This window comes from Bidens hawaiensis, unplaced genomic scaffold (genome assembly GCF_021521415.1).
Source record: "Bidens hawaiensis isolate Kalapana, Puna unplaced genomic scaffold, B.hawaiensis_p1.1 tig00013876_1, whole genome shotgun sequence".
NCBI lineage: Eukaryota > Viridiplantae > Streptophyta > Magnoliopsida > Asterales > Asteraceae > Bidens > Bidens hawaiensis.
In genome coordinates, this window is record NW_027492189.1 from 305,113 (window position 1) to 377,201 (window position 72,089).

General features: G+C 38.2%; 2 protein-coding genes across 2 annotated transcripts; both read left to right on the forward strand.

Annotated features, from left to right (window-relative positions):
• Window positions 1–28,621: 28,621 nt before the first annotated feature.
• LOC143545284 (DEAD-box ATP-dependent RNA helicase 6-like) lies at window positions 28,622–33,603 on the forward strand. Its single transcript, XM_077037202.1, has 10 exons — window positions 28,622–29,118; window positions 29,823–29,883; window positions 29,971–30,205; window positions 30,287–30,525; window positions 30,618–30,869; window positions 31,096–31,276; window positions 31,365–31,453; window positions 31,531–31,604; window positions 31,701–31,821; window positions 33,172–33,603. Exons 1-9 carry the CDS (start codon window positions 28,790–28,792, stop codon window positions 31,777–31,779), a joined length of 1,539 nt encoding a protein of 512 aa, XP_076893317.1. The 5' UTR covers window positions 28,622–28,789; the 3' UTR covers window positions 31,780–31,821; window positions 33,172–33,603.
• Window positions 33,604–36,829: 3,226 nt separating this feature from the next.
• On the forward strand, window positions 36,830–40,711 carry LOC143545285 (transcription factor MYB17-like). Its single transcript, XM_077037203.1, has 3 exons — window positions 36,830–37,004; window positions 39,415–39,544; window positions 40,118–40,711. Exons 1-3 carry the CDS (start codon window positions 36,872–36,874, stop codon window positions 40,620–40,622), a joined length of 768 nt encoding a protein of 255 aa, XP_076893318.1. The 5' UTR covers window positions 36,830–36,871; the 3' UTR covers window positions 40,623–40,711.
• Window positions 40,712–72,089: the final 31,378 nt, after the last annotated feature.

Genomic DNA, 72,089 nt, shown 5'->3' on the forward strand with positions numbered 1-72,089 from the left:
GTGAACGTGTGTTAATGTGTTCGTCGTGCACACTTGTTAATAATGTTATACTGAGAGGTAGAGTTTCATTAAGACTATGGATGCACAATGAATTTGTCATCCAAAAGGGAGAAAATACGTGTGTGTCCTCGGGCGAAATGCGTTTCATCACATTTATGTGTTCACGATATTTTGTGGTTAACTTATGTTAATGAGGTAATATTATGAGTATCTTAGAAAATAACTCTAGTAAAAAATGCTTAAAATTTCATGTATAACAAGCGTCGCTCAACTTGTTAAAAATTCTAGATTCTCATTATAATTTTTTCCTTGGAAGTTAAGTTTGTGTTGTTATGATTCTAAAGTGCAATTCTTAATAGGCAATTTTGATAATTTTATATGGTGGTGCCTAATAATACGCTGTTAAATATGAAAAATCCATGATCAAAAGTTGTTTTATACAATTGTCACGGTCCTAACTACTATAAGTTTGTGAAGTAAATGTGAAATGATATACTTCTATAAAAGTGCAATAATAACACGACTATGTTCAAAAAGATGAATTATGGTGAATAACATAATGGAAACATGTTTCAAAAAGATGAATTATGCATAGTTTAGGTGGTGGTGGTTAATAAAGTTTGAAGCGATTCTTGGAAGAATAGTTTATAGATATTCATCGATGCAAACGAAATGTAAATAAATAAATCGAAAAGAAAAAATGGATATGATTATCTAATCTCATCTTGTTTGCATTCATCAACCTGCTTATTAGCTTTATGTTCTTCTTCTTCTTCTTCATGTTTATCAACTTGCATATGATTAGCTTCATTTCCCTCACCCGTGTATTCATATGATGGGACCAAAATGTAATTAAACGAATTTATATCCACGTATGAATATTCGTTGCTCTCCCATTTCTTCCCATAACTGTTTTTAATTCGACAATAATATCATTTGCCATTTGGTTTTAGCCAACAACCGGTGTTAATAATTAGCACGGCGTGTTTTTCTTTGTTAGCTGCTGATTTGTGTTTCCTTTTCCCTCATGTTTCGAGCTTTCCTTTGCATGTGATCTTGGGAGGTGCAATATTGGGAGGAGGATGATACGGGTCCGATGTTTCCTCTTTGTCACACACATACTTGAAATCTTTAAACAAATCTAGATACAAGGCTCCTAAAATAGGGAACTTTTTTCCATGAGGCCCAAAGTTGTCCACTATTTGCTTAGTCATTTCAGCCTTTACGTCAAAGTGTTGCAAGTCATCAATATAATATTTTTCACGTTTCTTAATCGAATAATATCCCTCATCTCATTCCCTCTTGGCCCGGGTGAATAGGTACGCTTCAATTCTTTAAAATCCTACATTCCTACAGAAATATTGTATATTATAAGGGCTATGATAGTCCGCATCGACCAATGGTTGAGGTGACAAGATATACGGACCGTCGTATTTAGTCATAGTCATAACCATGCCAACCATATCAGCAAGTACAACCGCTAAGCAACACCCTTGGCTCTTTTGGTTAGACACTTCGGATTGCTCATCATGAATAAAATATCCTTCCATATATATATAAAGTATCCTACAATCAAACTATTAAAAAATAATTAATATATCATTTACACACACATGTGGGTAGAAAGCAAAGCTCGAGAATAGAATAAATAACAACAGGTTGGTTGGTTATGGTTGGTCTTGATGTAACACCCCGACCGGAGGCGGATTATACATCGGGGCGCCACATATTGCTTCATTACTCGCGACACTATTGGTGTCAATATTTATTAATACACATTTTATCGCGCACGCGCAGCGGGGAAAATAAAGAACATAAATCAACATAAATCAATATATTTATAAATCATAATATTCAAATAACATAAACTTGTCTTGTTACATTTTAAATCTAGGTCCAAAACAAAAGTAAACATCCTATGTGTCCCCAAGCTTCAAAGCAGCTACTGCAAACCTGAACATGTGTTAAAATAAACGTCAAACACTTGCGTGTTGGTGAGAAATCAAGTTTAATAGATATTCATAGTTAATCATAGATAATCATAGATAACAACAGTAAATCTGCGCGCAACATATGTTAATCTGGTATCTAACAAGGGTGAAATCAGATTGTGACCAAGCCTTAGATTCATAGCTCATAGTTCAATCCGTACTCCCAATTGAGCACAAAAACAAGAAAACTGTGCAAGTGTAAACAAAAGAGAAAACATAAACGATAGGTTCTCCCGTGTCTACCAATGGATCCATGAGAACTTCGGAATAGGCCGAACAAAGCGGTTAATGATACACACATACAAATAACAGCCAAGTAAATATCCATAACACATGGGATACTGCGCGACTAAAACTTCATAAACAGTTTGAGACTCAGTTTTGTACGAACACATGAACATCCCAAAACATTAAAACAAAAAGGGATTAGATACGAGATTACTCACTTGATAAAGATGCGATGTAAGATAATGCAAGAACCAACTCTTAAACAAGCAAAGTTAACCTATAATTAAAGATTATGTTTCAACGATCGGTTTTAGGTCTAGGTAATAAGTTAGCATAATTAATAAGTAAATTATTATATATAATATATTACCGGAAAAGCAGGAAGAACAAGGAGGAAGACGGAGGCAAGAGAGGAGGCGGCAGGAGGACAACGGCAGAGAGCAAGAGGGAGGAAGAGATAATAAGTGTAGTGTGTGAAGTGTTAAGAAAATAGTATTATATTTATAGGCAAACCCTAGGGGACATAAACCCTAGAAAAGATCTCCAAAAGTAAAAGAAAAGATAACAGCAAAAAGATTCCAAAAGCAAGATCTCAAAAGATAACAAAAGATATCAAAAGCAAAAAGTAAAAGATTTCAAAAGATATGGCAGCAGGAAAAGAGGAAAAGCAAAAGGGAAAGCTGTCAGGGAACAGTAAAAAAAAGGCATGGGCAGGGACAGAAAAAGGTACAGGTCAAGCATGGCAAAAGCAGATCCTCAAAAGATAATGTCAGTTACTTTATCTACCAACCAATGGGGTTGGTACGCATGCAGCGCCGAAAGCAACTATTCAGACATAAAGCAAAGCAGGTCAACAGCTCAAAAGATAAGACAACACAAAAGCAAACGGCTAGATTTAAACAAGGGTTCAGCGCGAGAAGGCTGTGTGCGCGAGCGCGAAGGCTGGCACAACAATCCTTAGCGCGCTGCGGGAAGAATCACAAATCCTTAGCGCACTGCGAGAACATAAATTCCTAGCGCGCCGCGGGAACTACAAATTCTCAGCGTGCTGCGTGAAGAACTAGAATTCTTAGCGCATCGCGGGAAGAACATACATTCTTAGCGCGCTGCGAGAAGAGTTCTCTTCACGCATTGCAGGAACAAGATGTCTTCACGCAGGCTTCCTTAGCGCGAGGAGCTGCAGACATCCTTAGGCGAGAAGAACCAAAGGACAAGCAAAGAAGAGGGTTCAAGGCTTAAGGGTTAAGCAGGAGGGCGGGATGGCGACAAGACAAAGAGGCGGGACGACAAGAAAGGAAGGCGGGACGGCGGAAAGAAAGGGGAAGAGAAAGAGGCGGGAATGAACAAATAAAAATAAATATATTTAATTTACTCAGTTAAATTTACAAAGATTAATAATAAACTTTAAATCATAAAAAAGAAACGGATCAGAGAAACGGGTACCTGGGTCGGGTCGGATTCGGGCAGTTGTCACAGTCTCCCCTACTTTAAGAAATTTCGTCCCGAAATTTAACTCGTAGTAGGTGGCGCAGAGAAAAGGTACGGGTACTTGATCTTCATCTGATCTTCCCTTTCCCAAGTGAACTCGGCTCCGCGCTTGGACTGCCAACGAACTTTAACAATAGGGATGCGACTGCGCTTGGTTTTCTTCACCTCGCGATCCATAATCTCCACGGGCTTCTCAACAAAATGCATAGATTCATCAACTTGAACTTCATCAAGAGGAATGTGAAGGTTCTCGTCAGCTAAACACTTCTTGAGATTGGATACATGGAAAGTTGGATGCACATTACTGAGCGCGAGCGGCAGGTCAAGTTTGTAGGCAACTTTTCCTATACGCGCGAGAATCTTGAATGGTCCAACATAACGAGGCGCAAGTTTACCTTTCTTCCCAAAGCGGACAACACCCTTCCAGGGCGACACTTTGAGGAGAACAAGATCACCAACTAGAAATTCGAGAGGCTTTCGCCTGCGATCAGCATAACTCTTCTGCCGGCTTCTGGCAGTCAGCAGACGATCACGGATCTTGGCGATTTTATCGGTTGTCTCTTGAACTAGTTCGGGTCCTGTGATTTGAACTTCACCCACTTCGTTCCAACAAATCGGTGAACGGCACTTTCGACCGTAAAGTGCTTCAAATGGGGCCATACCAATGCTAGAATGATAGCTGTTATTATAAGAAAACTCGATCAAAGGTAGGTGTGAATCCCAATTACCTCCAAAATCAAGAACACAAGATCGAAGCATATCTTCAAGGGTTTGAATGGTTCGCTCAGACTGACCGTCAGTCTGAGGATGATATGCCGTACTCATGTCCAAGCGAGTTCCTAGCGCAGATTGGAGAGATTTCCAAAAGCGAGATATAAAACGGCCATCGCGATCGGATATGATGCTCAAAGGAGTACCATGGCGGCAGACAATTTCCTTGACGTAAAGCTGCGCGAGATGCTCAACATGGTAGGTTTCACGAATGGGCAGAAAATGAGCAGACTTGGTCAAACGATCCACTATTACCCAAATGCTATCATGTTTGCTTGCTGTCAAAGGTAACTTGGTAATAAAGTCCATTGCTATACCTTCCCACTTCCACGTAGGAATTTCTGGTTGTTCGAGCAAACCAGATGGGCGTTGGTGTTCAGCTTTAACTTTAGAACAAGTCAGGCACCTAGCTACGAACACAGCAATATCCTTTTTCATGCCAGGCCACCAATAAATAATGCGCAAATCCTTGTACATCTTATCAGCGCCAGGATGAATAGAATATCGAGATTTGTGCGCTTCACAAAGGATATCAGCGCGAAGATTCTCATCACAAGGGATCCAGATGCGATTGAGATAGCAGAGAATTCCACTCAGATTAGGGACAAAATGCGCTTCCGCGCCACACGCTAACTCGGCGCGAAGGTTGCCATTGCTGATGGATGCGCGCTGCGAGTCGCGAATGCGCGATTCAAGATCGTTTAGGATCGGCGCGAAATGAAGCTGGGTGCGCGGCAAGATACAGTTAAGCTGGCTGGGTTTACGGCTGAGCGCATCAGCTACCACATTAGCTTTACCAGGATGATACCGGATCTCACAATCGTAATCGCTGATGAGTTCGTTCCATCGGCGTTGTCTCATGTTAAGTTCCTTTTGATCAAAGATATGCTGAAGGCTTTTATGGTCAGTGTAGAGGATACACTTAGTACCATAAAGGTAGTGTCTCCAGATCTTCAAGGCAAAAACAACTGCACCAAGTTCGAGATCGTGAGTTGTATAATTCTTCTCGTGAATCCTAAGTTGCCTTGATGCGTAAGCGATAACCTTGCCTCGTTGCATAAGAACACAACCGAGACCTTGGTTAGAGGCATCACAATACACAACAAAATCATCACTTCCCTCAGGTAACGCAAGAACAGGAGCTTCACACAACAAACGCTTGAGCGTTAGAAAGGCTTCTTCTTGCTTCGAGCCCCAAATATACGGCTTACCTTTGTGCGTTAGAGCTGTTAAAGGCAAAGCGATCTTTGAAAAGTTCGAAATAAAACGCCGGTAATAACCAGCTAAGCCCAAGAAGGAACGGATTTCGGTTGGAGTAGATGGCGTAATCCAGTTCTTGATTGCTTCAATTTTGGATGGGTCGACATGAATACCCATCTTGTTTACAACATGACCAAGAAACTGTACTTCATCCGACCAGAAATCACACTTGGAGAGTTTGGCAAAGAGTTGCTCGGCTCTAAGCTTTTGCAATACCAATCGGAGATGTTGCTCGTGCTCGGCCTTGGTCTTAGAATACACCAGAACATCATCGATAAATACAATCACGAATTTATCCAAGAAAGGCCTACACACCCGATTCATAAGATCCATGAAAACGGCGGGTGCGTTGGTTAAACCGAAGGACATGACCAAGAATTCAAAATGGCCATAACGAGTACGAAAAGCAGTCTTGGGAACATCTTCATCACGAACACGCAACTGGTGATAGCCAGAACGGAGATCGATCTTGGAGAAACAAGAGGCACCTTGGAGTTGATCAAAGAGATCGTCAATACGCGGTAAGGGATACCGGTTTTTAATGGTGAGTTTGTTCAACTCGCGGTAATCAATACACATGCGAAACGATCCATCTTTCTTTTTAACGAACAACACCGGAGCACCCCAGGGCGAAGAGCTAGGGCGGATGAATCCTTTAGCTGTCAACTCTTGAAGTTGGCTTGCCAATTCTTGCATTTCAGCGGGTGCAAGACGATAAGGAGATTTAGCTACGGGGGAAGCACCAGGGACAAGATCAATACGAAACTCGACTTCACGAGCGGGAGGGATACCAGGAAGATCATCAGGAAAAACTTCAGGGAAGTCACGCACAACAGGGATATCGCGAAGTTTCTTCTTTTCTCCATCAGGTTTAACCACATGGGCTAAAAATGCAACACATTTCTTCCGCATGAGTTTCCGGGCTTCAGCGCAAGACATAAGCTTAAGACCGCGGGAGGGTTTCTCGCCAAAGATATGAAGATCACCATCTTCACGAGGAATGCGAATCAACTTCTTAGCGCAAATAACTTCGGCGCGATTATGCGAGAGCCAATCCATACCAATGATAACATCAAAACTTCCAAGAGGCATAGGAATGAGGTCAATTAGAAAATCGTTTTCGTTAAGGTTCAGCGTGCAATCTTTAATCACAGCGTTTAATAAAATAGTTTCACCATTAGCCAATTCAACTGAAAAGTTTTCGCTTAAGCTATCGCGCGGTCGCGCAAGCTTCTGCTCAAAAGCGCGAGAGATAAAACTTCTATCGGCGCCAGTATCAAAAAGTACAGATGCATAGTGACCGTTAAGTAAAAATGTACCATTAACTACGTCATTATTTGCTTGCGCTTGGTGCGCTGTTATGTTAAAGGCTCGGCCTCGCGCCGCTTGGTTCGAAATTTGGTTCACCGGATTCGCTTGAGTAATCTGGACTTGTAGCCTCGGGCACGCGTTCCGGAAATGACTGGGATCACCGCAGTTAAAGCACGATCTGGGTCGTGGGTTTTGGTAAGTTGGCTGTGGGTTCTGCGGGTAGGCTGGTGGTGTTGGCGCAATCGGATTGGAGGGAGGGGTTCTACAGTACTCAACGGAGTGACCTACGCGGCCACATCGGTTACATTGTCGACACGGGACTTGAGGTGGGTGATGAAGTCTACAGGTTGGGCAAAAGGGTTGGTTTCCTGTGTAAGGCTTCTTAGTTGGCGGGGCAGTAAGTGCTGGATTGGTTAAGGCATAGTTGTGGACTACAGGAGGTGCTGGGTAGGTTGACAGTGGGTTAGGCGCGTAAACTGGAGGTTGGTAAATGGGTTGTTGGGTAATGGGCGGGTTGGTAAGCGCATAGGCTTGTCTGCGCCTACGTTTCTGGTTATGGTTTGAGGGTTCTGGTTTGGTTTCTGTTGGTTCAGGGACAGTCTTGGTGGGTTTGGTCTTCTCAGTTCCCCGCAGGAACAGGGTTCCTGCTCTGACATGGTTGTCGCTGAGCACAGCGGCCAACTCGATGGCGTCAGAGAGGGTTGCTGGGTTTCTGGCCCATACGGAGTCTTGAATTTCCATGGGGAGACCCCCAAGGAACTTCTCGATGGCTCGGCGGGTAGGGGTAACAAGGTGAGGGACCAGTAAGCTTAGCTCGTGGAAGCGCGTCGCGTACTCGCGCGCTTCGCCGCTGTACTGTTTCAAGTTCCAGAATTCTTCTTCCAGGCGCTTGACTTCGTTGGGAGGGCAGAATTCTCGCATTAGGAGATCCTTAAATTCTTCCCAAGGTACGCTAGAAGCAGCTTCTGCGCCACGCGCATGAGCTACTCCATTCCACCATGTAAGCGCCCTAGATTCCAGGACACTTGAGGCATAGAGGGTTCGTCTGTCTGAAGGGCATTGGGTATGGAGGAAAGTGTTTTCAATCTTCTCGAGCCACTGGAGCATCACGGTGGCTCCCTCGAGACCTGTGAACTTGGGTGGTTTACCCGCATGAAAGGATTTAATGTTGTAGCTGGAGGTATTAGCATTGTTTTGGTTTAAGGCTTGGGCTATTGCGGCGGCCATTTCCTGGGAACGTTGCTGTTTACGCCTGCGTGATGCTTCTCTCTGGCGATAGCGAGCTGATAGTGGAGGCATTCTATAAAAGTTTTAGTTTTAGTTAATAACTTGGTTTCAGCGCAAAGTATAACCTTATAAAACTTGTTTCGCGAAGTTACATGCTATCAAATGCTGAAGTAAAACATGAATTTAAATGCAAACTTAATACAGAACGAATTCGAATTGGGAATCGACAATTCATGTATCACCATGACTTTCCAAATTCTCAATTTAAAATATACGAGTAAATATGTATTGGAGATTGACGATTCATGTATCACCATGACTTTTCAATCTTCAATATAAAACATACAAGAAATAAGCATTGGAGATTGACAATTCATGTATCACCATGACTTTTCAATCTTCAATTTAAAAACATAAAGTAAATGGGAATTGAAAGTCAACTATTCATGTATCACCATGACTTTCCGGATTTTCAATTCCAACAAACGAATAAAAATCGAAAAATCGCGAAATAAAACATAAAACCATACGCTGCGTAAGCGCCAGCATGTTTAATAAATAACGAGTAAATAACAATAAGCGCGCGAACATGAGATTTCTCTCATGCGCGAGAGGGGACTCTTAGGTTTTCTAGGTCGTTACGTCTAACCACCTATCCTAAAGTCAACGAGCTCTGATACCAATCTGTAACACCCCGACCGGAGGCGGATTATACATCGGGGCGCCACATATTGCTTCATTACTCGCGACACTATTGGTGTCAATATTTATTAATACACATTTTATCGCGCACGCGCAGCGGGGAAAATAAAGAACATAAATCAACATAAATCAATATATTTATAAATCATAATATTCAAATAACATAAACTTGTCTTGTTACATTTTAAATCTAGGTCCAAAACAAAAGTAAACATCCTATGTGTCCCCAAGCTTCAAAGCAGCTACTGCAAACCTGAACATGTGTTAAAATAAACGTCAAACACTTGCGTGTTGGTGAGAAATCAAGTTTAATAGATATTCATAGTTAATCATAGATAATCATAGATAACAACAGTAAATCTGCGCGCAACATATGTTAATCTGGTATCTAACAAGGGTGAAATCAGATTGTGACCAAGCCTTAGATTCATAGCTCATAGTTCAATCCGTACTCCCAATTGAGCACAAAAACAAGAAAACTGTGCAAGTGTAAACAAAAGAGAAAACATAAACGATAGGTTCTCCCGTGTCTACCAATGGATCCATGAGAACTTCGGAATAGGCCGAACAAAGCGGTTAATGATACACACATACAAATAACAGCCAAGTAAATATCCATAACACATGGGATACTGCGCGACTAAAACTTCATAAACAGTTTGAGACTCAGTTTTGTACGAACACATGAACATCCCAAAACATTAAAACAAAAAGGGATTAGATACGAGATTACTCACTTGATAAAGATGCGATGTAAGATAATGCAAGAACCAACTCTTAAACAAGCAAAGTTAACCTATAATTAAAGATTATGTTTCAACGATCGGTTTTAGGTCTAGGTAATAAGTTAGCATAATTAATAAGTAAATTATTATATATAATATATTACCGGAAAAGCAGGAAGAACAAGGAGGAAGACGGAGGCAAGAGAGGAGGCGGCAGGAGGACAACGGCAGAGAGCAAGAGGGAGGAAGAGATAATAAGTGTAGTGTGTGAAGTGTTAAGAAAATAGTATTATATTTATAGGCAAACCCTAGGGGACATAAACCCTAGAAAAGATCTCCAAAAGTAAAAGAAAAGATAACAGCAAAAAGATTCCAAAAGCAAGATCTCAAAAGATAACAAAAGATATCAAAAGCAAAAAGTAAAAGATTTCAAAAGATATGGCAGCAGGAAAAGAGGAAAAGCAAAAGGGAAAGCTGTCAGGGAACAGTAAAAAAAAGGCATGGGCAGGGACAGAAAAAGGTACAGGTCAAGCATGGCAAAAGCAGATCCTCAAAAGATAATGTCAGTTACTTTATCTACCAACCAATGGGGTTGGTACGCATGCAGCGCCGAAAGCAACTATTCAGACATAAAGCAAAGCAGGTCAACAGCTCAAAAGATAAGACAACACAAAAGCAAACGGCTAGATTTAAACAAGGGTTCAGCGCGAGAAGGCTGTGTGCGCGAGCGCGAAGGCTGGCACAACAATCCTTAGCGCGCTGCGGGAAGAATCACAAATCCTTAGCGCACTGCGAGAACATAAATTCCTAGCGCGCCGCGGGAACTACAAATTCTCAGCGTGCTGCGTGAAGAACTAGAATTCTTAGCGCATCGCGGGAAGAACATACATTCTTAGCGCGCTGCGAGAAGAGTTCTCTTCACGCATTGCAGGAACAAGATGTCTTCACGCAGGCTTCCTTAGCGCGAGGAGCTGCAGACATCCTTAGGCGAGAAGAACCAAAGGACAAGCAAAGAAGAGGGTTCAAGGCTTAAGGGTTAAGCAGGAGGGCGGGATGGCGACAAGACAAAGAGGCGGGACGACAAGAAAGGAAGGCGGGACGGCGGAAAGAAAGGGGAAGAGAAAGAGGCGGGAATGAACAAATAAAAATAAATATATTTAATTTACTCAGTTAAATTTACAAAGATTAATAATAAACTTTAAATCATAAAAAAGAAACGGATCAGAGAAACGGGTACCTGGGTCGGGTCGGATTCGGGCAGTTGTCACACTTGATAAAATAAAATTTCTTTTATTAAATTAAAAAACAATATATGCTCGTATTTACACGTTTTTATGTCAAAACACCATCCATAAAAGAACAAACTTACATAATATGTGGGTTTTGACCTAAGAAGACACGTTAAGATGTTACAAGACAACAAGCTACACATTAGTAAACTTAGTTATAATTACTTTATAAACTAATTGTAACATGAAACTACCAAGTCTTTTAATTTCCTAACTAAAGCAATTAAACTAAGTCCTAACTAGAATATAAATAATACTAACCAACCAAGAAAAACAAACCACCCACCCCATTCCCATTCAAGCACGTTCACAAAAGAGCCACCACATTACCTTCACCCTCTTGAACAAATCTCTCACTTTTTCAACTCCAAGACTCACAAATCTCTTTCTCAACTTGTGATTCCGTTGAGGCGTGGTGTGACACGGCTCGAGCTTAATAAGTGAAGCTCGGGCGCAGTCTTGTTTATTAAACGAGTTTACTTTTAGGCCCGACTCGGGCTCGGACTCGATTAAGCTCGGCTCGATCGAGCTTTTAACAAGCCAATCTCGAGTAGTTCGAGAGCACTCGGCTAGTTTGCACCCCTATGTGTTACTAGTCATATTTTAATAGATACCTAGCATGCTGGTTACTGGTTTAATTTGATACTTAGTTACTCTTTAACTAATTATAAAGGCATCTAAAGCTCAAGAACACGATATACTAGTAACTTTCTTTAAAAAGTATCAAAAAAAACTATATATATACACTTACTTTTAAACTAAGTAAGTGCATCTAAAACTTACTTCTGAAAACTCAATAGCATGTCGTAATCGTTATTTCATTAGCGAGTGATGTTGAATAAGACGTCATTCCAGATTTGCTTCATAAATCCACTTAAACCTCATGCTTGTTGATGAAATAATTAGTCTGCAAAAATTAATAATAATTAGAGAGTAACTATCAAATCAAATCAGTAACCAACATGCTATGTATATATTAAAATATGACTAGTAGCATACGGGGTGCAAACAAGTCGAGTTGTTCGCGAGCTACTCGATATCTCGTTAAAAAGCTTGATTGAGCCGAGCCTAAAAATAAGCGCGTTTAATAACAAGCCCGAGCCCGGGCTTCTCGTGCTCGAGCCGGCTCGTGAGCCTAAACGAACATATGAAAAAATTAATAAAAATAACTAAATAATAAATATTATTTTATACATAAAGTTCTAACAAAAAAAATATATAAAAATAACTGTAACCATATAAAAATATCTGATAAATATAAACAAGCCGAACCCGAGCCGAGCTTAAGCTTTGAAAATTCAAGCACGAGTCGAGCTCGATCTTTGAATATAAAGCTTTAATCGAGCTATGCTCGAGCTCTGTGTAAGTTAAAGGAGCCGAGCAAGCTCGGAGTCGGCTCGTTTGCACCCCTACCACTAACATATGCGATTATTATTATTAACCTTATATATACTTAAACAGATCTAAAAAGACAAATAAACAAAACAAACTTACGCAGTTACATATAACCCGCCGGTTGGACAAGTTGACTGGAAGTTAGAACTCCGGCGAGTTGCTCATCGTGGTTTATTATTATTAACCTTATATATACTTAAACAGATCTAAGAAGACTAATAAACAAAACAAACTTACGCAGTTACATATAACCCGCCGGTTGCACAAGTTGACTGGAATTTAGAACTCCGGCGAGTTGCTCACCGTGGTTTATTATTATTAAACTTGTATATACTTAAACAGATCTAAGAAGACAAATAAACAAAACAAACTTACGCAGTTACATATAACCCGCCGGTTGGACAAGTTGACTGGAATTTAGAAATCCGGCGAGTTGCTAACCGTGGTTTATTATTGTTAACCTTATATATACTTAAACAGACCTAAGAAGACAAATAAACAAAACAAACTTACGCATATACATATAACCCGCCGGTTGGACAAGTTGACTGGAATTTAGAACTCCGGCGAGTTGCTCACCGTGGTTTGTTATTATTAACCTTATATATACTTAAACAGATCTAAGAAGACAAATAAACAAAACAAACTTACGCAGTTACATATAACCCGCCGGTTGCACAAGTTGACTGGAATTTAGAACTCCGGCGAGTTGCTCACCGTGGTTTATTACTATTAACCTTATATATACTTAAACAGGTCAAAGAAGACAAATAAACAAAACAAACTTACGCAGTTACATATAACCCACCGGTTGGACAAGTTGACTGAAATTTAGAACTCCGGCGAGTTGCTCACCGTGGTTTATTATTATTAACCTTATATATACTTAAACAGATCTAAGAAGACTAATAAACAAAACAAACTTACGCAGTTACATATAACCCGCATGTTGGACAAGTTGACTGGAATTTAGAACTCCGGCGAGTTGCTAACCGTGGTTTATTATTATTAACCTTATATATACTTAAACAGATCTAAGAAGACAAATTAACAAAACAAACTTACGCAGTTACATATAACCCGCCGGTTGCACAAGTTGACTGAAAATTTAGAACTCCGGCGAGATTCACACCGTGGTTTATTATTATTAACCTTATATATACTTAAACAGATCTAAGAAGACAAATAAACAAAACAAACTTACGCAGTTACATATAAACCGCCGGTTGCACAAGTTGACTGGAATTTAGAACTCCGGCGAGATTCTCACCGTGGTTTATTATTATTAACCTTATATATACTTAAACAGATCTAAGAAGACAAATAAACAAAACAAACTTACGCAGTTACATATAACCCGCCGGTTGGACAAGTTGACGGGAATTTAGAACTCCGGCGAGTTGCTCACCGTGGTTTATTATTATTAACCTTATATATACTTAAACAGATCTAAGAAGACAAATAAACAAAACAAACTTACACAGTTACATTTAACCCGCCGGTTGCACAAGTTGACTGGAATTTTGAACTCCGGCGAGTTGCTCACCGTGGTTTATTATTATTAACCTTATATATACTTAAATAGATTTAAGAAGACAAATAAACAAAACAAACTTACGCAGTTACATATAACCCGCCGGTTGGACAAGTTGACTGGAATTTAGAACTTCGGTGAGTTGCTCACCGTGGTTTATTATTATTAACCTTATATATACTCAAACAGGTCTAAGAAGACAAATAAACAAAACAAACTTACGCAATTACATATAACCCGCTGGTTGGACAAGTTGATTGGAATTTAGAACTCCGGCGAGTTGCTCACCGTGGTTTATTATTATTAACCTTATATATACTTAAACAGGTATAAGAAGACAAATAAACAAAACAAACTTACGCAGTTACATATAACCCGCCAGTTGGACAAGTTGACTGGAATTTAGAACTCCGGCGAGTTGCTCACCGTGGTTTATTATTAGGAAAATTGGTTTTAAATAATCCCAACTATGCCCTATTGGCAGATAACAGTCCCAACTTAACACTTGGCTGGTGGCGGTCCTAACTAAAGATGTATTTGTTTTTAACGATCCGTGACTAACGAAGCCTTAACTCCGTTAGTATGATACTGAGTTGACATGCCATGTTGTCAAAAACCTGATTACGTGGCAGCTTACATGGCATAGTATCTTCTCTCTTGTGTAATGTCCCAATAATGAAGGCCACCTAGAGCATATACCACAAAGACAAGCCAACCACAGTCAACAAACGCAATAACCGACAATCCGACCGGCGTTTCGGCATTCCGCCGCTAGAACTCTGCTGAACCCCCACACCAGTGCCACCCCGCCGCAACCAAGGATTCTGAATTGAAACCCAGCAACGACTAACCACGGGTCGGAAAACATAAAATATACCCGTGATTTAGGGTTTATAGCACAATGACGAACCATCAGATTGTTCCTCTTCCTTACCCGACCAGAATCCGTTGGCCCCTTACTATTTAACCCCATATCACCTTGTTTATTAACCGGGTTTTGTTTAACGGGTCAGGCATGCCAAATGGATTGTCGATATAGGTTGTTAATTCTTCATTTTAAGCTTTTAATTTGATTCCAATTAGGGTTTGAAGGTGGTGGTGGTTGTAGGTCAATGACGGTGGTGGTCGCAGGTTGCTGGTGGAAGGAAGATGTTGAGGGTTAGGGGAAGAAGAAGAAGAAGGAAGGAAGATGTAAGGGATGTGGATTGGGGGCCACTTCTATATTGCCACATTTTTTTGACAACATGCATGCCAACTCAGCATCATACTAACGGAGTCAAGGCTTCGTTAGTCGCGGACCATTAAAAACAAATACACGTTTAGTTAGGACCGCCAGCCAATTGTTAAGTTGGGACTATTATTTGCCAATAGGGCATAGTTAGGATTATTTAAAACCAATTTTCCTTATTATTATTAACCTTATATATACTTAAACAGATCTAAGAAGACAAATAAACAAAACAAACTTACGCAGTTACATATAACCCGCCGGTTGGACAATTTGACTGGAATTTAGAACTCCGGCGAGTTGCTAACCGTGGTTTATTATTATTAACCTTATATATACTTAAACAGATCTAAGAAGACAGATAAACAACACAAACTTACGCAGATACATATAAACCGCCGGTTGCACAAGTTGACTGGAAATTAGAACTCCGGCGAGTTGCTCACCGTGGTTTATTATTATTAACCTTATATATACTTAAACAGATCTAAGAAGACTAATAAACAAAACAAACTTACGTAGTTACATATAACCCGCCGGTTGGACAAGTTGACTGGAATTTAGAACTCCGGCGAGTTGCTCACCGTGGTTTATTATTATTAACCTTATATATACTTAAACAGATCTAAGAAGACTAATAAACAAAACAAACTTACGCAGTTACATATAACCCGCCGGTTGCACAAGTTGACTGGAATTTAGAACTCCGGCGAGTTGCTCACCGTGGTTTATTATTATTAAACTTGTATATACTTAAACAGATCTAAGAAGACAAATAAACAAAACAAACTTAAGCAGTTACATATAACCCGCCGGTTCGACAAGTTGACTGGAATTTAGAAATCTGGCGAGTTGCTAACCGTGGTTTATTATTATTAACCTTATATATACTTTAACAGACATAAGAAGACAAATAAACAAAACAAACTTACGCATATACATATAACCCGCCGGTTGGACAAGTTGACTGGAATTTAGAACTCCGGCGAGTTGCTCACCGTGGTTTGTTATTATTAACCTTATATATACTTAAACAGATCTAAGAAGACAAATAAACAAAACAAACTTACACAGTTACATATAACCCGCCGGTTGGACAAGTTGACTGGAATTTAGAACTCCGGCGAGTTGCTCACCGTGGTTTATTATTATTAACCTTATATATACTTAAACAGATCTAAGAAGACAAATAAACAAAACAAACTTACGCAGTTACATATAACCCGCCGGTTGTACAAGTTGACTAGAATTTAGAACTCCGGTGAGTTGCTCACCGTGGTTTATTATTATTAACCTTATATATACTTAAACAGATCTAAAAAGACAAATAAACAAAACAAACTTACGCGGTTACATATAACCCGCCGGTTGGACAAGTTGACGAATTTAGAACTCCGGCGAGTTGCTCACCGTGGTTTATTTTTATTAACCTTATATATACTTAAACAGATCTAAGAAGACAAATAAACAAAACAAACTTACGCAGTTACATATAACCCGCAGGTTGGACAAGTTGACTGGAATTTAGAACTCCGGCGAGTTGCTAACCGTGGTTTATTATTATTAACCTTATATATACTTTAACAGATCTAAGAAGACAAATTAACAAAACAAACTTACGCAGTTACATATAACCCGCCGGTTGCACAAGTTGACTGAAAATTTAGAACTCCGGCGAGATTCTCACCGTGGTTTATTATTATTAACCTTATATATACTTAAACAGATCTAAGAAGACAAATAAACAAAACAAACTTACACAGTTACATTTAACCCGCCGGTTGCACAAGTTGACTGGAATTTTGAACTCCGGCGAGTTGCTCACCGTGGTTTATTATTATTAACCTTATATATACTTAAATAGATTTAAGAAGACAAATAAACAAAACAAACTTACGCAGTTACATATAACCCGCCGGTTGGTCAAGTTGACTGAAATTTAGAACTTCGGCGAGTTGCTCACCGTGGTTTATTATTATTAACCTTATATATACTCAAACAGGTCTAAGAAGACAAATAAACAAAACAAACTTACGCAATTACATATAACCCGCCGGTTGGACAAGTTGATTGGAATTTAGAACTCCGGCGAGTTGCTCACCGTGGTTTATTATTATTAACCTTATATATACTTAAACAGGTATAAGAAGACAAATAAACAAAACAAACTTACGCAGTTACATATAACCCGCCGGTTGGACAAGTTGACTGGAATTTAGAACTCCGGCGAGTTGCTCACCGTGGTTTATTATTATTAACCTTATATATACTTAAACAGATCTAAGAAGACAAATAAACAAAACAAACTTACGCAGTTACATATAACCCGCCGGTTGGACAAGTTGACTAGAATTTAGAACTCCGGTGAGTTGCTCACCGTGGTTTATTATTATTAACCTTATATATACTTAAACAGATCTAAGAAGACAAATAAACAAAACAAACTTACGCAGTTACATATAACCCGCCGGTTGTACAAGTTGACTAGATTTTAGAACTCCGGCGAGTTGCTCACCGTGGTTTATTATTATTAACCTTATATATACTTAAACAGATCTAAGAAGACAAATAAACAAAACAAACTTAGGCACTTACATATAACCCGCCGGTTGGACAAGTTGACTGGAATTTAGAACTCCGGCGAGTTGCTCACCGTGGTTTATTATTATTAACCTTATATATACTTAAACAGATCTAAGAAGACAAATAAACAAAACAAACTTACGCGGTTACATATAACCCGCCGGTTGGACAAGTTGAGTGGTATTTAGAACTCCGGCGAGTTGCTCATCGTGGTATATTATTATTAACCTTATATATACTTAAACAGGTCTAAGAAGACAAATAAATAAAACAAACTTACGCAGTTACATATAACCCGCCGGTTGCACAAGTTGACTAGAATTTAGAACTCCGTCGAGTTGCTCACCGTGGTTTATTATTATTAACCTTATATATACTTAAACAGATCTAAGAAGACAAATAAACAAAACAAACTTACGCAGTTACATATAACCCGTCGGTTGGACAAGTTGACTGGAATTTAGAACTCCGGCGAGTTGCTCACCGTGGTTTATTATTATTAACCTTATATATACTTAAACAGATATAAGAAGACAAATAAACAAAACAAACTTACGTTGTTACATATAACCCGCCGGTTGCACAAGTTGACTGGAATTTAGAACTCCGTCGAGTTGCTCACCGTGGTTTATTATTATCAACCTTATATATACTTAAACAGATCTAAGAAGACAATTAAACAAAACTAACTTACGCAGTTACATATAACTCGCCGGTTGGACAAGTTGACTGGAATTTAGAACTTCGGCGAGTTGCTCACCGTGGTTTATGGTTTGTGAAGATGGAGAGCTATTAAGTTGAGAGAAAGGTAGTTGTAGTTGTGATTCATGTGTGGTCTCTATCAAATAAGAAAACTTCTGAGCATAAGTTATAAAAGGGGAAGGTACACCTAACACATTATTACATTTAAGTTTTTAGAGGGTGTTTGGCTGAGTTTATTTTTTTTTCTTTTTGTTTTTTTGAGGGGAAAATGTCCAAAATACCCCTCCAACACCCCCTTAGTTTGTTGTCAAATCAATTGTAACAAAATTTTAATAATATTTTATCATGATTTTAAGGGAATTGTCATTTAATAGTATCTGTGTTTCATAAACTAACGTAGAACTGAATAGTAGAGGTGGGCAAATAAATCGATTAACTGAATTGATTCCAAAATCGAACATAGACTAAACCGGTTTGAAACCTATTATGTAGAAACCGGTTTGGAATCGATTGAAGCCATCGGTTTGAACCGGTTTGTAATTTTCTCCATCAAAACCGGTTAACCGAACCAAAACCGGGGCAAAAACCGGTCAAAACCCGAACCAAAACCGATCTTAACATTATAAGAAACCGGTTTCAACCCGAACCGAAACCGGTCAGAAAATTGGTTTTGACTTTTGTTGACCGAACCAAACCTGTTTTAACCCAAATCGATTTTTAGTTTTAAACCGGTCTGTGCACCTCTATTGAATAGCTTAACATGAACTAATTGGGTTATGGTCAAATACAAACAGTGTAGCATTTAGAAACGTAAAATATAAATAAGGTTAATTTTGAAGATAAATAACAATCACAAAAATTTGGTAAAAACATAAAATACAATCTTTGTAATTTTGTATTTTTTTTATGAGCAACAAAGTCCAGACATTCGAGATTATCCTTGATTCTGACAAATAGATCATTTTTTCGCTTGAAGAACAAAATGTTATGACGCGGCCTATCTCGTAAGAAGAAACCGACAACATGGTAATCCCCATGCTCACCTGGAGCAAATTGCTCTAGATAAAACTCAAATCGACAATCTTTTATTTATAACTAAAGTCACGCGACAATCAAGTTTGGCCTTGGTTATTCAAAAATCATATTACTTTAAGAAGGTGACATTAATAAATGGAATGAATAACAAATTATAATGAAAAAAGTTCAGAAGTTCAAACCGTTGTAAAATAATAAATTGTAAAATAAATGTCATTGAAGTTTACACCTTATTTTGGTGTACGGGAGTACAGATAGCTGGTTCGATTACGCCTATTCCTAATCCTAATCCTAAATGGAATGTAACGACGTAGGAAGAGCTAGCAAAAAAAAAGAAGAATCAAAAATAAATTATTTTGTCCTTGTCATACATTTTTAATACAAAGTATTAATACATTGACAACTCATTATCTCTTGTTACAAGAAAAAGCTGTTTCAAATACGTACTACAGTAAAATCCTGTCAAAATTAAATTCAAACTTTGAGACCGTATAATTTATAACAAACTACTTTGGATTACTTGAGTTATTATTATTATTGTATAGTTATGAATATTTTCATTTTCATAGAAAAATTGGCTTTATAACGTAAACTCACCCATCTAACCTTACTTTCATTTGGCCACAATAAAACTTGAAATATCACTACTTGTGAGTGACACTATTTCAACACATTTATACTGTTAAGTTACATAACTCAAAAAATATATAAACTTGTGTCTCTCTTGATACCTAACTCCGTTGCTTCACATCTAATATTTTCAATAATATCCAAACATAAATTAGTTTATATAAATAATCATAACTTGTTATTTAAGACATTACCAATTTTAATTACAATACAATTAGAAAACATAATCAGATATAATCTACTTGTCGATATTGGTCCCTCAAGTGCATCAACTTGTAACTTGAAGTCCAAAATTTAAAGCACAAAATAGAGGGGAGCAACTTAGCCGTCATAACCATTAATCTAAACATAACCGACATAAGAAAACCGATTTCAACCGGTAACCGGGGTCTAATGAAATTTCGAAAACCGTCAAATGCGGATCTCGGGTTGGTTAAAGATAATTTCAAACCCGTCATAACCGAACCTGCCCATTTATTTAACCAACAATATGTTTGGATTAACTTCCATCAAAATATTGCCGGATTTCACCATTATGATGTCTCTGGTTCAATATTTGTTATCAACTTAACTTGAATTTCATTCTAAGATTATGTAATGTCATTTTTAATATTTGGTATTAACATAATGGATTATATATTTTGTTATATTATGTCGTGTAATTTATTATTATTTTTTGTAATATTTGTTAAGAAACTTTTAGGCTTGATTGCATTGTTTTGGTTACGGTTAACCGACCCATAACCAGCTCTATATAATATTCAAAACCGGTTAACCGAAACCGCCATAACAGATCTGTTATGATTATTCCTATCTATTAACCGATATATCAGTTGTTATGGTTATAGATTTGGTCCAAACCCGTCTCAAACCAACTATACTCACCCATAGCATAAAATAATAATCATGGATAAACAATCCCTCGCATGCTTTATACAATTTTGTTTTATCACTTTTACATGATTTGTACACTTTTTTCCAGCTAAGTTACATACCATCAGTGTCCATCACTATCAAATCGTATACTTCTTTTGACAGTAATACACTAATAGCTATATTATATTATTAAGCATAAGTGATGGACAAAATAGTCATTTCATAATTAAAGGCCAAGGACAAAAATGACAATTCATAACAAGAAAAGTAATTTGCCACTACCCTGTTTTATTCTTCAAGCATATTATACAAGTAATTTGCCCTATCAAGTTTTGGTACATGGAACTTGTTTCATGCTCAAACCGTAATATGGATGTATAATTTTCTACATCCAACTTAATGCTCCTGTAAAAGAAAAGTTCTTTCTTCTATCTATTTATTATTATTATTATTATTATTGTTATGTTCTTGTTGATTAGGGTTCTAAACAGTCGGTTTATAAACGACCCGAATGAGCTTGCTTGGTTTGTGAATGAGCAGATTATGAGCGACTTTTTCCAAGCTCTTTATAGCACACTTTTAGAATGATACAATAAGGAGAAACATTGTGTACCAAACTTACTACCAAGGATGTGAAAGTGACTGCCACAGCCCAAACTGAGGGTGAGAATTTAGAACTTGCAAGTCTGAGGTATATCTCTAGCGTTAAATCGGTAACTGCTATTAATAATTTATTCTTATATTTTAGTTATAAGAATATTGTTTTTTTATTGCGATTTGAAAAAATCGGTGGTTATTGATGATCAGGGCTAGCAACCTTTTCCCGACACCTTGGTAAGTTTCAAATAAGGTTGACGTGGCAGTTGGTAAGTTAGTTAAGATGAGTTTAAATATGGAATCATGGGTTTGTTAATCTTGAAATGGTGTTGGTGAAGTTTACTCAATACAAATCTCCCTGGAACCTTTGTGCTTTTTGTCTATAACTACATAAGTTTGTTTATAAACTTTTGTGCAAATTTCACTTCATGAATGTAAAAAGAACATCTATTATCCATTTTTAATGTATTTATCATTTTGCTATCTTCTTGATATGAGTAATGTTGTAATGTAGCTATATTTGAAGGAGTTAAGCAACATGTCGGGACTCATTTTTTTGTATATTGTAATTTGGTTTTCTAAGGTGAGAAGCAACTCATTTTGTTGTACAACTATTGAATTTTGACTTTTTTTTTTTGGGATATCACCCTTTGCTATCGTTTTTTAGTTGTTTTTGTATTTAGAATGTCCATTTATGATGCGTAAACGAGGATTCAAATCGTTAAAGAAGTTGGGAAAACTAAAATGAGTGTTAGGTAAATGTTTTTTTGTCAACCAATTGATTTTCTTGGATTATAATTTATAAGAATCATATAGTTAGGTTGAGTAGAATGCAATTTGATTTTGGTCATTTAAAAGGCTACCTGTTAGTTCTCAAAAGTAGAACCCATGACCTCAAATGGCCATGTAAAAATACCTATTGATGGAAATTGATGCTAAGAGGCTGAGATTTGAAAATAAAGTTGCATATGGTACTTTTGGTGATTTGGAAGTTTTTCTAACTCTTTAAAGTTTAAACTTATTCAGTGTGAATACTTACAAAATGGTGTTTAAGTTTACACTATTGTAACATGTATTTAAAATATTGTCATATGAAGGTGAAATCAATGCAGGTTCTGTTATTAAATTTGAAGTGTAAACAATTGTTATTGCAGTTTGCATTAGGTCAAAATTCAAAACTAATGCAATAGAGACCCAAACTTTGTATAAACCTTGGTTAAACAGTCAAAAGAGCAAAATAAGACGGAAGGGCAGAATGGTAATTACAGGAGGAAGACATAACTGGTAAGATGTTTTATACGGTGGACATAATCATACACTTTGGTCAAAATTACTATCATGGAAAAAATCAAAATACTAGATAGGTTGACTTTTTTTTTTGTCAAAGTTGATACTTTTTAGCTCAAGGTTTGACTAGCCTCGGAGACGTCTTTTGGTGTTTGACTGTACTAAAATTCAATTCTATTTGATGATCTACTCTGTAAATGTTTTGAAAGGTATTTAATTAATGTCAATATGTAAATGCATAAGATATATTAATTATGTGAAAAAAGTTATATTAAATATGTAAACTTAAGAATGTTTTAAAAGGTATTTTATGACTATACTGGGAGCGATCATCTTCGCTCAGCAATCAATTAAACCAAAAACCGAACTAAACATAAAATAAACTGAATTGAATTCTAATTCGGTTACTCGCTTTGTTTTGTAGTCATAACCAAATTCTTATTCAGTTATCCAAATGTCATTAGCAATAAAGGACATGAAAACAATAATGATCTGCAAATTGTTGTTCACTCGGCTTTAAGGCTGGTATATTATACAAGAATTTAATCTGGTACTTTTATTTGATGATTTGGCAGAAGAACTTCTTCCGCTTCATCTAGACAAGATTTACTTTCTTCTACAAGAATCGATCAACACAAATAATGGCATTTAGGACCACTTAGCTGATTGTAAAGCCTATAATGTGTATGACATGCATAATAACCTTTTTTCATTATTAAAACTTTTTTAAGTGTAACTGCTTTATTTGACGATATACATACTCTAATGACTCTTAAAGTTGTTGTTATGGTTATGTGAACTAAGCAAGTGGTACTTCTTTATGCAGGCTTAAAAACTTTATATTTTCCTTGTGAAAACTTTAACAAATTCCTAATGGCAGTTTGTTTCTAAACATGTTTAGCAGGTTAGAGACTACACGATCAATACAAGTATCAAACATGAAAATGACCGCGGTTAACACTTGCCTTTGGTGGTTTGAGCATGAAAGTTATACGTTTTATGTACCAAGAAGGAGAAATGATGTACTTTAGCCTCCTAATTTTAAATATTTTAAAGATGTATAAAATTGGATAACACGTACACTTTTTTGCTAAACATGTCTTATCGTGTCTAACAAGTGCCCAATTTACCCGCCCGACAATCCCATGAGTAAGATTTTGTACTTATCATTTTAGATCACCCTTTTTCATTTAAATGACAACTTTAATATAATACTAATATAGATCTTTGGAAATAATCGATTTAACAAGTCCATTAAAGTTGCGTTTTGGCGGCTTCAACATGATTGACCCTTTTTAGATAGTTTATTATGAATCGGTTAAAAATTGATTGTCAACCATTTCATTTCCCTTGTTGACCGACAACTTAACCATTTTTACAATTTGTTGACCGACAATTTTGTGTTTTTAATTTAAGCATTCTTTCATCCATTGATTAAAGTTCAACTCTAGTTACTCACCAATTAACACACAATCAATCGTTTATGTTGATTTAAAATCACAAAACTCATATACCCACTTTTATTCACAAGTATTTCACAAAAGACAATGAATCTAATAAATACGCACACGTCAATATTTTAGAAAGCACCCAGCAGAACATCTAACAAACCATATGCATATGCAGCAGTGCGAGCGCACACAATGTATCTAATAAATACGCATACATCAGTGTTTTAGGAAGTACCCTACACAACATCTAACAAACCATATGCATATGCGGCGGTGCGAGTTGCGTTCGCACTGATAACTCTTTACACACCACATCAAACACTACAAACCAATGCGAGGGTATAATTTGCGCAAACCCGCAACAACGCGCGGGCACTTCTGCTAGTATATACAAGGGTTCCACTTATTATTTGTTATTACCTTTTACACTTTCTTATCCAAAGTTATCCTCATGCCACAAGAATATTAAAGACAGTCAAACACACAACATATGTATCAACTTTTTAACCCTAGAAGCACATTTAAACCCTTAACCCAATTGAGCCATCTTATTTTTATTTTTGTATTTGATATTATATGACCTCTCCTTGTCATGTCACCAAACCAACAAAATTAATTTTCCATAAGTTTACTCTAAATATATATTTTTTTTTCTGTTCAATTTGATTGTATAACTATTTCAATAAAAAAACACTCTTATCTATATTAGCTATTATAAAAACCGATAAAATTCATGAACTAGTGGCATTGTGTTTGCACATTTAAAATGGAGGTAGTGAGTTAAAACCTTGCACGTACAACGTTAGGAAATTATAGTTGGAAAAATTGTTGTTAAACAAAGAATAAAACCTAGTACTAGATAAAAAAATTAAACATGTCGATTAATGAAAAGGACAATTACCTTTTAACCCTATTTTTTACTGCTTCCCTTTACCCATATTTTTCACGCACTCTCCAAGGAGTTATATCGGTTTTTCCTTTTCTTCTAAGGTTAGTCACCGTCGTCTTATGCCTTTAACTGTGTGTTTATGTTGATGTTTGATCATAGTTTGTTGGCGTTATTATTGTGTGCTACTTCGAATTTACATTTATACTCTCTTAGTATATGTTCTCATTACATTGTTATGATGAATAGCAACATGTACTTTTGATTAAATCATGGTAATATGGTGAAGACTGAAAAGTATGAAAAATTTCAAACATTGTATTCTTTGATACCGATTTGTTATTATAGCGTTTGCAACTTCAAATTACATATATGTTCTCTTAGTAGATGTTCTTATTTCTAAAAAAAATAATATTTTTTTGACATTCTTGGATATATGAATATATCAATGGGTTAATTTGTTTTGTGCTATATCCCGTCGGGTCAAATTCAAGACACACTTATATGGGTTTGGAGAATTTGAGCTAAATCGATTCTTTTGTTGATTTCTTGTTAGAGAAGTATGAGCATCTATACATGGTTTGAAATTGTCAAAGATTTTACATATAAATATAAATATAAACAAAAACGGGTGTTAAGAACTTGAAATGTGTTGGGTTTTGATGAATTTGTTTCCAAATTCGTCAATGGGTGAATAAAAGAGAAAAAAGATTTAAAGACAAACGTTAGTAATACATTAATGTTAAACAAGTTCTAATATATGTAATTAATTGGGTTAAATGTATAGTAATCTAATTCGATCAAATTGTTGTAAAATGGTGTTGTGTTTTAAAGACTTGCGTTTTGACATGTTTAGTGTTGACTTTGGGAGATCAACTACTTGGAGAAAAGACCTATGCAATCGCAAGTACTTTCGGCAATGGTGAGCGTTTTACACAACCCAAGCGTGGAATCGTATGTGTTTACTACGTGTGACTAATTTGAATTTTAGTGTTTTTTATATTGCTATGAATGTGTTCACCACTTCACCATGCGCACTTGTTGAGAATGTTATACCAAGGGGTAAATTATTGAGTTTTTTTTTTTAATCAAAATGGGTGGGGTGAAAAAATTATTTACTAAAATGTGATTTGAAAAGTATTTACCAAAATATACATTTTTCATTTATTCGTTTATTTAACTAATCTAATATAACTTTTTTCTTCTTTTTTATTTAATCAACCAATTATTATTATTTTCTTTATTCTCTTGGATCAACTCATTTTAGACCTTTTTTTCAACTTATTAGTTAAAACTCATTATAGATATCGTACGAAGAATTTTCACCTTTGTGTATAACTATTTCTTTTTTTTTCTTTATTATAATTGAAACACATATATATATAAAGTTTGAGTCTTAAAAGCCGAAAAATTATTATACACAACCCGTTCAATCCTATTTAGAAACTCCACAATCTTGTTAGAGATAATAAGATAAATCATTGTTGAGTCTCAATAGTAAAATTTGAGTTCAAGTGATATACCACATCATGATTATAAGGCCTCCAAAAACTTGTTGCTAGGATGTTGAAATTAATGTGATGGGATCATAAAAAAGGCATTTGGAAAGGGACTTCTCTTTGGCACCTAAACACAATTTTGGCATGTTTGATGCATGCTCCAATTGACCAGAAGTACTAAAAATCTATTAGGTAAACATTTTAACACAATAAATGTATTATTGTGTGTGCAAATGTCTTACTCTAGTGAAAGTCGTTAGAAGACATGAATCATGGTGGTTTGTAACAACATTAACAACATGCAAGATAGTTTCATGAGGTTTACATAGGGCCGAAACGATGATTTAACACACGTATTTAGGTTAAGTGTCGGTTCCCGAAAGGAGACATGAATCATGTCCTTACAAAAAGACAAGGGCGAAAAGTTGGGGTGAGCAATAACCGTGCGTCCGTGCCATAATAAAAATCTAAAAAACTAAACCATAGCTGAATAAAATTGATGGTTATGGTTAAGTGAATATGAATAACTGACCATTTGGTTATCATTATGGTTAATATGTCTCCATAACCGAAACCGAGCAAACCCTTATATGTTTATGTTTCCAAATTTTATACCTATATTCCCAGCTTCTACAATCGTATATAACATAACTTGGAACATCAAAAACTAAGCTTTTAACCAAATACATTCGGTTATAGCCATGCTTAACCAATCTTTCATAACCAAATCCCAATTTTGGTTATAGACTTAATAGTAAACCTTTATAACCGAATCAAACCGACTTTACACACCCATAACAAAAGTAACGACGTTCCTAACATGTCACAACACGATTTTAAACGTGTTTAAATTTTACTCGACATATTTGATACAAATAAACATACGCCTATGTATTTTGAATGGTCAACAAACAAAGAATTGCCTAGTTACTCCGTAGTCCGTACGGGGTGACCGTGACCCAATGGCAAAATTCCATTGTTAGATGGCCTAACCAACCGTACGGAGCCCTTAAGCACCTCCAAGTTAATAATGGTTTTGGGGAAAACCCACCGGCCCAGAGGCCCAGTAGTGGTAAAACCCAGACGCCCACTTGATCGAACTAGATATCACAAAGATCCAAGTCTTCTTTCATTAAATCACTCATGCACTCCCCCAAAGTGTTGTATGTAGGAATCAAACATAGGTCTCTAATGAAGAACCCATGTCTTGGAAAGGACAAGCGTGTTCAGATTATAGCGGATATCTTTGATACAAATAAATAGAGGTGCAAAACCATGTATTTATAGGAAACAGAAGCGGGTAGGAACCAGTTTCGAGAATGGCCAACAAAAATCAAAACCGAGTCGGGTAGGAACTGGTTCCATGTATTTGACTAGGTTTTGACCGAGTTTCTAGGTTTCGGGTAAGGTCGGACGGAAAATAGTTTCGACTTCTGAGTATAGTCGGGTATTTGACTGAGTTTTCCAGTTTTTCGGGTTTCGGGTAGGGTTGGGAAGGAACATGTTCCGGGTATAGTCGGGTATATGACCATGTTTTGACCGAGTTTTCGGGTAGGGTAGGGTCGGGTTTTGATCGGGTAAAGATGGAAACGGTTCCAACAAGTCTGGGTCGGAGTCGGGTTCGGGCACAAGTCAGGTCAGGAGAGAAAGTAAGAAACCCAATACCAGGTCGTACCCACGAGTCATGTACAAGTAAGAACCGATTTCGAATCAAACACATCCAGCCGGATCCGAAACCGGGTATTTTGTGCACCTATACAAATAAACATACGATTTGCGTTTTATCCATAAAAGTTAAAAAATAAAACAAACAAATAAAAAACCAGAAATGGATTCCAAATCGGAGCCCTAAATAGAAAGCCATTTTCATTTCCTGTTTGCTATCATTCTCTCGTGTGTTTTCATTTTTAGCTCAAATTGTTCTTCAGATTCAATCTCTAATCGCAAAACACATTGGCTTATATTTTTTTACGCCATCGATTTTGCTCTCTAATTGTTGTCGTCTGTATATATTTTTATAATTTATAATTAGGGTTTCAGATCGGTATCGGCGGTTAGTTAATTCATTAGCTTTTACTTACGCCACAGTTCAATATGAACAACAACAATAATAATAACAATCCTAATATTAATAATAATAATAATAATAATTACGCACGTGGAGGTGGTGGTGGTAGGTATCCACCGGGAATTGGCCGCGGCGGCGGCGGTGGTGGTGGTGGAGGTTATTATGGAAACGCTAACCCTAATTTTCAGCAGCAGAAGAGTTACCAGCAGCAGCAACAGTATCCGCAAAGGAATCCGGTGCAGTTTCAACAGCAGCAGCAGCAGCAGCAGTGGTTGAGGAGGAATGCGGTGGGGAATGAGTCGAGTGCGGTTGATGAAGTCGAGAAGACGGTGCAGTCGGAAGCGGCTGATGCTAGGTATGGTTGGTGGTTAATGTTGTGTTGGATGTTTATGTGTATGTTAGGGGTGTAAACGAGGCGAGCCTGAGCTCGACGGATTGACTCGTTTATTACTTTATTAGTTGTTTTATATGAGCTTAAATGACCTAAGCTCGGCTGGGCAGTGTGAAGCTAATACATACAATTAGTGGTTAACATTATGTTAGATGTTTATATGTATGTTTTGCTTATTCTTGATGCTGCAATGTGTGTTATTATGTTTGTTTTGTTTAGCCAAATGGTGATTGAATTGCATAAAACATCAAGGTTACTTATCCGGTTTTGTGTACTGAGGACTTTGATTGTTGAAACTCTTTATGTTAGATATATGGTGTTTTGGTGTTAGGTGGTACAGATATATGGAAGTCTTGTTTAATGGCGTTAATTTTGCTTTTTAAGGTAGTATATTTGTTATTGTTGTAATCATCTTGTTTGTTTATAATGGAGAATTTTGATGTATGGTTTAAACTTTTTTATGCTAGATATATGGTGCTACAAATATATGGAAGTCTTGTTTAATGGCTTTAATTTTGCTATTAAGGCGGTATATATGTTGTTGTTGTAGATGATTTGTGCATTATTTTGTATTCTTGTATATGGCGTGTGCAATGTTAAAAGTGTGTTTGTTGGCTATTGTTGACTAACGTGGAAGTCTAAATGTCCAAACTCCGGTCTCATTGCAGTTCTCAAGATTGGAAGGCACAGTTGAGGCTCCCACCGGCTGATACGCGATACAGGACAGAAGTATGTTTGTTTTTGTTATACACGTTCTAATTCTGTTGTGTCTGAGAATATAATTTAAAATTATTTATTAATTTTCCATTCTTTCAGGATGTGACAGCCACAAAAGGAAACGAGTTTGAAGACTACTTTCTCAAGCGTGAGTTACTTATGGGGATATACGAGAAGGGGTTTGAGAGGCCATCTCCAATTCAGGAGGAAAGCATCCCCATTGCTCTCACGGGAAGTGATATTCTTGCAAGAGCTAAAAATGGCACGGGGAAGACAGCTGCTTTCTGCATTCCCGCTTTAGAAAAAATCGATATAGACAAAAATGTCATTCAAGGTTTTAAGTTTTAACTATTCACCTATTCTATGGTTTTTGATATCTGATTTGTGAAAAGCTAAAACGTTATCCATTTTGCAGTTGTTATACTTGTTCCAACCCGAGAGTTGGCTCTTCAGACGTCACAAGTGTGCAAAGAACTTGGAAAACATCTAAGCATTCAAGTCATGGTAACCACTGGTGGGACGAGCTTGAAAGATGACATCATGCGATTATACCAACCAGTTCATTTACTTGTCGGTACTCCTGGAAGAATATTAGATCTTGCAAAAAAAGGAATCTGTGCATTGAAAGATTGTGCAATGCTTGTTATGGATGAGGTGCAACTTAATTATCTGTGTAATTATTTCTGTTAATAGTCTCATATCTTTTAATTTTGTATGTTAGTTATATCTTTCCTATATTTTTACAGGCTGATAAACTTTTGTCACCGGAGTTTCAGCCATCAGTAGAGCAACTGATTCATTTTATGCCTAGGAATCGTCAAATTTTAATGTTTTCCGCAACATTTCCTGTGACAGTCAAGGATTTCAAAGATAGATATCTTCAGAAGCCGTATGTAATTAACCTCATGGACGAACTTACACTTAAGGGAATAACACAGTTTTATGCTTTTGTTGAAGAACGACAGAAAGTTCACTGCCTCAACACTCTTTTCTCGAAGGTTTTAGCTTTTTTATAATCAGAATATTTAAACCTTCAAACATCTAGTTATTTGATTTTTAAAACTTTAATTAGCATAACCACATGTTAATGTTATAGGTGATTTTCTGATTCTGTTGATTATTCAATACAAAATAATCATTTTTAACACTCATATCCAAACACCTTTTTTGTAGATTCTCTTTTACTAATCAGAAGCTTAACATTTCTGTTTTCATTATTTACAGCTTCAAATCAACCAATCAATCATTTTCTGCAATTCTGTAAACCGGGTTGAACTATTGGCCAAGAAAATTACAGAGCTTGGTTACTCTTGTTTCTACATTCATGCTAAAATGCTTCAAGATCACCGTAACAGAGTTTTTCATGACTTTCGTAACGGTGCTTGCAGGAATCTTGTCTGCACAGGTACTGCTTGTTTTTTTTTGTATTGCGTTATAAATATTTTTTTTGAATTATTTTGTTAACTTAAATCTCTTGTCATATATTTTTTCAGATTTGTTCACTAGGGGTATTGATATTCAAGCAGTAAACGTTGTTATCAATTTTGACTTTCCGAAAAACTCTGAAACATATCTGCACAGGGTATGGTTGGAATTTTATTTCATAGTTTGGTTACCGTATTTAAATCTTAAGAAAATATTAAATGATTCCTAATGCAGGTTGGTCGATCAGGGAGGTTTGGACACCTTGGTTTAGCAGTGAATCTTATTACTTATGAAGATCGTTTTAATCTGTACGCATATTATTCCTTTATACTTGCAAGAGTTTATGATTTAAAATTTTAACTCACTTTTATTTAATTTACTTGCTTTTTATCTTCTTTCCTCAGGTATAGGATTGAACAAGAACTTGGAACCGAGATAAAGCAGATCCCTCCGTTTATTGATCAGGCTATATATTGTCGGTGATTGGACCGACTTAACTTAGAAGATGCTGCATGGTGATTGGTGGTGAGTTTTAACTTTTAACTGTTAAACTATAATTTTGCATTGAAATAAATTAATAGAAACATCGTTCCCATAAAAGGAACCCAAGGCCATATTCCAATTTGAGTTTTACTCACATCTCGAATAAATTCAAGTCACTTGCTACATGACAAAACATTGTTTAAATCATAGTTTTAGAAAGTGATTAATTTATAATATTTTTATAATGTGAAAACGTTTTTTGTGATTATTTTGAAGATGGTTAATTTTTTTTAACTTGAATGGTTCAAATGATGCATTCTTAGGCCAGGTTTTGCTCAATGTGGCACATTCTAGTAATGACACTTTTTAAAACATGATTTATTTTATTAGTATTATTTATAAATAGACATTTTTCTGTTCATTCTAGAATTCGATCACACAGAGTTTCTTGTTATAAATATTAGAAGGCTACAAGTGAAAAACTTTAATATTTGTACCGGGTCATATTCCCTATTAGTCAGTCAAAGTGCATGTGCTGAACCACATGGCAAACATTTAGTTGCAGAAGACAAAAATTTGCTCTTTCATGTTGCCTGTAAAACTTCCAACAATAAGTGTTAGGAAAATATGATTTTTATGGTGTACTATACATTCAATAGTAATGCTAGTCAATTCCCAATTTCCCATGTGATGGAGATGGGATCCTGACCATGTTAAAAACATCATAAATTCCAACTTTGAAAGTACCCTTACTGAACCGAAAAAATCGTCAAGGCCAACCCCTGGGTAAGGCGAGCCGCGTGATCGGCTGAGGCACGTAACCTTTTGGGGTCAATTTTTTTTAGATATATGTTACTTTTTTTATAAAATAGGTATGGATCTTAACCATTTCAAATATAATTTTTTTATCCATAATTTATTTAAGCTATTGGGCCTAAACTAAATTGAAACATTAAAAAATGTAACATTAATCGTCGTTTTAAAAAATTAGTTTATATATTTTGTTACTTGTTAGGGTCTCTATGGGCCTTTTTTATTTCGGCTTGGTCAAGGTATTTAAATGCTCGGAGACGGCCCTGAAAATTGTATACCGAATACCGTACCAATTTCATTGGTTTGGTACGATTGAAAATACCGAAATTGAAAGGTACCAATTCTAAAAACATGAAAAAACGAATACTGGTACTGGTTGTGTTAAGTTGGTACTGTTTCGGTATGGTATCGGTTATGGTAACAATATTCGGTAATTAATGCTCAATGTATATTTTAGTTATATATATATACGTACATGTTATAAAACCAAGTTATGGGGATAAAACTGAGATTATATTCATAAGTTGATTATAATAGGTTCATTGTTATTGACTAATCTTTTTTTTTTTCTATTTACAGGTGGCAGTGACGTGGATCGAGTATTGTTGAAGGCTATTGGAATAACATAATTATGTTGGGATGAGAATTGGTTTCTTAATTTAAGATGTTGGATTTTTTTCTGTTCTTAACCAAAGTCAACACTTAAAGTGATATGATGCTTTGTGTTTTGAGGTGTTTTTAGGTAAACCACTTCAAGACTAATGTTTCTTTCTTTGTTTTATGTTTGACAATGTCGTCGTGTCTCGTCTTTTTAGATCGTTTAACATGTGGTAACACCCATGTTAAGTTGCTTTTAAGTTTCCTTGATGCTTAAAGAACTGATTTTGGAGTTTGAATAACAGTTGCAGTTCCTTTTAAAATTTAATATAAACGTATGCCTGGTAAATTGTGTGCGGTAATGGGTCAGAGCTGGTTCGTTTAATAAGACATTTTGGTTTGGGTTAGAAATTAGTACGTATTCAGACCAAAGTGGGTGGTTTTATGTTAAAAAACCTCTGCCACCACGAGCATCATCTTCAATTCTTCACTGTAGTCGCCACTCACCACCACTGCAACCATCGATGTCGTCTGGTTGTTAGACAACACCATTGTTGTCCACAAATCATTGGCTCCACTACAGGCACTGACGCCAACACCACTCTCGTTGCCTTTACTACTACCAACTTTTTTATGACCTTCATTGCCGTTCTTCATCGTTAGCCGCCAGTGATACTTTTCAAGACATCCCATTTTGATCTGGACCCGATTTGAAATAAACGAGTTGTCTGATCTAACCGTCCATTTTGCAAGACTTGTTAAAATATTAATAATATAAGGTAGCGTATATTACATGTAGAAATACAATGGTAATCTTTTAGCAATTAACTATATTCTTATCTTTGATTTTCGATCTAGTGCTTCCTGATGGCCAAAAGACAACATAATCCTAAAACTACGTAACCAACTGCTTTTCACACCATATGAACAACATTCGTAACAAGGACGTCAGAGTGGGAGATGTCTTCGATGGCAAACGACGACGAGATCTAACATAGGGATTGAGTTGGGGTAACAAAAAACATACAAAAGAAAAAAATTAAAATTATACCTACTTGCAATGCATCCTCAAGACATGATAAGACGGAGACCTAATTGATGGAACGTATTCGTGTACTCACTCTTTAATATAAATTGAGAGTTCTCATGTAGTTAACACACGTCTTTTAAGTTTTAACCTTTAAGCGGTTGCTGTCATGTAATTGATCGAATCCTTTTAAAAGAGGCCTCATATTCAAATCTAGTTTCTACAAGCTACATTTTATCTAACTACATTTAACATGTTTTATTAAACATGGTACCAATAGGGTCTCAAACTAAAAGGAAACATATATTCCTTTTTTGGAATACCAAATAGTATATGAAGAAGACACGTTCTTTAGGTATTATTATTATTATTATTATTGTTATTATTATTATTAAAACGAAATAAATATGAAACATAAAGCTTGGTCTTACTTAACCGACCTAGTGAGTCAGAGAGATATTAGTTAATCAGACTTCTTTATACGTAGTATAGACTAATAAATTCACACAAACAGTAAAATGTGTTAATTGAATTGTGAGCGTATAAATGCAGGGGAAAGCCAGAAAAAATGAAACAAAGCAATAAATTTTACTTTTCCCTGTTTGTTCTTTATTTATAAAAATTTCTTTTTTTTATTATTATTTTTGTTTAATACAGAATGTACCAAAACTCCTCTCAACTCTATTATATGTTTTAAAACTGTCACAAATTTAAATATTTGATTGTGTTTTAGATTTATAAAATTACGACACTAGTAAAAGCTAGAAAAAAATTACATGATTAAGATAGGGTCTTTAAGCCACTCGGTCCAATTGACAAAACTTTTACTATCCGTATTCGCAATTCATGAAAAACGAATAAATAAGGATGAGTAAAAAATTAGATCGTTTCAACTAACTGCACTAGAAAAAACTTACGGGACCGACAAATAATTCACCACGCGGAAAGACTAATCGTGTGAACCAAATTTCTCTTCTTATTGGTGACTAATAATGCGTCAAACCAAACCATAATTCCCGAAAGATAAAAGCCGTCACTGAAAGCAGTTCAAGCCACTTGCAAATTTTGTATTTTAGTTTTGTTAAAAACTTTTGAGATGGATTTTTTTTAATGTTTAAAGTTTATATTTTTTTAAATTTACACATATGGGATAATGATAATTTATATATTCTAGAACAAGATCAAGTATAGTGTTATTAGTATAATGTAACCATGAAACCAAAATACAAGATTGAAGTAAACTTAATAATTTTCACAATTCAATTGATAAAACATTAAAAGTTTTTTTTTAAAGTTTAAAACCTATGCGAGTGAAAACCAAAACCCATTATTTCTTTCTTTCTAATTTGACAATATTAGACAGGACTCAGGAGGTCATGTCAGTGGTCAAACAATTATAAACAAGTGAAAGCTAAGTCAACTTAAAACTTTCTTTAAAGCATATAGTCTTTAATATATCTATATTATTACCTCTAGTTACACGTCTCGTCACAACTCACAACCATTTTTACGTGTAGTGAGAAAAAAGACATATACACAGACTATAGCTTAGGTAATTGAATAATAAGCAATAGTAAATAAGTGTTATATACTGATAAATCGAAATGATTGGTCATATATAAATTATGACAATAATTGGCTGTAATCTTGCATGTTATTTTGGGCTGGATTTGACCGTTGACCGATTAATTAGCTGACTAGCCTAAAATTAATCAGTGAAATAGAAAATAGCGATTAGTCAAGGATTAATCAGTGCCTAATCAGGATTTTTGCAACATTGGCTACACGTACTTATAGATATATATACAAGATATATGTCACTAGATAGTATTTACTATTTAGATTTTCTCTTATAAATGTATACATTATTACTATATAACAATTGAGGATTTTGTGCTGCTACTGTATAATAATTAAGGACTTTGTACTGCTAAGCTTTTATTGGATCACTTGGCGACACTATATTCGTCCACAACATTTTGCATATAGTTTTGTTTTTATTTTAGTTCTAATATCGTAACACACTTGACGAAACAGACATAATTCGTGTATACTCATCACATTTTGTTTTAATTCCGGTACCGTAACAAATGTAACCGAATACCAATTTTATTTTTTGCTTATTGTTTTTTTCGTTCCGGTACCGTAACAAATATGACAGAAACCGACCGAATTTGTGTAGACTCACCGTCTCAACGCCCGAGATCAACAACACTTAGATCTTATCAACGCCCGAGTTTTACCGACCGACATCACCCCATTAATCCACCTCAATTTTCATTTTTATCTTTCTATTTTGTTTTGTTTTTAGCTATGGTATCATAACGTACATAACCGAAACCGACCAAACTCACATAAACTTACCGCCTCAACCCCCGGTCTATCAAACTATCATCACCCGGGTTTTACCGACCTACCCAACACTAGTTAATATTACAAAAATAGTTCTCCACAAAATGCAAAATCTATCCATAGTTTGATAATAGATCAATCACTATATTTTGATGCAAGCTTGCAATAAATGCATGTATAGACTTCATCCAATCCAGCTTGCAATTCTCTCTCTCCCTTAATATTATTATTATTATTATTACTGCTCAAAGTTAACCTCCTCAAGCTTGCTCTTCTACTTCTAATTCATTCTTATACATTATAATGGTGAGAGCACCGTGTTGTGAGAAGACAGGGTTGAAACGAGGACCTTGGGATAAAAAAGAAGACGACATTTTGATCGAGTACATTAAGAAAAATGGGCATGGAAGCTGGAGATCTCTTCCGAAACACGCTGGTACGTGTTGGATCATCTTCCCGACTTCTTGGAGATTATACTGATTCAACAAAACAGTATTATCATAATATGTTAACTTTAGTTTACTGTGAAAAGCTAACTAAAGTTAACATATTTTAAGTTCAGGTTCATCAAGAATATTAAAAAACAAACAACGTTTTTAATATTCTTGATAAACCTGCAAGCTAGGGTTTTGTTGCAAAATACTCTATAAGAACAAAGGGTTAAAATGTTTTGAGTGACATTTTTAGGGCTTAATAATTTAATAAAGGTGAATTGTTTAAATATAAAATAATGATATTATAATGTTTAATACTTTAAATATTTTGATAATAGTTATATTTTAAATAAGTACAGTGGTTAGAAAATATGGGATTAAATAAAAATAAAAGTTTAGTAATGAACACAAGTGATAAGAGTAAAGTTAATTTTTTTTTCATAACTTTTGAAAAGCTAAATTTATTTTTAATGGAAAGAGGAGGTTACAAATAGAACAAGTGAAGTTCGAGCTTGATTTGATGCTATTAAGATATGTTTAAACTTGGTTCGACTGAATCAGTATAACTCAATCGACGAACACACAAGAAGAATATAGTGATAACTTTAAATACTGTCATAAAAAAATATAACTCAAAAATCTATATTATAATCTCTCCTTCATAGGAATAATTCTAACTTGGTAAACATATAATAGACTCACCTTGGTGAACAAACAAACTAATAGAACCCTAATTAGCCCTTATATTCATTAACACAAATAATAGATTACTTGGGTCCGGCCCTCCGGCCACAACTCAATGACTCGTAAGTGGGCCCGGCATCCAGAAATGGTGCATTCCTTTATTGGCGTCAAGAATTCCAAACGGCCGTGTACGTATACTGTAGGTTCCTCACACACACACATGCACACTATGTATATTAACTTTTTTTAAAGAGCATTTGAAAGTGGACGTAACATTAGAGAGAAAACAAGAGTACTTGAAGCAAGGATGGGTGTTTGATGTGATGACTAACGTGAGGGTAGAGTCACAGGGCGACATATTTAACCTTTAGCGTCTCAGTTTTGCTGACAATATTTTCCCAACGACATGTTGATATAGGTCGACTACGGTCGTCAACAAATTTCTTCTAGTGTTACGCGTGTTTGAAAAAATATGTATCGCGTGTTCTAAAAGAAATTCAATCTATGAATTATAAGTTTATAACAACAATTTAGATATTTTTTTTTTAATTATTTATGAAAAACAAGTATGACCAAAATCTTCACCACCTCCCAAAAAATCTATTCTTCTACTGTTTTTCCTAGTTTATATTGGTGAAGGTGTAGGCTATTCTTTTTCTTGCTTAGTACATTTAAAGTATATGTACAATGTGTACAGCCTTCTGCTTTTGAGTTATGACTATAGAAGCTATACGTCACCAATACATATGTCAATGTTCACTTGTACCCAACATGCTGTATTAAAATCATTTATATTTAATTATTATTAGCAGTGCAAACTAGCTTAGCTCAACTAGGCTCGATCTTGGGTCGTTTAACTACATAAAACTAGAGCTCGGATTGTTTCAAGCTCTATTTTCAAAGCTCGAGCTCGGTTCACAATGGCGAAGGATAGTTGGGGCTAGGGGTCGCCCCGGCCCCCTCCGTTTTTGATGTGCAAATTTACCCGTTTTTGCTCGACATTTTTTATACGTAGTGTAAATTTACTCGTTTTCAACAGAAAATTTGATCAAGGCCCCCTCCGTTTACTGATTTTATAATGTTTATTTTCGTCCGGCCCCCTCAACATTTTCGTCCAAGCTTCGCCAGTGTCGGTTCGTCAGTAGATTTTCAAGCTCGAGCTCGGCTCATTTACTATTTATCAATTATTTTTTATATAATTATAAATATTTTTATATACTTTTTTCTTTTATAATTTTATGTATAAAATAATACATATTAATTAAGTTTTTTTATATATTTTTTTTCATAAGATTATATATATTAATTAACAATTATTAAATATAAATTTTAAAAAATTATATGAATGGCAGGCCCTTTTAGGCTCGCGAGCAGGCTCGAGCTCGATAATTGAAGCTCGGGCTCGGACTCTTTTATTAAACAATCTTACTTTTAAACTCAAGCTCGGTCTAGGGCTCGATTAAGCTCAGCTCAGTCGAACTTTTTAACGAGCCGAACTCGAGTAGCTCGCGAACAGCTCGACAAATAATTAAAAACAAGCTTACATGTTGTTTTGAATATTATTTCATAAATGTAAATAAGCATTTTTTTCAACCTTAAAATATCTTTTGTAAAACTTAGCAATTTCTTAATAAGAATGTTGCATGTATATATAGTTTCATAACTTTTTTGTGTACTGAAAATCGAAATTTAGATAACCTATACATGTATTTATACCTTTGGTCATAGGTCTTCTTCGTTGCGGGAAGAGTTGTCGTCTACGATGGGCAAATTACCTCCGACCAGACATCAAACGCGGTCCCTTCACACCGAAAGAAGAACAACTCATTATGCAGTTACATGCCATTCTTGGCAACAGGTATCATCTCTTTGGTTTTCTTAGTTACTCACAATTAACAAGTTAAAGCGTGTTCGAGTCAAAATGATCATTTTTGTTCTAATCAGATTCTATACGTTTGTTTCACTTTATCCGAATGTCTTAAATAATGAGCGTGTTAAATATGATCGTAACGTTTAGTCGTTTACAATTTTTTTAAAAAAAAAATCTAATATGCTTTAAAAGCATATTAAAAACACACCTTGATAACTTTCTACGTGTACCAAGTTTTCTGCTTTAAACTATTTATACTGGTTTAATAGTTGGTTACAAACCAAGTAAACTGAAAACCAAACCGAAACAGTTTAAAATCGACTCGGTTTGGTTTTCAGTTTAACCAAATTTAGTTATACGTTTTAAAAAATTTAATTCAGTTGAACCAGAACCAATAAGCATTTATCCTGTTAAAATTAAGAGTTTTTTATTTGAAACCGAAACCAAAACAAATTCATAAGGTTTTCAGTTCGGTTTTGACCATTTTGAATTCGGCTCTGTAAAGTAAAAAGTACAACAACGCTTTGCGCGTTCACTTTACTCAACCTTCAATATTTTCAGGTGGGCTGCAATTGCTGCTCAACTACCCGGAAGAACAGATAACGAGATCAAGAACTTATGGAACACTCACTTAAGAAAACGCCTCGTGTCTAAGGGCATTGACCCACAGACTCACGAGCCGTTTTATCTAGAGGGCTCAACAATACGCCTCCCCACCTCTTCTTCCACCCGCCACATGGCACAATGGGAGAGCGCCAGGCTGGAAGCCGAGGCCCGACTCTCAATGGAAGCGTCGGGTTTCTCACAACTCACGTCACCCAACACCGACTATTTCCTTCGTGTTTGGCACTCAGAAGTCGGTGAATCTTTTCGTAAGGGGAAACCAGTCTGCTTTAGCCCGGTTTCTAGCACCACCACGGAAATGAGGTCCAAACTAGACCACGAACCCGAGGGTACGATTACAAACCCGTCGAGCCCGAGTGAAATGGAAGATTCGTCGGATACCGTGATGCAGTTGTTCTTTGATTTTCATGGGAACAATGACATGAGCTTCTTAGAAGCTTAGTTTAGTTAAGTTAGCTAAAAACTTAATACTAGTTCGGGTTGGCAGGTTGACGGGTTTTGTTTTGGTAGTTTGGTTTAACCCGTCTATAAGAAGACAAAGTTTCTTTTTAGTTTTAACCAACGTCTTCGATGTATTATGATTAGTCGTAAACAAATCGACATGTTGAAGTAAACTTCATATATATATAAATTATGAAATTCGCTACGAAAAGTCGAAAACAACTATGTTCTTTACTAACTTGATTTAAGCATACTTTGTTCGCTTGTATGTTGATGCATATTGTATATTTGTATACCAAATGATCCGTAGACATATTGTTATTTGATTTAAGCATACTTTTTTTAATTAATCAACAAATATATTGGTAAAACAAACATGGAATTGGAAGGTAAAGTGATTTGCTCACATACGTTGGTAATTATTAAAAATGATCAATGGGTAATTTAAAATATAATTATTATCAACTCTATGCTACGTCCTTCCCAATGTGGTGTGTTGGTAGAGAGTTTGGGTTTTCTTAATGGAGACTCAAATTAAATTCGCGTTTACAACATTTTGGGGGAACACAGGTGGTTTAATGAAAGAAGACTGAGATTTTTGTGATCTTCAGTTTGATCCTGTTTTACCACCAGTGGGCCTTCGGGCGGGTGAGTTTTCACCGGAACTGGAGATAACTTGGAGGCGCTTAAGGGCTCCGTACGGCTGGGTTGGGTCAGTTGGCGGTAACCTTTAGCCATTGGGTCACCCCATACGAAGTACCTACGCATTCTATGTTTGTTGAACGTTAAAAAAAAAAATTCAACTCTGTGTTTCTCTACTTAATTTTCAACTTTTTCAACGCATATAAAAATTACTTTTTATTTAATTAAAAAATCAGTATTATTACGGATCTCTTAACTTATTACATATTAGGCATTTTGGCTTGTACACTAGTCAAGAACCCCATAGGCTAAAATCAATGAGTTACGTTGTCTCGTTATCTCTTTGTTTGGCGGGTTATGGTTTATCGCAATGGGAGGTGCATTCCAAGAACCGAAAACGATGGAGAAGGAAGGCATCGTAATACTTTGCCTACGCTTTACTTGACCGTCCACCGTCATGATGTCAATGAAGAATGAGCATAAATAGTGTGATATTTATGATGCGATGCAACTACAAGTAAGAAGAAGTCGGTTTAAAACATTTTATATTCCTAATAACCAGTGTATTCAACACCGGACCGGGTGAACCGATAGTTCGTATGGTTTGTTGTCCGATCCGGTTATAAAAATATTGTTAATAACTATAAACAATAACTATGAATAAAATTACAATATTACATCATGTAGTTTAATTGTACAACTTTACAAGTATGTTGGGATCCGATACATGGAACGTATCTTTGTATTCACTCGCTAATATTGGCCCAAACATTAATGGTTATATTGGCCCAAACTAGGGGTGTTTGAAAAGTCCACAACTTGCTCGAAAAACATCTATCTGAAATTTGATCCTAAGTTCAAATATGATTCCAACCGGTTTTACTACAATGGGCCTTTAGCAGCGGCTTTTCTCTAGAACATGAGATGATTGGTATGGGCTACCTAGGGATGTATGTGATTACGGACGTATGGAGTTGCCTTTTGTGATTGGGTTACCCCATGTACACGCGTTTTATTCGTTGGTCGTTAAAAAGAAAAAAAAAGAATAGTAAGCAAATAATTAAATTTTCCATATTTTATATTTGATAAAAATAACGAGGGGCGCGCGTTACCTTTATAGGTCATCTAAAAATTGGTTTGTACACAGTAGATATAGCAGTAGGTCATCTACAAAATTGGTCAAACGTTGCATTTGCATTTTCTAGTATTGCCAAAGTGGTATGTTCACTGAGCCGGAGAAAAAACCTAAGTCTGGGTCGAACAACTGAATCAGATCAGAAATTCGGTCTTGGTGACTTTCATACAATATTTAATTACCTTGCAAAAGAATCAAATCAATAATTATTCCCTAACACCACCCCGCGGCCCGTTCGAAATTCTGCCAGTGTTTCCAAAGAGTATGTACAGTGAGCCGGAGAAAAATCTGAGTATGGGTCGAACCACAGAATCGGATCAGAAATTCGGTCTTGGTGACCACCATACAGTATTTTATGACCCTACGAAAGAATCGGATCAATAATTATGTCATGGCGCCACCTCGCGGTCTGCTCGAAATTTTGCCAGTATTGCCAAATAGGTATGTTCACTAAGCCGAAGAAAAAAATGAGTATGGGTCGAACCACTGAATCGGATCAGAAATTCGGTTTTAGTGACCACCATACAGTATTTTATGACCCTACGAAATTATCAGATCAATGATTACGCCCTGAAGCCACCCCGCGGCCCGTTCCAAATTTTGCCAGTATTGCGAAAGGGGTATGTTCACTGAGTCGGAGAGAAAACTGAGTATGAATCGAACCACTAAATCGGATCAGAAATTCGGTCTTTGTGACCACCATACAATGTTTTATGACCCTATGAAAGAATCAGAACAATAATTATGCCCTGATGCCACCTCGCGGCGCGTTCGAAATTTTGCCAGTATTGCCAAAGGGGTATGTTCACAGAGCCAGAGAAAAAATTATGTATGGGTCGACCCACTGAATCGGCTCAGTAATTCGGCCTTGGTGACCTCCATACAATATTTTATGACACTACGAAATAAGCGGATCAATAATTATGCCCTGACGCCACCGCGCGACCCGTTCGAAATTTTACCAGTATTGCCAAAGGGGTATGTTCAATGACCTGGAGAAAAAACTGAGTATGGGTCGAAACGCTGAATCGGATAAGAAATTCGGTCTTGGTGACATGCATATAATATTTTATGACCCTACAAAAGAATCGGATCAATAATTATGCCCTGACGCCACTATGCGGCCCGTTCGAAAATTTTTCATTATTGCCAAAAGGGTATGTTCACTGATCCAGAGAAAAAACTGATTATGGGTCGAACCGCTTAATCGGATCAAAAATTCGGTCTTGGTAACCTCCATACAATATTTTTTGACCGTACCAAGGAATAGGATCATTAATTATGCCCTGACGCCACCATGCGGCCTGTTCGAATTTTTGTCATTATTGCCAAAGGGGTATGTTCATTGATCCGGAGAAAAAACTGACTATGTGTCGAACCACTGAATCGGATCAGAAATTCGGTCTTGGTAGCCTCCATACAATATTTTTTGACCCTACGAAAGAATTGGATCAATAATTATGCCCTGACGCCACCCTGCGACCCGTTCGAAATTTTGCCATTATTGCCAAAGGGGTATGTTCACTGATCCGGTGAAAAAACTGATTAGGGGTCGAACCGCTGAATCAGATCAGAAATTCGGTCTTGGTGACCTCCATACAACATTTTATGACCCTACGAAGGAATCAGATCAATAATTATGCCCTGAAGCCACCATGCGGCCCATTCGAAATTTTGCCAGTATTGCCAAAGGGGTATGTTCACTGATCCGAAGAAAAATCTGAGTATGGGTCGAACCGCTGAATCGGATCAGAAATTCGGTCTTGGTGACGTCCATAGAATATTTCTTGACCCTAAAAAAGAATCGAATCAATAATTATGCCATGACGCCACGCCACGACCCGTTCGAAATTTTGCCTGTATTGCCAAAGGGGTATCTTCACAGATCCGGAGAAAAAACCGAGTATGGGTCGAACCATTTAATCAGCTAAGAAACTCGGTCTTGGTGACTTACATACAATATTTTTTGACCCTACGAAAGAATCGGGTCAATTATTATGCTCGACGTCACCCCGCGGCTCGTTCGAAATTTTGCCAGTATTGCCAAAGTGGTATGTTCACTGATCCGGAGAAAAACTGAGTATGGGTCGAACCGCTAGATCGGATCAGACTTTCGGTCTTGGTGACCTCCATAAAATATTTTATGACCTTACGAAAGAATCGGATCAATGATTATGCCCTAACGACAACATGCGGCACGCTCGAAATTTTGTCATTATTGCGAAAGAGGTATGTTCACTGATCCGGAGAAAAAATTGAGTATGGGTCGAACCGCTGAATCGGATCAGAAAGGCGGTCTTGGTGACCTCTATACAATATTTTAGGACCTTACGAAAGAATCGGATCAATGATTATGCCCTAAAGCCAGGCCGCGGCGCGTTTGAAATTTTGCCAGTATGCCAAAGGGGTATGTTCACTAATCCGGAGAAAAACCTGACTACGGGTCGAAACGCTGAATAGGATCAGAAATTCGGTTTTGGTGACCTCCGTACAATATTTTTTTACCGTACCAAAGAATCGGATAAATAATTATGCCCTGACGCCACCATGCGGCCCGTTCGAAATTTTTCCGTTATTGCCTAAAGGGTATGTTCACTGATCCAGAGAAAAAACTGATTATGGGTCGAACCGCTTAATCGGATCAAAAGTTCGGTCTTGGTGACCTCCATACAATATTTTTTTACCGTACCAAAAAATCGGATCAATAATTATGCCCTGACGCCACCATGCGGCCCGTTCGAAATTTTGTCATTATTGCCAAAGGGTTATGTTCACTGATACGGAGAAGAAACTGAGTATGGGTCGAAACGCTGAATCGGATCAGAAATTTGGTCTTGGTGACCTCCATACGATATTTTTCGACCGTACCAAAGAATCGGATCATTAACTATGTCCTGACGCCACCATGCGGACCGTTCGAATTTTTGCCAGTTTTGCCAAAGGGGTATGTTCACTGATCCGGAGAAAAATCTGAGTACGGGTCAAACCGCAGAATCGGATCAGAAATTCGGTCTTGGTGACCTCCATACAATATTTTATGACCCTACGAAAGAATCAGATCAATGATTATGCCCTAACGACATCATGCGGCATGTTCAAAATTTTGCCATTATTACGAAAGAGGTATGTTCACTGATCCGGAGAAAAACTGAGTATGGGTCGAACCGCTGAATCGGATCTGAAAGTCGGTCTTGGTGACCTCCATACAATATTTTAGGACCCTACGAAAGAATCAGATCAATGATTATGCCCTGACGACACCATGCGGCCCGTTCGAAATTTTACTATTATTGCCAAAGTGGTATGTTCACTGATTCAGAAAAAAAACTGAGTATGGGTCGAACTGCTGAATCGGGTCAGAATTTAGGTCTTAATGACCTCCATAAAATATTTTTTGAACTTACGAAAGAAGCGGATCAATAATTATGCCCTGATGCCACGCAGCGGCCCTTTCGAAATTTTGCCAGTATGCCAAATGGGTACTGATCCGGAGAAAAAACTGACTATGGGTCGAACCGGTGAATCTAATCAAAAATTCGGTTTTGTTGACCTCCATACAATATTTTTTGACCCTACGAAAGAATCAAATCAATAGTTATGCCCTGACGTCACCATGCGGCCCGTTCGAAATTTTGTCATTATTGCCAAAGGGTTATGTTCACTGATCCGGAGAAGAAACTGAGTATGGGTCGAAACACTGAATCAGATCAGAAATTTGGTCAAGGTGACCTCCATACAATATTTTTCGACCGTATCAAAGAATCGGATCATTAACTATGCCCTGACGCCACCATGTGGCCTGTTCGAATTTTTGCCAGTTTTGCCAAAAGGGTATGTTCACTGATCCGGAGAAAAATCTGAGTACGGGTCAAACCGCATAATCGGATCAGAAATTCGGTGTAAGGCCCTGATACCGGTAACCCTACTTTGGTATTGGATTTACTCATAAACACAGTTCAAATATCAAAGTTAATTAAAACATCACGGGGAACATAAAAACTTTCATAAAACATCTCATAACAAAACATAACTTGTCTTAAAATAACCATTCTTGTCTTTCAAAATAACATAATAATAAACATAAACGTCTTCCGATGCCAGTCCTTTATTCTTCCGCCACGTGTCCCGTCAAGCGAGCTGCCTCATCCTACTCACCTGCGTGCATACTATAAGTCAGCTACGCTGAGTGAGTTCTAGTTAATCACATTTCATATTATACATACACTTACCTTCAATCATGCATCCGAAGATACATAATAATTACTTTACTATCTTAATCTCATACATACATTCATACTTTATTACTTCCATACTACATAATTACTGTCCATTATATCTCAGATATTATTAGGGTCTGATCCCTCTTTTCTTTGTCTATCTCAGATATTATTATGGTCTGATCCCTCTTTACTTCTCTATCTCAGATATTATTAGGGCCTAATCCCTTTCTTCTCTATCTCATATATTATTAGGGTCTGATCCCTTATTTCTTCATCTTCGTATATACTGTCTTTACATACCCGTAATATACATATACTTTCTTTCTATCATTCTTTTGTACTCATATGTCATACATTCTTTTGTAATATATTTTGACACTAAAAAAGAATCAGATCAATAATTATGCCCGGACGCCACACCGCGGCCCGTTCGAAATTTTGCCAGTATTGAAAAAAGCGTATGTTCATAGATCCGGAAAAAAACTGAGTATGGGTCGAACCATTTAATCAAATCAGAAATTCGGTCTTGGTGACTTACATACAATAATTTTTGACCCTACGAAAGAATCGGATCAATAATTATGCTCTGACGTCACCCCGCGACCCGTTCAAAATTTGGCAGTATTGCCAGAGGGGTATGTTCACTGATCCGGAGAAAAAACTAAGTATTGGTCGAACTGCTAAATCGGATCAGAAATTCGGTCTTGGTGACATCAATACAATATTTTTTGACCCTACGAAAGAATCGGATCAATGATTATGCCCTCACGCCACCATGCGGCACCTTCGAAATTTGGCCAGTATTGCCAAAAAGGTATGTTCACTGATCCGGAGAAAAACTGAGTATGGGTCGAATCGCTAAATCGTATCAGAAATTCGTTCTTGGTGACCTCTATACAATATTTTATGACCTTATGAAATAACCGGATCAATAATTATGCTCTGACGCCACCATGCGGCCCGTTGGAAATTTTGCCATTATTGTCAAAGGGGTACGTTCACTGATCCGGAGCAAAAACTGATTATGGGTCGAACGGCTGAATCGGACAGAAATTCGGTCTTGGTGACCTCCATACAATATTTTTGACCATACCAAAGAATCAGGTCAATAATTATACCCTCACGCCACCATGCGGCCTTTTCGAAATTTTGTCAATATTGCCAAAGGGGTATGTTCACTAATCCGGAAAAAAAACTGATTATGGGTCTAACCACTGAATCGGAGCAGAAATTCGGTCTTGGTGACCTCCATACAATATTTAATGATCCTATGAAAGAATCAGATCAATAATTATGCCCTGACGCCACATCGCGGCCAGTTCGAAATTTTACCTTTATTGCCAAAAGGGTATGTTCACTGATCCGGAGAATAAACTAAGTGTGGGTCGAACCGCTGAATCGGATCAGAAATTTTGTATTGGTGACCTCCATACAAAATTTTATGACCTTACGAATGAATTAGATCAATAATAATGGCCTGACGCCACCACGCGGCTCGTTCGAAATTTTGCCAGTATTGCCAAAGGGGTATGTTCACTGATCCGGAGAAAAATCTGAGTATGGGTCGAACCGCAGAATCGGATTAGAAATTCGGTCTTGGTGATTTACATACAATATATTTTGACACTAAAAAAGAATCAGATCAATAATTATGCCCTGACGCCATACCGCGTCCCGTTCGAAATTTTGTCAGTATTGCCAAAAAAGTATGTTCATAGATCCGGAGAAAAAATGATTATGGGTCGAACAATTTAATCAGATCAGAAATTCGGTCTTGGTGAGTTACATACAATAATTTTTGACCCTACGAAAGAATCGAATCAATAATTATGCTCCGACGTCACCCCGCGACACGTTCGAAATTTGGCCAGTATTGCCAGATGGTTATGTTCACTGATCCGGAGAAACAACCAAGTATGGGTCGAACCGCTAAATCGAATCAGAAATTCGGTCTTGGGGACATCAATACTATATTTTATGGCCTTACGAAAGAATCGGATGAATGATTATGCCCTCACACCACCATGCGGCATGTTCGAAATTTGGCCAGTATTGCCAAAGAGGTATGTTCACTGATCCAAAGAAAAACTGAGTATGGGTCGAATCGCTAAATCGTATCAGAAATTCGTTCTTGGTGACCTCTATACAATATTTTATGACCTTATGAAATAATCGGATCAATAATTATGCTCTGACGCCACCATGCGGCCCGTTGGAAATTTTGCCATTATTGCCAAAGAGGTATGTTCACTGATCCGGAGAAAAAGCTGATTATGGGTCGAACCACTAAATCGGATCAGAAATTCGGTCTTGGGGACCTCCATACAATATTTTTGACCATAGCAAAGAATCGGGTCAATAATTATACCCTCACGCCACCATGCGGCCTATTCGAAATTTTGCCAATATCGCCAAAGGGGTATGTTCACTGATCCGGAAAAAAAAAATTGATTATGGATCGAACCACTGAATCGGATCAGAAATTCGGTCTTGATGACCTCCATTGACAAAAAGGTATGTTCACTGATCCGGAGAAAAAACTAAGTGTGGGTCGAACCGCTGAATCGGATCAGAAATTCGGTCTTGGTGACCTCCATACAAAATTTTATGACCTTACGAATGAATTAGATCAATAATTATGCCCTGACGCCACCACGCTGCTCGTTCGAAATTTTGCTAGTATTGCCAAAGAAGTATGTTCACTGATCCGGAGAAAAATCTGAGTATGGGTCGAACCGCAGAATCGGATTAGAAATTCGGTCTTGGTGACTTACATACAATGTATTTTGACACTAAAAAAGAATCAGATCAATAATTATGCCCTGACGCCACACCGCGGCCCGTTCGAAATTTTGCCAGTATTGCCAAAAGCGTATGTTCATAGATCCGGAGAAAAAACTGAGTATGGGTCGAACCATTTAATCAGATCAGAAATTCGGTCTTGGTGACTTACATACAATAATTTTTGACCCTACGAAAGAATCGGATCAATAATTATGCTCTGACGACACCCCGCGACCCGTTCGAAATTTGGCCAGTATTGCTAGAGGGTTATGTTCACTGATCTGGAGAAAAAACTAAGTATGGGTCAAATCGCTAAATCGGATCAGAAATTCGGTCTTGGTGACCTCCATACAATATTTTATTACGCTACGAAAGAATCGGATCAATGATTATGCCCTAACGCCACCACGCGGCACGTTCGAAATTTTGCCATTATTGCCAAAGTGGTAAGTTCACTGATCCGGAGAAAAATCTGAGTATGGGTCGAACCTCTGAATCGGCTCAGAAATTCGGTCTTGATAACCTCAATACAATTGACCCTATGAAAGAATCGGATCAATGATTATGCCCTGAATCCACGCCGAGGCCAGTTTGAAATTTTGCCAGCATGCCAAAGGGGTATGTTTACTGATCCGGATAAAAAACTGACTATGGGTCGAAACGCTGAATCGGATCAAAAATTCGGTCTTGTTGACCTCTATACAATATTGTTTGACCTAACGAAAGAATCGGATCAATAATTATGTCCTGACGCCACCATGCGGCCAGTTCGAAATTTTACCATTATTGCCAAAGGGGTACGTTCACTGATCCGGAGAAATAACCTATCGTGGGTCGAACCCCTGAATCGGATCAGAAATTCGGTCTTGGTGACCTCCATATAGTATTTTAGGACCCTATGAAAGATCAATAATTATGCCCTAACGCCACAATGCGGCTCGTTCGAAATTTTGCCAGTATTGCCAAAGGGGTATGTTCACTGATCCGGAGAAAAATCTGAGTATGGGTTGAACCTCTGAATCGGATCAGAAATTCGGTCTTGGTGACCTCAATACAATATTTTATGACCCTACGAAAGAATCGGATCAATGATTATGCCCTGAATCCACGCCGAGGCCCGTTCGAAATTTTGCCAGTATGCCAAAGAGGTATGTTCACTGATCCGGAGAAAAAACTGACTATGGGTCGAACCGCTGAATCGGATCAAAAATTCGGTCTTGTTGACCTCCATTCAATATTTTTTCACTCTACGGAAGAATCGGATCAATAATTATGCCCTGACGCAACCATGCGGCCTGTTCGAAATTTTGCTTTATTGCCAAAGAGGTATGTTTACTGATCCGGAGAAAAAATTGAGTATGGGTCGAACCATTGAATCGAATCAGAAATTCGGTCTTGGTGACCTCCATACAATATTTTATGACTCTACGAAAGAATTAGATCAATAATTATGCCCTGACGACACCATGTGGACCGTTCGAAATTTTGCCATTATTGCAAAAAATGTATGTTCACTGATCCGGACAAAAGGCTGAGTAAGGGCCGAACCTCTGAATCGGATCAGAAATTCGGTCTTGGTGACCTCTATACAATATTTTATGACTTTACGAATGAGTCGGGTCAATAATTATGCCATGACGCCACCATGCGGCTCGTTCGAAATTTGCCCGTATTGCCAAAGTGGTATGTTCACTGATCCGGAGAAAAATCTGAGTATGGGTCGAACCTCTGAATCAGATCAGAAATTCGGTCTTGTTGACCTCCATACAATATTTTTTGACCCTACGAAAGAATCGGATCAATAATTATGCCTTGACGCAACGATGCGGCCCGTTCGAAATTTATGCCATTATTGCCAAAGGGGTATGTATGTTCACTGAACTAGAGAAAAATCTGAGTGTGGGTCGAACCACTGAATCGGGTCAGAAATACGGTCTTGGTGACCTCCATATAGTATTTTATGACCCTATGAAAGAATCAAATCAATAATTATGCCCTGACGCCACAATGCGGCCCATTCGGAATTTTACCATTATTGCCAAAGGGGTATGGTCACTGATCAGGAGAAATAACCTATTATGGGTCGAACCCCTGAATCGGATACGAAATTCGGTCTTGGTGACCTCCATACAGTATTTTATGACCCTATGAAAGATCAATAATTATGCCAAGACGCCACAATGCGGCCAGTTCGAAAGTTTACCATTATTGCCAAAGTGGTATGTTCACTGATCCGGAGTAAAAACTGAGTATGGGTCGAACCACTGAATCGAATTAGAAAGTCGGTATTGGTGACCTCCATACAATATATTTCTGACCCTATGAAAGAATCAGATCTATTATTATGCCCTGACGCCACCGTCGAAATTTTGCCATTATTGCCAAAAGGGTATGTTCACTAAACCAGAGAAAAAACTGAGTAAGGGTCGAATCGCTGAATCAAATCTTAAATTCGTTCTTGGTGATCCCCATACAATATTTTATGACCCTACGAAAGGATCGCCCTAAAGCCACGCCGCGGCCCGTTTGAAATTTTGCCAGTATGCCAAAAGGGTATGTTCACTGATTCGGAGAAAAAACTGACTATGGGTCTAACCACTGAATCGGATCAGAAATTCGGTCTTGTTGACCTCTATACAATATGTTTTGACCGTACGAAAGAATCAGATCAATAATTATGCCCTGACGCTACCATGCGGCCGGTTCGAAATTTTACCATTATTGCCAAAGGGGTATGTTCACTGATCCGGAGAAATAACCTATTGTGGGTCGAACCCCTGAATCGGATCGGAAATTCGGTCTTGGTGACCTTCATACAGTATTTTATGACCATATGAAAGAATCAGATCAATAATTATGCCCTGACGCCACCGTGTGGCCCGTTCGAAATTTTGCCATTATTGCCAAAAGGGTATGGGTCGAACCTCTGAATCGGATCAGAAATTCGGTCTTGGTGACCTCAATACAATATTTTATGGCCTTACGAAAGAATCGGATCAATGATTATGCCTTAAATCCGAGCCGAGGCCCGTTCGAAATTTTGCCAGTATGCCAAAGGGGTATGTTCACTGATCTGGAGAAAAAACTAACTATGGGTCGAACCGCTGAATCGGATAAAAAATTCGGTCTTGTTAATCTCCATACAATATTTTTTGACCCTACGAAAGAATCGGATCAATAATTATGCCCTGACGCCACCATGCGGCTCGTTCGAAATTTTGCCAATATTCCCAAAGGGATATTTTCACTGATCCGGAGAAAAAACTGATTATGGGTCGAACCGCTAAATCTAATCAGAAATTCGGTTTTGTTAATCTTCATACAATATTTTTTGACCGTACCAAAGAATCGGATCAATAATTATGCCCTGACGCCACCATGCGGCATGTTCGAAATTTTGCCATTATTGCCAAAGGGTATGTTCACTGTTCCGGAGAAAAAACTGACTATGAGTCGAACCACTGAATCGGATCAGAAATCTGGTCTTGGTAACCTCCATACAATATTTTTTGACCCTACGAAAGAATCGGATCAATAATAATGCCCTGACGCCACCATGCGGCATGTTCGAAATTTTGCCTTTATTGCCAAAGGGGTATGTTTACTGATCCGGAGAAAATCTGAGTATGGGTCGAACCACTGAATCGAATCAGAAATTCGGTCTTGGTGACCTCCATACAATATTTTATGACCATACCTAATAATCAGATCAATAATTATGCCCTGACGTCACCATGCGGCATGTTCGAAATTTTGCCTTTATTGCCAAAGGGGTATGTTTACTGATCTGGAGAAAATCTGAGTATGGGTCGAACCACTGAATCGAATCAGAAATTCGGTCTTGGTGACCTCCATACAATATTTTATGACCATACGAAATAATCAGATCAATAATTATGCCCTGACGCCAACATGTGGCCCGTTCGAAATTTTGCCATTATTGTCAAAAAGGTATGTTCACTGATCCGGAGAAAAAACTGAGTAAGGGCCGAATCTCTGAATCGGATCAGAAATTCAGTCTTGGTGACCTCAATACAATATTTTATGACCATACGAAAGAATCGGATCAATGATTATACCCTGAATCCACACCGAGGCCCGTTCGAAATTTTGTCAGTATGCCAAAGGGGTATGTTCACTGATCCGGAGAAAAAACTGACTATGGGTCTAACCGCTGAATCGGATCAAAAATTCGGTCTTGTTAACCTCTATACAATATTTTTTGACCCTACGAAAGAATCTGATCAATAATTATGCCCTGACGCCACCACCCGGCTCGTTCGAAATTTTGTCATTATTGCCAAAGTGGTATGTTCACTGATCCGGAGAAAAAACTGATTATGGGTCGAACCGCTAAATCGGATCAGAAATTCGGTCTTAGTGACCCCCATACAATATTTTTGACCGCACCTAATAATCGGATCAATAATTATGTCCTGACGTCACCATGCGGCATGTTCGAAATTTTGCCTTTATTGCCAAAGGGGTATGTTTACTGATCCGGAGAAAATCTGAGTATGGGTCGAACCACTGAATCGAATCAGAAATTCGGTCTTGGTGACCTCCATACAATATTTTATGACCATACGAAATAATCAGATCAATAATTATGCCCTGACGCCAACATGTGGCCCGTTCGAAATTTTGCCATTATTGCCAAAAAGGTATGTTCACTGATCCGGATAAAAAACTGAGTAAGGGCCGAACCTCTGAATCGGATCAAAAATTCGGTCTTGGTGACCTCAATACAATATTTTATGACCCTACGAAAGAATTAGATCAATAATTATGCCCTGACGCCACCATGCGGGCTGTTCGAAATTTTGCCATTATTGTCAAAGAAGTATGTTCACTGATTCGGAGAAAAAACTGACTATGTGTCGAACCACTGAATCAGATCAGAAATTTTGTCTTGGTAACCTCCATACAATATTTTTTGACCCTACGAAAGAATCGGATCTATAATTATGCCCTGACGCCACCATGCGGCGCATTCGAAACTTTGCCATTATTGTCAAAGGGGTATGTTCACTGATCCGGAGAAAAATCTGAGTATGGGTCGAACCTTTAGAAATTCGGTCTTGGTGACTTACATACAATATATTTTTACACTAAAAAAGAATCAGATCAATAATTATGCCCTGACGCCACACCGCGGCCAGTTCGAAATTTTGCCAGTATTGCCAAAAGCGTATATTTACTGATCGAGAGAAAAAACTGAGTATTGGTCAAACCATTTAATCAGATCAGAAATTTGGTCTTGGTGACTTACATACAATAATTTTTGACCCTACGAAAGAATCGGATCAATAATTATGCTCTGACGTTACCCCGTGACCCGTTCGAAATTTGGCCAGTATTGCCAGAGGAGTACGTTAAGTGATCCGGAGAAAAACTGAGTATGGGTCGAACAGCTAAATCGTATCAGAAATTCGGTCTTGGTGACATCAATACAATATTTATGACCCTACGAAAGAATCGGATCAATGATTATGCCCTCACGCCACCATGGGGCACGTTCGAAATTTGGCCAGTACTGTCAAAGAGGTATGTTCACTGATCCGGAGAAAAAACTAAGTGTGGGTCGAACCGCTGAATCGGATCAGAAATTCGGTCTTGGTGACCTCCATACAAAATTTTATGACCTTACCAATGAATTAGATCAATAATTATGCCCTGACGCCACCAAGCGGCTCGTTCGAAATTTTGCCAATATTGCCAAAGGGGTATGTTCACTGATCCGGAGAAAAATCTGAATATGGGTCGAACCGCAGAATCGGATTAGAAATTCGGTCTTGGTGACTTACATACAATATATTTTGACACTAAAAAAGAATCAGATCAATAATTATGCCCTGACGCCACACCGCGGCCCGTTCGAAATTTTGCCAGTATTGCAAAAAGCGTATGTTCATAGAACCGGAGAAAAAACTGAGTATGGGTCGAACCATTTAATCAGATCAGAAATTCGGTCTTGGTGACTTACATACAATAATTTTTGACCCTACGAAAGAATCGGATCAATAATTATGCTCTGACGTCACCCCGCGACCCGTTCGAAATTTGGCCAGTATTGCCAGAGGGTTATGTTCACTGATCCGGAGAAAAAACTAAGTATGGGTCGAACCGCTAAATCGGATCAGAAATTCGGTCTTGGTGACATCAATACAATATTTTTTGACCCTACGAAAGAATCGGATCAATGATTATGCCCTCACGCCACCAAGCGGCACGTTCGAAATTTTGCCAGTATTGCCATAGAGGTATGTTCACTGATCCGGAGAAAAACTGAGTATGGGTCGAATCGCTAAATCGTATCAGAAATTTGTTCTTGGTGACCTCTATACAATATTTTATGACCTTATGAAATAATCGGATCAATAATTATGCTCTGACGCCACCATGCGGCCCGTTGGAAATTTTGCCATTATTGCCAAAGAGGTATGTTCACTGATCCGGAGAAAAAACTGATTATGGGTCGAACCGCTGAATCGATCAGAAATTCGGTCTTGGTGACCTCCATACAATATTTTTGACCATACCAAAGAATCGGGTCAATAATTATACCCTCACGCCACCATGCGGCCTATTCGAAATTTTGCCAATATTGCCAAAGTGGTATGTTCACTGATCCGGAAAAAAACTGATTATGGGTCGAACCATTGAATCGGATCAGAAATTCGGTCTTTGTGACCTCCATACAATATTTAATGATCTTATGAAAGAATCAGATCATTAATTATGCCCTGACGCCACAACGTGGCCAGTTCGAAATTTTACCTTTATTGCCAAAAGGGTATGTTCACTAATCCGGAGAAAAAACTAAGTGTGGGTCGAACCGCTGAATCGGATCAGAAATTCGGTCTTGGTGACCTCCATACAAAATTTTATGACCTTACGAAATAATTAGATCAATAATTATGCCCTGACGCCACCACGCGGCTCGTTCGAAATTATGCCAGTATTGCCAAAAGGGTGCGATCACTGATCAGGATAAAAATCTGAGTATGGGTCGAACCGCAGAATCGGAATAGGAATTTGGTCTTGGTGATTAACATTCAATATATTTTGACACTAAAAAAGAATCAGATCAATAATTATGCCCTGACGTCACACCGCGGCCCGTTCGAAATTTTGCCAGTATTGCCAAAAGCGTATGTTCATAGATCCGAAGAAAAAACTGAGTATGGGTCGAACCATTTAATCAGATCAGAAATTCGGTCTTGGTGACTTACATACAATAATTTTTGACCCTACGAAAGAATCGAATAAATAATTATGCTCTGACGTCACCCCGCGACCCGTTCAAAATTTGGCCAGTAGAGGGGTATGTTCACTGATCCGGGGAAAAAACTAAGTATGGGTCGAACCACTAAATCGGATAAGAAATTCGGTCTTGGTGACATCAATACAATATTTTATGACCCTACGAAAGAATCAGATCAATGATTATGCCCTCACGCCACCATGCGGCACGTTCGAAATTTGGCCAGTATTGCCAAAGAGGTATGTTCACTGATCCGGAGAAAAACTGAGTATGGGTCGAATCGCTAAATCGTATCAGAAATTCGTTCTTGGTGACCTCTATACAATATTTTATGACCTTATGAAATAACCGGATCAATAATTATGCTCTGACGCCACCATGCGGCCCTTTGGAAATTTTGCCTTTATTGCCAAAGAGGTATGTTCACTGATCCGGAGAAAAAGCTGATTATGGGTCGAACCACTGAATCGGATCAGAAATTCGGTCTTGGTGACCTCCATACAATATTTTTGACCATACCAAAGAATCGGGTCAATAATTATACCCTCACGCCACCATGCGTCCTATTCGAAATTTTGCCAATATTGCCAAAGAGGTATGTTCACTGATCCGGAAAAGAAAACTGATTATGGGTCGAACCACTGAATCGGATCAGAAATTCGGTCTTGATGACCTCCATTGACAAAAGGGTATGTTCACTGATCCGGAGAAAAAACTAAGTGTGAGTCGAACCGCTGAATCGGATCAGAAATTCGGTCTTGGTGACCTCCATACAAAAATTTATGACCTTACGAATGAATTAGATCAATAATTATGTCCTGACGCCACCACGCGGCTCGTTCGAAATTTTGCCTGTATTGCCAAAGAAGTATGTTCACTGATCCGGAGAAAAATCTGAGTATGTGTCGAACCACAGAATCGGATTAGAAATTCGGTCTTGGTGACTTACATACAATATATTTTGACACTAAAAAAGAATCAGATCAATAATTATGCCCTGAGGCCACACCGCGGCCCGTTCGAAATTTTGCCAGTATTGCAAAAATCGTATGTTCATAGATCCGGAGAAAAAACTGAGTATGGGTCGAAACATTTAATCAGATCAAAAATTCGGTCTTGGTGACTTACATACAATAATTTTTGACCCTACGAAAGAATCGGATCAATAATTATGCTCTGACTCTACGAAAGATCGAAATTTGGCCAGTATTGCCAGAGGGGTATGTTCACTGATCCGGAGAAAAAACTAAGTATGGGTCGAACCGCTAAATCGGATCAGAAATTCGGTCTTGGTGACCTCCATACAAAATTTTATTACGCTACGAAAGAATCGGATCAATGATTATGCCCTAACGCCACCATGCGGCACGTTCGAAATTTTGCTATTATTGCCAAAGTGGTATGTTCACTGATCCGGAGAAAAATCTGAGTATTGGTCGAACCTCTGAATCGGATCAGAAATTCGGTCTTGGTAACCTCAATACAATTGACCCTATGAAAGAATCGGATCAATGATTTTGACCTGAATCCACGCCGAGGCCAGTTTGAAATTTTGCCAGCATGCCAAAGGGGTATGTTTACTGATCCGGATAAAAAACTGACTATGAGTCGAACCGCTTAATCAGATCAAAAATTCGGTCTTGTTGAACTCAATACAATATTTTTTGACCCAACGAAAGAATCGGATCAATAATTATGCCCTGACGAAACCATGCGGCCCGTTCGAAATTTTACCATTATTGCCAAAGGGGTACGTTCACTGATCCGGAGAAATAACCTATTGTGGGTCGTACCCCTAAATCGGATCAGAAATTCGGTCTTGGTGACCTCCATATAGTATTTTAGGACCCTATGAAAGATCAATAACTATGCCCTGACGCCACAATGCGGCTCGTTCGAAATTTTGCCAGTATTGCCAAAGGGGTATGTTCACTGATCCGGAGAAAAATCTGAGTATGGGTTGAACCTCTGAATCGGATCAGAAATTCGGTCTTGGTGACCTCAATACAATATTTTATGACCCTACGAAAGAATCAGATCAATGATTATGCCCTGAATCCACGCCTAGGCCCGTTCGAAATTTTGCTAGTATGCCAAAGGGGTATGTTCACTGACCCGGAGAAAAAACTGACTATGGGTCGAACCGCTGAATCGGATCAAAAATTCGGTCTTGTTGACCTCCATACAATATTTTTTACCCCAACGGAAGAATCGGATCAATAATTATGCCCTGACGCAACGATGCGGCCCGTTCGAAATTTTTGTCATTATGCCAAAGGGGTATGTATGTTCACTGATCCGGAGAAAAATCTGAGTATGGGTCGAACCACTGAATCGGATCAGAACTACGGTCTTGATGACCTCCATACAATATTTTATGACCCTATGAAAGAATTAAATCAATAATTATGCCCGGACGCCACAATGCGGCCCGTTCAAAATTTTACCATTATTGCCAAAGGGGTATGTTCACTAATCCAGAGAAATAACCTATTATGTGTCGAACCCCTGAATTTTTTTTCATATTTGATAAATTTTTCATATTTAATTATATAGAAATTCGGTCTTGGTGACCTCCATACAGTATTTTATAACCCTATTAAAGAATTAGATCAATAATTATTTTCCTGACGCCATTATGCGGCTCATTCGAAATTTTACCATTATTGCCAATGAGGTATGTTCATTGATCCGGAGAAAAAACTGAGTATGGGTCGAACCACTGAAGCAAATCAGAAATTCGGTCTTGGTGACCTCCATACAATATTTTATGACCCTATGAAAGAATCAGATCAATAATTATGTCCTGACGCCACTATGCGGCTCATTCGAAATTTTACCATTATTAACAATGAGGTATGTTCATTGATTCGGAGAAAAAACTGAGTATGGGTCGAACCACTGAAACAAATCAGAAATTCGGTCTTGGTGACCTCCATACAATATTTTACGACCCTAAGAAAGAATTAGATCAATAATTATGCCCTGACGCCACCTTGTGGCCCGTTCGAAATTTTGCCATTATTGCCAAAAGGGTATGATCCTTGGACCAGAGAAAAAACTAAGTAAGGGTCGAACCGCTGAATCAGATAATAAATTCGTTCTTGGTGATCTCCATACAATATTTTATGACTTTACGAAAGAATCAAATCAATGATTATGCCCTGAAGCCACGCCGCGGCCCGTTCGAAATTTTGCCAGTATGCCAAAGGGGTATGTTCACTGATCCGGAGAAAAAACTGACAATGGGTCGAACCGCTGAATCGGATCAGAAATTCGGTCTTGTTGACCTCTATACAATATTTTTTGACCCTACGAAAGATTCGGATCAATAATTATGCCCTAACGCCACCATGCGGCTCGTTCGAAATTTTGCCATTATTGCCAGAGGGGTATCTTCACTGATCCGGAGAAAAAACTGATTATGGGTCGAACCGCTGAATCGGATTAGAAATTCGGTCTTGGTGACATCCATACAATATTTTTGACCGTACCTAATAATCGAATCAATAATTATGCCCTGACGCCACCATGCGGCCTGTTCGAAATTTTGCCTTTATTGCCAAAGAGGTATGTTTACTGATCCGGAGAAAAAATTGAGTATGGGTCGAACCATTGAATCGAATCAGAAATTCGGTCTTGGTGACCTGCATACAATATTTTATGACTCTACGAAAAAATTAGATCAATAATTATGCCCTGACGCCACCATGTGGACCGTTCGAAATTTTGCTATAATTGCCAAAAATGTATGTTCACTGATCCGGAGAAAAAGCTGAGTAAGGGCCGAACCTCTGAATCGGATCAGAAATTCGGTCTTGGTGACCTCTATACAATATTTTATGACTTTACGAATGAATCGGGCCAATAATTATGCCCAGACGCCACCATGCGGCTCGTTCGAAATTTTGCCAGTATTGCCAAAGGGGTATGTTCACTGATCCGGAGAAAAATCTGAGTATGGGTCGAACCTCTAAAATCGGTTCAGAAATTCGGTCTTGGTGACCTCAATAAAAATACTTTAAGACCCTATGAAAGAATCGAATCAATGATTATGCCCTGAATCTACGTCGAGGCACGTTCGAAATTTTGCCAGTATGCCAAAGGGGTATGTTCACTGTTCCGAAGAAAAAACTGACTATAGATCGAACCGCTGAATAGGATCAAAAATTCGGTCTTGTTGACCTCCATACAATATTTTTTGACCCTACGGATGAATCGGATCAATAATTATGCCCTGACGCAGCGATGCGGCCCGTTCAAAATTTTTTTCATTATTGCCAAAGGGGTATGTATGTTCATTGATCCGGAGAAAAATCTGAGTATGGGTCGAACCTCTGAATCGGATCAGAAATTCGGTCTTGGTAACCTCAATTGTAAGGCCCCGAACCCGGTGACCCTACTTTAGCGTCGGATTTACTCATAAACACAGTTCTTCAAATCAGAGTTTATTAAAACTTTTCGCGGAATATAAAACATTAATCATTTGTTACAAAACATTAAATCTTTTCTTTGATAACATAACACAAAACTTTATATTTAAAACATCTTTACTTCTTTCTTCAGATGCCAGCCGTTCAATCCATGCCGTGTGTCAACCTCATGCTAACTCTATAATCAGCTCACCTGCGTGCATACTAAAAGTCAGCTACGCTGAGTGAGTTCTAGTTAATCAGGCAACATACAATCTATTCTCATATATTACTTCCCGTATCCGAAGACACATATTACTACCTTAACCTTGTATAAATATCCATAGGAGGATCGTCACGTAATATCTATTAAAAGAACCATTACCATTACCCTACCATATATATGCTTTCCATAGGAGGAACAGTATACTATCCATAGAAGGAACACTTTACTATCCATAAAAGGAACACTATACCTTCCATAAAAGGAACACTATACCTTCCATAAAAGGAACACTATACTTTCCATAAAAGGAACACTATACCTTCCATAAAAGGAACACTATACTTTCCATAAAAGGAACACTATACCTTCCATAAAAGGAACACTATACTTTATTATTTAATATCAATGTAAGGAGCTAGTTACTTCCCTTGACGATACGTGCAATATCCGAAGATCGTTCGCGTACCGTCAAGCAATCATTCATATCGATCACATATACCATACACGGCATACACATAAAATTATATCCTTTCGTTCATACTTCCTTACTTTCTTTTGTATTATCTTACTTTCATATCTTACGTTATAAAGAGCATTACGCCCTACATTCCTCGAGTATTACTAGGGCTCGATACCCTCTTCGTAACCATACAACCATACGTATCATTTCTTTCTTCTGCTATCTCTATCATATTCATACACATAAACCTACATAACATACTTACCTTATTCTTAACGCTGCAACCTGACCGTACGTGCAATATCCGAAGATCGTTCACGTACCATCAAGCAATCATTCATATCTTTCACACATATCACATATGACATACACTTATCACTTAGGATAAATGTATTAACAACACATCGAGTATGCACACAGCCCCGAAAACATAACAAGGAATGGGGCTAGAAACTCACCTGAATTCTGCTTCTTTTTCTGTAGCTGTAAATCCCTTCTTTATCTGAGCTCGGCTGACTGTACAAGTTACACGTATCAATACTCGTCTGATCTAATCTGGTGGCCTAGTATTAGCTTACTTTAACTTATCGCTTGATAATTTATTTTCTAATCAAACTTGGCTTTAGGCGAAGTTAACCCTCGAGCGAACTTGGCTTCAGGCGAAGTTAAACCTCAGGCGAACTTAGCTTTAGGCGAAGTTAAACCTCAGGCGAACTTAGCTTTAGGCGAAGTTAAACCTCAGGCGAACTTATCATCAGGCGAACTTAAACCTCAGGCGAACTTGTCATCAGGCGAACTTAGCTTGCAGGCGAAGTTCATCAGGCGAACTTAGCTTGCAGGCGAAGTTCATCGCTTGAAGGCGAAGTTGCCCAGATGAAGGCGAAGTTGCCCAGATGAAGGCGAAGTTGCCCAGATGTCCGCTGTTTCGGTTTCTGATCATCATTTCGGGCGATTTTAACACCCTTGTTAAGGTTCAATACCACCCACTACACTTCCCGACCATTTTTGGTCGTTTATACACTAAAAGCTCGGATCTTTAAACTTCCAAGATCAAGAATCATACCTTTTTGAGCTTGTTTGGATCTCGTTTATCTTGGTATCACCACTAATCTTTCTCTCTTACCCGGACCTCGCTCGATCCTTCCTTCTTTCTCGGCCTGGCCGGCGGCGGTTTTGGGTGTGCTTGGTGTGTGTGTTAGGGAGTTTGGTGAATAATGAAAGATATTTTGGGTTTAGGGGATATTTATATCCCTGAAATCCCATGGACCTACGGCCCATTCTCAATTAACCCATCTCTATTAATCCAAGTCCATAACCCACATCCATTACCCGACACTAGCCCGACCCATACCAACTCCTACTCTTTTATTTATTTCCTGATAACCCGAGTAAACTTTCCCTCTATTATTAAGTAATATAATTAATATTATCTTGAAATTTCGGGATGTTACAAGTCTTCCCTCCTTAAAGAGGTTTCGTCCCCGAAACCTAACTTATTCCCTATAAAAGGAAAACTTCTTATATTTACACGCTTTATTGAATCGCCTTCGCTTTCTGAGTTATCCTTCTTACTTCCGACTTTGCAGTCATCGAATGGTGGTCATGTGTTTTAGCTATTTAAGGTAGCTTGTCCATGAGACCCTCGATGTACCACAACTCATTTCAATCTTCAAGAGGCTTTGTCTTATATCATATTAAATGCTAAAGCCTAAGTCGACACTCTATCACAACCCAACAATTTATCATGACTAACATGCATTCAGACAATTCGTACCATAATTAATAAACACCAGTCAAGACTTCAACATAAAACAACACGCATCGAGTCATTAATAAGTTACATATAGATTTAATACTTATGGCTAGCATCTAGCCTTCTTGAATGTCTTCTCTAAGCATACGGAGGAATCTGTTAAACCTCAAGCACTCTTCTCTCCTTCATGTCCTCCCTTTGGCTTCTTACAATCCCTTGCTAGGTGCCCACGTCCTCCACAGTTGTGACACCTATGGTAATCATCACATTCCCAAGAGGAATGTCCTGCTCTTCCACACCTGTAGCAAACACCTAATCCCTTTCTGCACTCTCCGGGGTGTCTCTTCCCACATTTTTCACAAGCAGTGAACCCCTCTTGCCTTGCCTTCTTTTTGCGTGGATCCACTTCATTGGCTTCCTATGGTTCTGGGGTTGGGTTCTTTTTCTTCGGTTCCATCTTCTCCCCTTCACAGTTGGCAAGGTCCTCATAAATCATCTCGGCCAATTCCACGGCCGAGTCAAATGTTGCGGGCTTACTGGACTTAACCAAAGTGCGAACATTCCGTGGAAGTCCCCTTACGTAACACTTGATCCTTTTAGCTTCGGTGTTCACCATGTCAGGTACCAACCTAGACATGCGGTTGAATTCAGTAGTATACTCCCGTTGTGTCATCTCTCCCGCTTTCAAATTCAGAAACTTCATCTCCACTCTTTCAACTTCTGTATCAGCGCAGAACCTCTTCATCACCATGTCCTTTAGGTCATTCCAGCTCATCGCCTTGATCTCTTCACGGGTCTTCCTCTGCTCCACACTCTCCCACCAATACATAGCCTCATCTTCAAAAGATTGAGTGGCATAACCGACAGCTTGGTCAGGACGGCACTCGCTAATGCGGATAACCTTATCCATGGCGGTTATCCACTGAAGAGTAGCGATTGCGTCTCCTAAACCAGTCAGCTTAGGCGGGTCACAACCTTTGAAGGACTTATAGTTGCAACCGCCTCGGCCCCTCTTCCTATCATCATCTTTCACAGACTTTACCTCACTCGAGTCACCCCTTTCCCTCTCGTCATCCTTTCTATTATTACCACCTGCCCCTTCAACGGTTCGTTCACGGCTTCCAGCAGATCCTTCGGGATGCAGGTTCTTCACAGCAGCAACTACAGCTTGAACAATGGCTGCTTGAACTGCAGGGCTAAGTTGAACTTCTTCGTTGTTGTTCTGGTCTCCTCCTGCGGCGCTCCCTTCATCTTCGGTGTGGGAAGCTTCTTCTGCCGAGGGTTGCCGGACAAGACGAGGCCTGCCACGACGTCCAGTGCGACCCCCAGTTCCCACAACTTCTCCAGGTCCAGCCATCAGTATTCTTAAAGGGACAACACAAACATCATCACTCAAGGAACTATTTAGTACAAGGATAGCAAGGCTAACAGGTAATAACAGTGGCCAGCTGTGACTAGCTGATCACGTTGCTTTCCGTGTCCCATTCGCTTCCCTTTATGAGTCTATTTGTGCTGGTTCTACTTAAGCAGTTAGTCAAATCAAACAATCAATTACCTCTATCCTTATCGTTCACGTATCTTTTCTTTCTCATTAACATATATCATTTAATCATACACCTTACCTTTACTGATTTTTGCTTGAGCGACACATGACATTCTTGAACTGGCATCTTCTTTCTTTTCTTACTTAAATCCCATTCTCTGTTCGAGTCTAAGCATGTAGGATGCTTAAATCTCTCGAACTTATGCTCTGATACCAACTTGTAAGGCCCCGAACCCGGTGACCCTACTTTAGCGTCGGATTTACTCATAAACACAGTTCTCAAATCAGAGTTTATTAAAACTTTTCGCGGAATATAAAACATTAATCATTTGTTACAAAACATTAAATCTTTTCTTTGATACCATAACACAAAACTTTATATTTAAAACATCTTTACTTCTTTCTTCAGATGCCAGCCGTTCAATCCATGCCGTGTGTCAACCTCATGCTAACTCTATAATCAGCTCACCTGCGTGCATACTAAAAGTCAGCTACGCTGACTTAGTTCTAGTTAATCAGGCAACATACAATCTATTCTCATATATTACTTCCCGTATCCGAAGACACATATTACTACCTTAACCTTGTATAAATATCCATAGGAGGATCGTCACGTAATATCTATTAAAAGAACCATTACCATTACCCTACCATATATATGCTTTCCATAGGAGGAACACTATACTATCCATAGAAGGAACACTTTACTATCCATAAAAGGAACACTATACCTTCCATAAAAGGAACACTATACTTTCCATAAAAGGAACACTATACCTTCCATAAAAGGAACACTATACTTTCCATAAAAGGAACACTATACCTTCCATAAAAGGAACACTATACTTTATTATTTAATATCCATGTAAGGAGCTAGTTACTTCCCTTGACGATACGTGCAATTTACGAAGATCGTTCGCGTACCGTCAAGCAATCATTCATATCGATCACATATACCATACACGGCATACACATAAAATTATATCCTTTCGTTCATACTTCCTTACTTTCTTTTGTATTATCTTACTTTCATATCTTACGTTATAAAGAGCATTACGCCCTACATTCCTCGAGTATTACTAGGGCTCGATACCCTCTTCGTAACCATACAACCATACGTATCATTTCTTTCTTCTGCTATCTCTATCATATTCATACACATAAACCTACATAACATACTTACCTTATTCTTAACGCTGCAACCTGACCGTACGTGCAATATCCGAAGATCGTTCACGTACCATCAAGCAATCATTCATATCTTTCACACATATCACATATGACATACACTTATCACTTAGGATAAATGTATTAACAACACATCGAGTATGCACACAGCCCCGAAAACATAACAAGGAATGGGGCTAGAAACTCACCTGAATTCTGCTTCTTTTTCTGATAGCTGTAAATCCCTTCTTTATCTGAGCTCGGCTGACTGTACAAGTTACACGTATCAATACTCGTCTGATCTAATCTGGTGGCCTAGTATTAGCTTACTTTAAGTTATCGCTTGATAATTTATTTTCTAATCAAACTTGGCTTTAGGCGAAGTTAACCCTCGGGCGAACTTGGCTTCAGGCGAAGTTAAACCTCAGGCGAACTTAGCTTTAGGCGAAGTTAAACCTCAGGCGAACTTAGCTTTAGGCGAAGTTAAACCTCAGGCGAACTTATCATCAGGCGAACTTAAACCTCAGGCGAACTTGTCATCAGGCGAACTTAGCTTGCAGGCGAAGTTCATCAGGCGAACTTAGCTTGCAGGCGAAGTTCATCGCTTGAAGGCGAAGTTGCCCAGATGAAGGCGAAGTTGCCCAGATGAAGGCGAAGTTGCACAGATGTCCGCTGTTTCGGTTTCTGATCATCATTTCGGGCGATTTTAACACCCTTGTTAAGGTTCAATACCACCCACTACACTTCCCGACCATTTTTGGTCGTTTATACACTAAAAGCTCGGATCTTTAAACTTCCAAGATCAAGAATCATACCTTTTTGAGCTTGTTTGGATCTCGTTTATCTTGGTATCACCACAAATCTTTCTCTCTTACCCGGACCTCGCTCGATCCTTCCTTCTTTCTCGGCCCGGCCGGCGGCGGTTTTGGGTGTGCTTGGTGTGTGTGTTAGGGAGTTTGGGGAATAATGAAAGATATTTTGGGTTTAGGGGATATTTATATCCCTGAAATCCCATGGACCTAAGGCCCATTCTCATTTAACCCATCTCTATTAATCCAAGTCCATAACCCACATCCATTACCCGACACTAGCCCGACCCATACCAACTCCTACTCTTTTATTTATTTCCTGATAACCCGAGTAAACTTTCCCTCTATTATTAAGTAATATAATTAATATTATCTTGGAATTTCGGGATGTTACATCAATAAAATTGACCCTATGAAAGAATCGGATCATTGATTATGCCCTGAATCCACGCCGAGGCCAGTTTGAAATTTTGCCAGCATGCCAAAGGGGTATGTTTACTGATCCGGATAAAAAACTGACTATGGCTCGAACCGCTGAATCGGATCAAAAGTTTGGTCTTGTGGACCTCCATACAAAATTTTTTAACCCTACGAAAGAATCGGATCAATAATTATGCCTTAACGCAACGATGTGGCCCGTTCGAAATTTTTGCCATTATTGCCTAAGGGGTATGTATGTTCACTGATCCGGAGAAAAATCTGAGTGTGGGTCGAACCATTGAATCGGGTCAGAAATACGGTCTTGGTGACCTCCATATAGTATTTTATGACCCGATGAAAGAATCAAATCAATAATTATGCCCTGACGCCACAATGCGGCCCGTTCGAAATTTTACCATTATTGCCAAAGGGGTATGGTCACTGATCCGGATAAATAACCTATTATGGGTCGAACCCCTGAATCGGACCAGAAATTCGGTCTTGGTGACCTCCATACAGTATTTTATGACTCTATGAAAGGTCAATAATTATGCCCTGACGCCACAACGCGGCCCGTTCGAAATTTTACCATTATTGCCAAAGAGGTATGTTCACTGATCCGGAGAAAAAACTGAGTAAGGGTCGAACCACTAAATCGAATCAGAAATTTAGTCTTGGTGACCTCCATTCATTATTTTATGACCCTATGAAAAAATCAGATCAATAATTATGCCCTGACATCACCGTGTGGCCCGTTCGAAATTTTGCCATTATTGCCAAAAGGGTATGTTCACTAAACCAGAGAAAAAACTGAGTACGGGTCGTACCGCTGAATCAGATCTTAAATTCGTTCTTGTTGATCTCCATACAATATTTTATGACCCTACGAAAGGATCGGATCAATGATTATGCCCTGAAGCCACGCCGCGGCCCGTTTGAAATTTTGCTAGTATGCCAAAGGGGTATGTTCACTGGTCCGGAGAAAAAACTGACTATGGGTCTAACCGCTGAATCGGATCAGAAATTCGGTCTTGTTGACCTCTATACAATATTTTTTGACCCTACGAAAGAATCAGATCAATAATTATACCCTGACGCCACCATGCGGCCCGTTCGAAATTTTACCATTATTGCCAAAGGGGTATGTTCACTGATCCGGAGAAATAACCTATTGTGGGTCGAACCCCTGAATCGGATCAGAAATTCGGTCTTGGTGACCTCCATACAGTATTTTAGGACCCTATGAATGATCAATAATTATGCCCTGACGCCACCATGCGGCTCGTTCGAAATTTTGCCAGTATTGCCAAAGGGGTATGTTCACTGATCCGGAGAAAAATCTGAGTATGGGTCGAACCTCTGAATCGGATCAGAAATTCGGTCTTGGTGACTCAATACAATATTTTATGACCCTACGAAAGAATCGGATCAATGATTATGCCTTGAATCCACGCCGAGGCCCGTTCGAAATTTTGCCAGTATGCCAAAGTGGTATGTTCACTGATCCGGAGAAAAAACTGACTATGGGTCGAACCGCTGAATCGGATCAAAAATTCGGTCTTGTTGACCTCCATACAATATTTTTTGACCCTACGGAAGAATCGGATCAATAATTATGCCCTGACGCAGCGATGCGGCCCATTCAAAATTTTTGTCATTATTGCCAAAGGGGTATGTATGTTCATTGATCCGGAGAAAAATCTGAGTATGGGTCGAACCACTGAATCGGATCAGAAATACGGTCTTGGTGACCTCCATACAATATTTTATGACCCTATGATAGAATCAAATTAATAATTATGCCCGGACGCCACAATGCTGCCCGTTCGAAATTTTACCATTTTTGCCAAAGGGGTATGTTCACTAATCCGGAGAAATAACCTATTATGCCCTGAATTTTTTTTCATATTTGATAAATTTTTCATATTTAATTATATAGAAATTCGGTTTTGGTGACCTCCATACAGTATTTTATGACCATATTAAAGAATCAAATCAATAATTATGCCCTGACGCCAATATGCGGCTCATTCGAAATTTTACAATTATTGCCAATGAGGTATGTTCATTGATCCGGAGAAAAAACTGAGTATGGGTCGAACCACTTAAACAAATCAGAAATTTGGTCTTGGTGACTTCCATACAATATTTTATGACCCTATGAAAGAATCAGATAAATAATTATGCCCTGACGCCACTGTGCGGCTCATTCGAAATTTTACCATTATTAACAATGAGGTATGTTCATTGATCCGGAGAAAAAACTGAGTATGGGTCGAACCACTGAAACAAATCAGAAATTCGGTCTTGGTGACCTCCATACAATATTTTATGACCCTAAGAAAGAATCAGATCAATAATTATGCCTTGACGCCACCGTGTGGCCCGTTCGAAATTTTTCCATAATTGCCAAAAGGGTATGATCCTTGAACCAGAGAAAAAATTAAGTAAGGGTCGAACCGCTGAATCAGATAATAATTTCGTTCTTGGTGATCTCCATACAATATTTTATGACTTTACGAAAGAATCAAATCATTGATTATGCCCTAAAGCCACGCCGCGGCCCGTTCGAAATTTTGCCAGTATGCCAATGGGGTATGTTCACTGATCCGGAGAAAAACTGACAATGGGTCGAACCGCTGAATTGGATCAGAAATTCGGTCTTGTTGACCTCTATACAATATTTTTTAACCCTACGAAAGGTTCGAATCAATAATTATGCCCTGACGCCACCATGCGGCTCGTTTTAAATTTTGCCATTATTGCCAAAGGGGTATCTTCACTGATCCGGAGAAAAAACTGATTATGGGTCGAACCGCTGAATCGGATTAGAAATTCAGTCTTGGTGACCTCCATACAATATTTTTGACCGTACCAAATAATCGGATCAATAATTATGCTCTGACGCCACCATGCGGCCTGTTCGAAATTTTGCCTTTATTGCCAAAGTGGTATGTTTACTGATCCGGAGAAAAAATTGAGTATGGGTCGAACCATTGAATCGAATCGGAAATTCGGCCTTGGTGATCTCCATACAATATTTTATGACTCTTCGAAAGAATTAGATCAATAATTATGCCCTGACGCCACCATATGGACCGTTCGAAATTTTGCCATTATTGCCAAAAATGTATGTTCACTGATCCGGAGAAAAGGCTGAGTAAGGGCCGAATCTCTGAATCGGATCAGAAATTCGGTCTTGGTGATCTCCATACAATATTATATGACTTTACGAATGAGTCGGGTCAATAATTATACCCAGACGCCACCATGCGGCTCGTTCAAAATTTTGCCAGTATTGCCAAAGGGGTATGTTCACTGATCCGGAGAAAAATCTGAGTATGGGTCGAACCTCTAAAATCGGATCAGAAATTCGGTCTTGGTGATCTCAATTCAATACTTTATGACCCTATGAAAGAATCGAATAAATGATTATGCCCTGAATCTACGCCGAGGCCCGTTCGAAATTTTGCCAGTTTGCCAAAGGGGTATGTTCACTGATCCGGAGAAAAAACTGACTATGGGTCGAACCGCTGAATCGGATCAAAAATTCGGTCTTGGTGACCTCCATACAATATTTTATTACGCTACGAAAGAATCGGATCAGTGATTGTGCCCTATTGCCACCATTCGGCACGTTCGAAATTTTGCCATTATTGCCAAAGTGGTATGTTCACTGATTCGGAGAAAAATCTGAGTATGGGTCGAACCTCTGAATCGGATCAGAAATTCGGTCTTGATAACCTCAATACAATTGACCCTATGAAAGAATCGGATCAATGATTATGCCCTGAATCCACGCCGAGGCCAGTTTGAAATTTTGCCAGCATGCCAAAGGGGTATGTTTACTGATCCGGATAAAAAACAGACTAAGGCTCGAACCGCTGAATCGGATAAAAAATTTGGTCTTGTTGACCTCTATACAATATTTTTTGACCATACGAAAGAATCGGATCAATAATTATGCCTTGACGCAACGATGTGGCCCGTTCGAAACTTTGCCATTATTGCCAAAGGGGTATGTATGTTCACTGATCCGGAGAAAAATCTGAGTGTGGGTCGAACCATTGAATCGGGTCAGAAATACGGTCTTGGTGACCTCCATATAGTATTTTATGACCCGATGAAAGAATCAAATCAATAATTATGCCCTGACGCCACAATGCGGCCCGTTCGAAATTTTACCATTATTGCCAAAGGGGTATGGTCACTGATCCGGATAAATAACCTATTATGGGTCGAACCCCTGAATCGGACCAGAAATTCGGTCTTGGTGACCTCCATACAGTATTTTATGACTCTATGAAAGGTCAATAATTATGCCCTGACGCCACAACGCGGCCCGTTCGAAATTTTACCATTATTGCCAAAGAGGTATGTTCACTGATCCGGAGAAAAAACTGAGTCAGGGTCGAACCACTAAATCGAATCAGAAATTTAGTCTTGGTGACCTCCATTCATTATTTTATGACCCTATGAAAAAATCAGATCAATAATTATGCCCTGACATCACCGTGTGGCCCGTTCGAAATTTTGCCATTATTGCCAAAAGGGTATGTTCACTAAACCAGAGAAAAAACTGAGTAAGGGTCGTACCGCTGAATCAGATCTTAAATTCGTTCTTGGTGAT

What these genes read in the sequence shown, in the direction of transcription:
- LOC143545285 (XM_077037203.1), top strand. Translation starts at nt 36,872, where the DNA reads ATGGTGAGAGCACCGTGTTGTGAGAAGACAGGGTTGAAACGAGGACCT. An exon ending in ATCTCTTCCGAAACACGCTG is followed by an intron (nt 37,005 to 39,414) that starts GTACGTGTTGGA and finishes CTTTGGTCATAG; the next exon opens with GTCTTCTTCGTTGCGGGAAG. An exon ending in CATGCCATTCTTGGCAACAG is followed by an intron (nt 39,545 to 40,117) that starts GTATCATCTCTT and finishes CAATATTTTCAG; the next exon opens with GTGGGCTGCAATTGCTGCTC.
- LOC143545284 (XM_077037202.1), top strand. Translation starts at nt 28,790, where the DNA reads ATGAACAACAACAATAATAATAACAATCCTAATATTAATAATAATAAT. An exon ending in ATACGCGATACAGGACAGAA is followed by an intron (nt 29,884 to 29,970) that starts GTATGTTTGTTT and finishes CCATTCTTTCAG; the next exon opens with GATGTGACAGCCACAAAAGG. An exon ending in CTGAAACATATCTGCACAGG is followed by an intron (nt 31,454 to 31,530) that starts GTATGGTTGGAA and finishes TTCCTAATGCAG; the next exon opens with GTTGGTCGATCAGGGAGGTT.